The 72089-nt window shown below is 41.0% G+C and overlaps 1 protein-coding gene across 1 annotated transcript; it reads left to right on the top strand.

Moving 5' to 3' along the window:
- The first annotated feature begins 37883 nt into the window (after positions 1-37883).
- Positions 37884-61229, top strand: LOC136702454 (CD209 antigen-like protein 2). Its single transcript, XM_066677523.1, has 5 exons — positions 37884-38010; positions 59314-59625; positions 59721-59866; positions 60899-61005; positions 61085-61229. Exons 1-5 carry the CDS (start codon positions 37884-37886, stop codon positions 61227-61229), a joined length of 837 nt encoding a protein of 278 aa, XP_066533620.1.
- The last annotated feature ends 10860 nt before the right edge of the window (positions 61230-72089 follow it).

Here is a 72089-nt window from a genome sequence, read left to right as displayed (position 1 = left end):
TGGCCTCACGAACCCCTAAGTTTCAAATTGGGTGCTCAGTCCTCCCAATATGCTGAAATAGCAGGAATTCTCATCACAATCCAGTCTGCGGTCCAGAAAAGCGTAAAAACGTTGGTGATCTGCACAGACTCCAACTACGCACGCCTAAGCTTCACATGCCACTTGAGACTGTGGAAAACCAACAACTACACCACGTCAAACAAAAAGCCAGTTAAACACAAAGAGCTTTTCGCGGCATGCGAACACTTGGTAGACACGCATGACCTGCAGATCTACTGGAAGAAAGTGAAAGGTCACTCCCGAGTCCCGGGAAATGACAAAGAATTCAATGATCAAGCAGATAGCTTAGCCAAGCAAGGGGCCCGCGAAGGCACATTGTGGACATTCGATCCCTCCCTTTTTCCAAACCCACCCGACATCGAAGTCCTAGCTGTCACACGGTCTCGAACTGTAACAAAGGCGTCGCCTGACAATACCAAAACTACCATTGTCTCTATTAACCCCGCTTTTTCGGACGCTGACTTAGTTACTCTCCAAGCTCGAGACCCATCCATTTCGAAAATGCTTAGCCATGTCTCTGACCCATCTACTAATCCCATTGCAGCACAAGATCTTGACACCATACCAGGCCTTAAAGACCTATACGGCGCCAAAGCGTCCCTCCAAGTCGTCAAAGGCTTGCTAGTTCATGCCACTGACTCGCACACTTCACCTACGTTCGTGGTTCCTCAGTGCCACAGGGGGGTGATGCTGATGCACGCCCATGACTCCCCATCTGCGGGACACAAAGGGGTCAAAGCAACACACCATGCGCTCAGGCAGGTGGCATATTGGCCCCACATGGTAAAAGATGTGGCTGACTACATTAAAGGCTGTCTGGTATGTTGCCAATTTCAACCCTCGAATCCTCTTCATAGAGCTCCTCTGCAAAAGAAAGGAGTATCCTTCCCTTGGTCAAACCTCCAGATAGACTGGGTTGGACCACTCACTCGAACAGTAAGAGGTAACAAGTACTTCCTCACAGTCACGTGTGCATTCACTAAATGGGTAGAATGCCTCCCCGCACCGAATGACACAGCACTAACCACTGCATACTTACTGATGAACCATGTCTTCTCACGGTTTGGCCTACCCAGCCGTGTCGACTCTGACAGAGGGACACATTTCACAGCTGAGGTCATGCAGCAGCTCTGGCAACTCTTAGGAGTAAAAGCCAGCCTTCACATTAGCTACCATCCTCAAAGCTCAGGTCAGGTAGAACGAGCCAACCGAACTGTTGTTAGCATACTGAAAAAGTACGTAGCAGCAAACCAACGAGACTGGGATGTCAAACTCCCCCTCGTACTGATGGCCATACGGGCGACCCCTCACGACGCGGTCGGGGTCTCACCCTTTGAGTTGATGACAGGGAGACAAATGACTCTGCCTCTACATCTGTTATATCAGCCAGGTGAAGCTAGCATAGCCGTAGCCTACACCACTCATCAGTATATGGAGGATCTGCAGAAACACCTCAAAGCCACCTTTGCCTTTGCCCAGCAGAAACTGGAAAAAAGTGCAGAAGGTCGCAAAGCGTACTACGATCACAAAGCATCCCACGATGAACTCCAAATAGGGGACAAAGTATGGTACTACATCTTTGTCCAACCTGTTGGAAGGTCGCGAAAAACAGGGGGGAATTTGGCCCGCAAATTCCTACCCCGATGGTCCGGCCCCTATAAGATAACAGACAAACTGTCCCCCGTTGTTTACAGGATCAAAATAAACAAAGCTCGGGGCAGTACCGAATTCAAATGGGTCCACCGCAACCAAATCCGACCACACACAACCCCCATGGGACTTGTAGGGGATACTAACGCTTGTGTTAGAGCATAAACGACAGAACCAAAGGCAGGAAGGGTGTTAGTTAACAAACAACTATAACCTTCTACTCACACCTTAGTTCTCCTATCCCTTTTCTCTTTTTCTCTCACTCTTTAGCAGGCAACGAACTTCTAACCAGACTGAGGACACTCAGGGTGCAAGACCCTAGTCCCTCATCGTCAATTATTATAGAGTGTTTACCCTAGGAAACTTTTATCGAAAGGGGGGTATCAAAAAAAAAAAAAATTTTTTTTGTCTAAACGACTCGCCGTAAATACCCTAAATCTAACCATGAGCATCTCTTCCGGTAGGATGGCCCCGCTGCTCATTCTCCTGATCGTCGGCTCCCTAGGAACCGCCGTGCTCCCTGAAGTGATTGAACCAGGTCCTGACTCAGGAATAATACTGAAAGACCAGCCGGGACTGCTAATCACTAATTGCCGCTTCCATACCCAGAGAGTATTTGTACGGTTGAATCCTGCCGAAGCGTGTAGCAAAAACCTACCGATAACCACTCTGCAGACTGGCCGGAATGGAGTTAGATGGACTGAGGAAGCTATCAGCCATGCTGAAGCAGACGTAACTCACATGCTCCGCCAGCTACAAAAGTTTACCGTGACGCAATCAGAACTAAATGGTTTTAATAAACGACCTAAACGCTTCATAGGCGGATTGCTAATGGCAGCTGCAACTGTGGGATCACTACTGAGTCTCGGAACGTCTGCCGTCAATGCCGTCAATGTAGCCACTGTTAAACGTCAAGTAGGGGAATTGCAAGCGGAAATTCCGAACATTAAAACCCAATTAGACAAACAGCAGCAGCACCTGCAAACCATTGGGCAAACCCTACGTGGCACCGTCGTAGTGCTCAACGCTCACAGTGTCGCTTTGAACAAAACGCTCCAGACGGTTAACTCCATGCTTTCAGTAGTACAACTTGACCTTGCCCACATCCAGCTTGTGAATATGTTATTGTCTGATATGCTACAAGAAATCAGCTCCTCTGTAGATAGCCTAGCCATGGGGAGAATCCCTCCCTACCTGGTGCCCCTATCCTTAGTACAGGAGATTTTATCCACAGCAACTCGAGAAGTAGTTACTGATCTCCAGGCCCACCTAGCCTATACCTTAGGTAGCGCCATCCCAATTTATGTTAATCCTCAAGACCGAGAATTAGCATTCATTATTAACCTTCCCATAATGGCGCCTGAAAACATATACCGTTTGAAAGATGTTGTCAACGTTGGTTTCTGGCAAGATTCTGCCTACGTTCGTGTGAAAACAACATCTCTTGTAGCATACCAAGACGATAACCCTGACCTATATCTGGTACCCAATTTGCTTATGTGCACACTCACTAAAGACATTCACTACTTGTGCCCTAGCAAACCTTTCATTCGTGACAGCGCAAATGGGATCTGTGGCCTTAAGCCTATGATGAGTAATACTCAATGCCTGGTAGTCGTCACGCCCCGACGTTTGGTAACCAGTACTCAAGCTGAAATTGTTGGAAATCGTTGGTTGGTTAACACCCCCTTTAGAGAGGCCCTACTAACCTATGATCAACATGACACCTCAGAAAGGGTACTCCTTCCTAGCCAAACCTTCTGGGTAGACGTCCCCGTAAACGCAATCTTACATGTAGGAGACCTGGCCCTGTATCACCTAAACCCTGACCAATATGAGAGCGACATAGAAATCTCAGAGTTCTTCTCCAAACACACCATCGAGCTAGATACTAAAACCCTAACTCGCCTAGAATATGAGGGAACCCAAGTCATTGACCTAACCCCCATAGATAACACTCTTAGAGAACTATCGTCGCAACCCCTATGGCCAGCTCAGCCTGTCACCTATGCATGGTCCACCCCGGACACCTTACTAGTTACCCTGGTAGGATTAGGATATCTTTTGACCTTTGGTATAGCTTGGTTCTATTTCAAACGCACTCGAGCCCTCCAGAGCAGATTAGAAACTTGGTCTAATAAAATGGTCAAATTCGTTAGACATAAGAGAGCTCAGAGAGGTGAACCCCCAAGTTTTAGATATGAAGCCGAAGGCCATGTCGAAGAATCAGCTCTCGAGGTTGCGTTTGAACAAGACCTGCCCCTAAATAATTAGGATCCCTTCAGCACGCAAACATACACATTCCATATACACCCATACACTAATAGGAATACATCAGCTCTGGAAATGTGTTTGAATATGCTTGCTGACCTCACCTTCCTCCACAGCAAAAGTTCTTTTCAGCTCCATGATCCCTGACGAACCATAAAACTGAAAAGAAAGGGGGGAATGTAGTGGAGTATGGACCAAATATGAATACCAGATCGAAATGAAGAAATGAAAAGTTTTGGATTAAAACTTTTCCAGTCTGAATAGGACCTTTCCTCTGCGACCAAGTCACATTCCAGAGGACTGTCTGTGCCCGCGGGGGTCAAAGCCCCCCACACACGCACACACATAAGCTGAAAACATCAAAGGACACTCTCAACACATGGCCCCAACAACCCCGTCTCTCTTTTAACTAACAGGAACTGTCGAGATAACTAACTTTTATGATGCTTTTAAAGAGACAGGAACCTCAAACAAAGAAGAGAGCTTTTACGGCCGCCTATGACAAAGTGGCGCCTCAATGTCCCTTATCTTTCACGGGGATCAACAGATGTTCAAACCAAAGTGACCTCGAGTGAACTCCCGTGAATCACCAGCCGAAGCACGGATCAACAGCGACACCAAATGGACACTGGCGAAACTACGCCTCGCTCGGAATCGCTGGAAAACAATAGCGGAAAATAATCAAACTCTGATTATTTGTGTATTAAACCTATGTATTGATGTCACTTTCTGTACCCTCAGATGAATGCCTACCTCCTAATGAAAAGTGTATATTGTGGACTGTTTTCTATCATGAAGAGAAATCCTACCTCTGAATAGGATTAAACGAACTAATATACTTTCCCAGCATAGCATCATAAATGGGACGTAAAGATGAAACCTTATGTAACTGTCTGATGTTAATAGTCCAATGTACTCATTGTTATATGTTGATAGCGGGTATAAGAATTTTGATATGAGAAATTCATATTCTTTATGTGAGAATCAATGATTCAAACTCCCTTCGACTCTCTCCCCCTAGCGAGAGTCACGTGAGACTGAACTCGCGTCCAATCAGAAAGAGGACGCCTCCCATTAGGGCGTGACCGCGCCAGCCTTGAAAATAGCAGCTCGACTGCTCACATTCAGTTCGAAGTTTTGAAGAGTCGCGAGGACTCTACAGAAGTAACGGACCACGAAAGAAAGTGGAAAGAGAGGACGCCGACGAGAAACCTTGAACGACAAAGAAATGCTGTCTCTTCCACGCCGACAACAAACAAAGAAAAACCTCTCAGACTTCAAAAAAGCTTACGAGAGACGTCTCGAAATTAGCTAAGAGTATGAAGTTTACTAATACGTCGAGTAATTTGAATATCTTCTTTTCTTTTAATCGTGTTTATGTCTTATAACCCAATCTAAGTTTAATCTCACAACTGATCGAAGCAGGTGAACTTATTCGTGGCCAGAGTAAGGAAACACTGCCGATACATCAGAAGTCTTAGAATAAGTGAGTTTATTGAAGCGGTTTCAGTTCTGGAGCTGCCATAACTAGCGAACCGCTCGTCCAAAACGTCCATATTTTGGACTCTCCCACTCCGGACCGAAGGCCGAAGAGAGGATCCTGCCGCCTGCGTCATCACACTCCGGGTACGCCCGAGACAACTCAATCAACGAAGAAAAACCTCCACGCTAAACCAGCCTGGATACTTCGGCGGTAAGAACCGCGAGACTAAGTGAGACGCCTCCATTCCCAGGACTTCAAAGAGCCTCTGCATCCAAACGGGTGGTGAAAATCGACGAAAAAGTAAGCTAAACTTATGCATTTCCAGAGCTGAAACCGAATTAAGTTCTTGATAAATTTTGTATTAATTAAACCTTAGCTAGTAACTTCAGTCACAAATTAGAAACGCCTAGCTCACCTTTAAGTTCGAATTAGTTCCCCCTGCCGGACACAGTGAGATTACAAGGTTGTGCTATGTTAATTAAATACTTCTCTTTATTAATAAAACTCTCATTATTTGAAATCACAGTGTGTGCAGTTTGTTCATTAGAATTTCTGAAAATCCGGAAGAACTCATTTAGCATGATTATTATTCATTCTCAAACTAATTATTAATGTTCTAATTGCTTAAACCAATTATAAATCTTAATTAATTTCATTAAGTCAAATATCAGAGGTTGAAGGAGTTTGAATAAAGTCAAGGCTATAAAACAAATTATAAAATTATATGTATATGTATTTGTGGTGTACCTTACTACACTACACTGTATACAAATAAATACACCATCTGTGTCTCACGGTCTGCAGTTTGTAAAAATACAGTTAAATTCATAAATACATGTTTTGGTTTTCATAGATATAATTATATGCGAAATACAAACAAACTGAAATATATAAGCTGAAATAAATTATATATCTTGTACATGACTGTTCAGGCCTTACTTATGAAGAATTTGGTGTCCGAAATAAAATCAAAATTAAGTTTGTTTTCTTGTGGGCCCTTACATGTTCTAGTTATAAACAGGTGGTATGAGACGGAAAAGGTTAAGAACCCCAGGTGTAAATAATCATTACAAATTCTTCATGAATAATAAAATTGTGTAGAATAAAATAAAACATTTATATAGTCTATAAAAGTTTCTGAAGAATATAATTTTTTATTAAAAAAACCCCAAACAACTGAAATATTTTATTAAATATTCATGCATGTTATAATTACCTATATCAAGCATATTAATAAAATACTTTTATTAATTATATTTCCCCAAAAAAATGCACCAGTGTGGCACTATTTTTCTAGGTTCATGCCTTCAGGAGTTAGCACATTGCTGTCCTTCTCGGAATCCCAGTTGTTCAAATAATACTAATTGAAAGAAGGTTTTACCTCCTATAGTGACCACCACAAGAAAGTGTTATGTGGGAAAACACTGGACTACGATGTGTTTCGATAAAATGTGAAAATCGCTTACCAAACGTATGTTTGTTCATGCTTACAGCCATTAACTTGGTAAATGAGATGAGCAGTTTGGTGGATGGAATTAATAGATAACTTAATGATGACTCTAACATCAGAATTTGTACACCGCGTTATTAAAAATAATAACAACGTATATACCCCCTAGAGTTGTATATGTATGAACACATGGTCAATGTTCACTCAGTAACATACAATAATATGTCATTATTTGGCTTCTTGCCAAGTTTTAGTTTGGTCTTGAAGAGCGAAGTCCTTTGAGAGGGCTTTGCATTCTACATCCTGACATTGAGCGTAACTTACTCAATTTCTTAAGTTTTTGAATACAATGAAGAAAATTGATTTGGAGTAACTAAGAACTGTTGTTCCTGAAACTGATAAATATAATTAACCTTTTCTCAAATATTTTGATAGAAATATACATAAATATTAGGATTATCTTTGAAATATTATTTGTTAGTCGATAGTTCATTTATTTCTGTGAAATAAGGTTAGAAAATACATGTTAATTTAAGATTTTTTTGACATATATTTTATGTCCAAGCTAAAAAAAACACTCAAGTGACACTTAGAGAGATATTTTTTAGGTAATATATCTATTTATTATTGTTATACTTACAAAGCTTCTGGATTACTTTTAGAGGGTATGTTGAATTATATTGAACTACTCCTTGCAGCAAAATCTGCAGATTTTGTCTAACACACTTTCACAATTTAAATTTGTAAAATCATATATAAACACACATACTATGGCAAAGTGAGCTTGAAACCTAAGATGTAATTTGCTTTACCTTTGTTTAGATTCTGAAAACCACAATAATAAATTTGTATTGACTAAATAACAGAAGCATAGTTTTGCCATTTTATTTTTCACTGTAGCACTTACACTAAAGTAGCACCCACCCAAATCCCTCCAATATTTCTGCTTCTGCACATATATCATGTGACTTCCTGTCACCAAATGCATTAACAGCAGTCACAAAGCAAACCACTGGGTCTCTTTTAGAGTTATTATAGTTAAGATCTTCCAGAGTAGAATGGAGTTGGGCAATATTTATACAAATTTGGGAATTACTGCAGACAGCAAAATATGCTTAGTGTCAGGATCGTGGGGCGGACTGATGGAGGCGGACGCACTTGCTAAAACACGGTGACTTTACTGATACACAAGATAACCAAACAGAAAACTAAACATGGAAGAGCTAAAGCAGACTAAACTTGAACACACAAACAGACAAGAGACAAAAGAGATACAAAGACTGACTTGGAGGGCATGAGAAAAAGACAAGACAGACCAGAGAGCACAAAACAAAGGTGGAGAGAAACAGACAAACTGAAGAGCAAACCAATAACAGAGGAAACAAATAATAGCAAAGACAGACAGAGGAAACAAATAATAGCAAAGACAGACAGATTAGACCAAGGAACTTGACATGGGAAACAAAATGAATGACCAACAAACAGGAAGCAAGACAAGGGAACTTAAATACATTACATAGACAAGACGCACCTGAGACAGATAACGAGGGGGACGGATTACAAACGACACTGATGAGGACACATGAATGAAGTGAGCACATGGCGGGGAAAACAGACATGACAGGACAAGGGCGTGACACTTAGTATCTAGCACTGTCTCACACTCTTAAATTAGAGTAGCCTGTTTACTCATGAATTCATTTACCAGCTGCAGCACAACACAAAGCTGGTTATCTGCAAACACTGCTGTGATATATTAGAGCTAAAAAATAAAATTCATTTTATACAACTGGGTAAAAATAAATCATGATTGACAACAAAGCTTTCTCCTCAATAAAGTGTGTGCTTAATTCAGTTAGGTTACTATATCTAAAAATTTAGCAACTATATGAAAAGTTAAATATGTGAAATCATTTGCATGCAGACTGGATAGACAGAAAAGACCTATATTGATGTTCTACATAATGAACTTATGATTTAATATGCATTCAACAATGCACACGATTATGAAAGTACTACGTTACACAGTAATATCATAAATTTGTTTGTTGTAAATAGCAACTGGTATCTTTGTATGTATGGATTGTTCAGATATTTACCTCATAATTATCATTTATGCACAAATGCTAACACCGCTTTTTATCAAACAGGCTTCTGCACATGCACCATGAGACTAACACATCTAAAATGCTTTCACACACTCCTGTCCTGTGATGCTCATCACTATTTAACTATTTAAGGAGAAATCCCTAATTTTGTCCAGTGTTTTTTTGTGTTTTCAGTTCTTGTGCAATTAGGAGTTGAACTTGGAATGCATTGATTTAGATCCAGATCCAGTTGTTCATGTTCTAGAAAATTCTCAGTCAAGGGGTGCAAAATTCAAATTCCAGGCAAAATAGTACAGAAATTATATGTACATGTTTACACGACTGCTGGTTTTTCCCAGAAAAAATGCAGCAAAGCAAAAAAAAAATAAATTAAAATAAATAAAAAGCTACTTGTTAAACCTAGCACAAAAATCTTTTAAAAATAATTTGCATTATACATTTCAGATGTCTACAGTAACACTTTCTATGAATGTCATGTCTATAAGATGCTATGAACACATTCATAACACATTATAATACATTCATAAGGCATTATCTACATGGCTATAAATATTTATAAAAATGCACAACACATTATAGCTGTGTTTATTATGCATTATAAATTGTTATAAGGCATCATACGCTGTGTTCATAAGGTTTTATACATCAATACCAAAAAACATTCTGCCCCAGCTTGCATACTGCATTATGATTAAAGTTGTCTATTTATAAGCATTAACTGCACCATGCTATAACTTTTAACCACTCCTGAATTATGCTTTTTTGGGGTATTATAACAGCTTATATTCATGTATAATGTATTATTAAGTCTTTGTATACACCAAGTGACAGAATGTCTTCATTGGAAGTATTGAAATTATTACTGCCAAATACATGATATGTAACGTAGTTATAAGACATTAAGAATTGTATTTGTGAGCTTACAGTAAAGTGAGGAATGTTTTAGAGTAAAATAAAGTTTATTATATCCACAGTGTTTTGAGGTACCACAAGTACTATAACAAAAACAGAGTTGGGATGTAACTGAACCACAAGTATTTTCAACAATTACAAAGTATTTCTTTTCTTTTATAATAAAAATAAATATTGTGTCTAAACATGCCTTGTATTTCATTAATATCACATATACAACATACACTGAAAAAAGTAATACTGTCACACTCTGGCCCTGTCTTGTGCTTTCCTGCTGTCTGTCTCTCTTATTTCTTTGTTCGCCATGTGCTAGGAGCACATGGCTCTGTTATTGTTTTTTTCTCCGCCTTAGCCCTGCCCTGTCATTAGTGTTCCTACCTGTGCCACATTTGTGGTCCTGCCCCCTCGTTATCAGTCCCAGGTATTCCTTGTCTGTGCTGTGTATTTTGGTCCACTTGTTTCAGTGTTTCTTTGGTGGACATTACCTTTCTTTTATTAGGCTGGTCTGTTTGTACCTTTCTCCTATTTGGGCTTGTTTGGTCTGTTTATGCTTTCCTGTGTCTTGTTCTTACCTTTTAAGTATCCATGCCTATGTCTCTCTGTGTAAGTGTCCCTGTTAAGGTCTCACTGTTTAAGTATCTTTGTTATTTTTTGTTAAAATAAATCTGTTGTTTTATGTGGTTTGCGTCCACCTGCATCAGTCCACCCAGTGAGGTTGACAGAATGTCCACCCAAGCTAAGGATGCAGCTAACAGACTGTTCTTTAGAGGAGGCCTTTAAACTCACAGGGCTGCTACAGTGGGTGATCAGCCTGCTGTTTTATAGTCATCTATGGGCGTTCCCATAGAATTTGAGGGAGGTTCAAATTATGAAGGTTTGTCTGTCGGTATTTCTCATCTCTCTAGTCTGCTAGTACATTGTTTATATCTTCTTTGTATCTTTCTGATTCTGTCTAGTCTGTTAGTACCTGACTGTATCTCTTTGATCTGTCTGTACCTTTCTATGGTCTGTTTGCCTCCCTCTGGTCTGTTTATACCTGTGTACTCTTCTGGTCAATTTATGCCTTTGTAATCCTCTGGCCTGTTAGTTCCTCTTTGTAACCCTCGTTCTGTTGATATCTTTGAATCTTTGAGTCTGTGTCTAGTCCGTAGTCCTGTGTCTGTTAACTTTAGTTCTGTATTGTTTGTACAGTCCTTTTGTTTTGATTTCTTATGTATTAAACCTGTTATTGTGTTTGCATCAGTCCACCCGGATGTGACAAATACATTGCATAAAATTGAAGTAATCGATCACACAAAATACATCAATATAAAAATTCATTTGATTCAACTTGAATTTTTTTTTTTTTTGCCTAATGTAAATAATTTGGTTGTAAAATGTTTACCTCATTACAACCCATTTTGAATTCGTGCTGGCCATGAATATTTAGATATTCGTTCGTTGGGTATGTATCAGTGGCGGATGCTTGTCTTTCAAGGAGGGGAATCTCAATTTTGGCCTACATCATAAAATGTGTCAGTTTATTTATACGTAAATTCTACCCGCCGTTCCTTTTGAAGAAAATGATCTGTGACTCTGTTGTACCAACAAGGCGTCTTTTCCAGGGACTAGTGTCCTCTCACTGGCCAGCAGAGCTAGGCTGCTTAAACGGCCTTGGCCCGTGTGAAGTGTGTCCGCCTGTGAGTGCTTTGCGATGGTGGAGGGGCTCAGCAGCACCCACTGGACAGAAACTGAGATAGAAGTCAGAAAGAGTGATAGAAGTCAGTCTCCAAACACAAGCAGCTACAAAAAACCCCACCGGAAATGGAAGCTCGATTTGTCACTAGTCGTTTTTAACAAAGAAAATGCTGCTAAGAGGATTAAGAAAGTCTCCGGTTCAACTCGGAACAGAATGAAAATTTACTGCTCCCACGGATCTTTACACCAAAGGATCGCTGATTCGCTCATTTCACTGTCAATCAAAAATGGATTCATATCATCCAATCATCATGCAGAAGCTGAGCGTCCGGGTCAGCCGAGGCCAGCCCACTGCCCCATAGACCCCCAGAGATGCTGAGCGTCCGATGGGCGGGACAAAGCCCAGCATTTATCCAATGACTCGTCTCGTTTCGCTGCACTTCGCTATTGAACTCTGTGGACGCTGTTTAAAGCACTGTGAAGCTGCAGGAATGATTGAGAGGAAAGCTGCATGTTTACCAGTGATAAGAAGCTGATTCTGAACAAAAGTTAAGTGCATTGTAGTGCATATTTACTCAATGACATGTACACACAACAGTATATATTTGATCACTTATTTTTTTACATTTTAGGGTAAGCTGAGCTTCCCTTGCAGTCTTAGAGCAATCACCCCTGGTAGGTATTCGGTTTATAATATTGAGATTCAGATATTCCTTTTTTTAAATAAACATGGCGATAGAGGCAACCAATTCACATGTATTCAGCCTTGTCAACATAAACCCTACAACAACCTACTTACAACAAAGCATATCAAAACTGCAGTTCATTTAGTCAGTTTTACGCCTCAAATTAGAACACCTTCATTGAGCTCTGGTTTATTTATGCATTCTCTGTGCTCTTAGTGTCCGTGTTTAGCTCACGAGTGTTAGGAAAAAGGGGTTAAGGTTCCTTTAAGAGAGACCGTTGGGAAGTGTTTGGCTGTAAAAAGTAGTTCATTGAGTGTGAAGAGGGAAGGTGGTGTATAGAAAGGGGCTACTGATGTTTGCTTTGTGACCTGCTTCGACTTAGCATTAGCCTAGTCAACACACGGCTCTCCACCCATGGCTGTTATACGTTGAGCTGTTTCAGAAACCTAAATAAAATGCTGCAGTGCTTAGAAGTGAACTGGCTGCTCTGTGTTTTGTTACCGTATGGAATACGCGGGCTCGTGAAGGCGGGTGTTACCCTAGGGCATTCAGCCCTAAGCCAGAGAACTAAGATTAAAAAGAGTAACACGAGTTAGCGACCAGAGCCATGCTGGGAGCAGCAGTGTAGCCTTCATTTTAAAACGGGTGCGAGCACTGCTTTTCTGAACAATGGCCCCAAGTATTCGGGTTTTCAGATTTTTTTTTGATGGTGTGGACAAATCTGTCCTGCGCATTCGTTGATGCAAATAATTGGAACAGAAGAGGTTAACAGAGTTTGAGTGAACAATCAAAACAGTTTTTATTATACGGAATTCCGGGGAGAACAGTACATTCAATACCTTTATCCTTTTACCTCCTGTTCTCCGAAGACCTCGCTTTCTGACTCCTCTTCTTATACTATGTTCTGTCTGACACTTAAGCAAGGTGTCTGTTTGTGATTGGACCTCAATTTGTGTGCATCAGCGTTGCTAGGCCGTTGCTATGTGTGTACAACTGTTTTTCTGTCTGGATATGTAAGTGTTATTGAACATTCTGTTTTGCTTTAGCTGATCCATCTGATTAGCAGTGCGCTAATGTGTGTTGCTGCTTTTTTTACACTTACTCATATTGCCTAAGCTTTGCAAGATTGCTCAAGATTAACTGTCTGCATATGCAGATCATATAGATTGCTATGAACCCCTGACCTTCCTGTTCTGACTACTGTCCTGCATGTACTCATGTTGCCTAAACCTTGCAGGGTTACTTTAATGTCAACTAAAACCAAACCATACAATTACTTTTATTAATAATATTTACCACAATGGGTATGTATTCGGTTTATAATTTTGAGATGCAGATTTTTTTTTTTTTTTTTAAATAAATGTGATTATCGCTAATGCAACGCTCAAACATTTAACACAGTGCTGTCCCCACTCCACCCGTATTCTGGCTCATCAACATAAGTCTTTGTGCAAGTGAAGCCTAAAACTCAGTCATATAAAGCCTAACTGTGCGTGCACACAAAAAGCAACATCGGCGACCGTTAGAAATCCCTTTTTGAATAAGAGTGACGTTGAGCAACGCAGATTGCGCGAATTCAGCGACGGGATGAAGTTTAGCTCAGCTTCTCTATTATGGAACGCCAAGAGGGTAATCTAAAATACGCGTTTACTTTATAAAACGCCGAAAAATAATGCGTTTCTCCCGGCGTGGCGATGTAATTACGCCGTAAAAGTATAAATACCGCCGTTTTTACGCCGTTAAAATACCAACATAAAAAACGCTGTTTGGACCTCAAGGACGCCATATTTTACACTGTTCCAAAGCCAACCGAAGGCGTTAAAAGGGCCGTTTTAAAATAAGATAATGAGCTCCTCCTGCTGGTCCTAAAAGCCAATCCATTTGTCCAATCACTGACTGAGAATATCAGACCAACTCATCACTACCCCAGCTAGCAAGTAGTGATGGGAATTTCGTCTCTTTTTGCTCGTGAAATGACTCCCGTTATCTGAGAAAATTTTCCTAGGAAACCCAGGGTTCGGAATCCAACAATTAATCAGAAACTTACAGACTGATTTTGCATCTTCCCTCAGAGTGGGGACTGCCTCTACCCACCCCGAGAATCGATCTACAACGACCAGGAGATATCTATATCTCCTAATGGGGTCAATCATATCTGTGTAATCCATTTGAATCTCGTGTCCATGAGAATCTGGCAATGGAAACCTTCCTGGAGTTAGTTTAAATGCTTTTGCTACGTTCTGAGTGTTACAAATCTGACATTTAGTGATGTAATCAACCACTAATGCTGACATGAATGGGTGCCACCATTGTTTTAGATTTTCCAGTGTCTGTTGTCTTCCTACGTGCGCCACTGTGTGTGCTTCTTCTAAAACTGCTTCTGCTAGTGACATTGGTAAAACTACTTGTCCTTCTTGTGATGTCCACACCTGACTGTTTGGGCTAGCCCCCTTTGCTAGCCATACTGACTTTTCTTCTGGACTTGCCTGATCCTGTATGTGTCTAAGCTCTTGTCCTGTGGGAATCAGTTCCCAGGGTACACTGGAGTCCAACACAAGCATGTTGTTGGGTTCCGTGTATCCTGCTACTCTTTTTGCTGCCTCATCCGCAGCTTCATTCCCTCTGTTTATTATTGTGTCTCCCTTTTGATGTCCTTTACACTTCACGATCGCTACCTTATTTGGTTTGTGTATAGCTTTCTACCTGTTCCTCACACTCATGTGGTGGACCTTCCAGCATCCCATCTGCCATGTTGACACCTTCGTGTGTGTAGGTGATGTTGGGTGCAGTCAATGCTTTGTGAATGCATCTCTGTCGCAATGGAGTGAGTGTGAACATCTGTGAGTTTATGTACACTACTACTCCGTGTGTGGTTAGAATGCGCAATGGGTATCCTGCTACCAGATGTGCTGTATTCTGGACTAATTTGGTCAGTCCTGCTACATGTCTTGTGCACTGTGGTTGTCTCCTCTCTATAAGGTCCAATGGGACACTTAAATACATTAGTACTGCTCTACCTTCCCCATTATCTGAAACAGTACACCATTTATCACAGTGTCTGTTTCAGAAACATCCATGTAAAAAGGTAGTGAATAGTCAGGTCTGGCTCAACTGCAGCAGATAAGGCTTGTTTGCGTTCGTGTGTGTGAAGCTGTGGGCTGCCTGCTTACGAGCAGAGCCCCTCCCTTCTGTGTCTGTCTGTACGCTTACTTTGCCTGAGTCTACGCTAAAGACAGGCAGGATTGTGTCAGCTGGTGGGACGTGGCTTAGGTTGTATGGCGGAGGCGGAGCTGTAGGCTCCTCCCCCGTGTATTTTGTATACTCACTTTCCACTTCCGCCTGCTCAACAGTAAGTGAAAATGCCTTCGACTGTGACGGACCTGGTGTTTTCAGTGTAACAAGCTGTGGGGTCATACTGAGAAATGCCGTTTTAATAGCTGCAAGCTCCGCAATGTCCGTCTTAGCTGTTTTTAAACTTTTCTTTGCCTTAGCTCTTTTAAAAAGGCTAGCCCTACTAACCTCTGCTTCAGCCTTACGTAATATTTCCTCCAGATCTCTCTTCAACTGATTAATGCAGGTTATCAGAGATATATTATCCCCTGTGTGTGTTTTAGCCCACGTTTCAAATCTCATGAGCACACTTTTGTGCACGACATCCCGCTTTTTTAAAATTTATCACCCCCTCTTTCACTCTCTCAGCTATCTTTTCAATTTGCTGAACAAACGGTTTCCATTCCCAATTCCCCACGCCGTAAATGGCGTTTAATTCATTATGCAAATCTCTAGTAGTAGCCATGTTGTCTGTAAGGTGCTGATTAAAAAAATGGATCTCACCTGAATGGGTCTTCGTTCTAGTTCACTCTTTAATCGCAAATCAATTAACACCGCAAGGTTTCATCGCAATTAGAGTGTACAGAACATCTTCCCAGGATCTCCCCCACACAGCGCCCACGCAGCAGCTGCTGCACTTAACGCTCTCCAGACGGTATATAAAAAAAAGAAAAAGTCCAAGTTTTAGAGTCAAGTTTTCAAGCTCAGCCAAAAAAAAAGCAGTACCACCTCAGCCCTGTGAAGAATTTCACAGGCTGATAAAAAACATAGAGCGTGTCTTCAAACACAGTATTTAATTTAAAGCAAGCCAAGCCTAATTTACATTAAGTATCAAACTGGCCCACGGACCGAAAAAGCTCATTAGTCAGAAACAAATAACACACCAATAGATGAAAGATAATTTGTAGTAAGTGGAAAAAGCTATAAAGGCAGGATAATTAACTCACAATACAGAATGAAGCCAAAAACTATATTTTAAATAACCGAACACACTTATATAAAAATATAAATTTTCTAGATTTCTTTTTCCTATTATTTAACATGCATTTTAGTATTTTGGCAAAAATGTAGTCTTGTTTTATTTGTTTTGTAGAGCTTTAAGTAAGTTTCCTTTATGCTGTTTTTCTTATATATATTGCTGTCAGGATCGCGGGACGGACTGACTGAGGGCGGACGCATTCGCTAAAGCACAGATACTTTTAATGACAAAGAATAACAAAACAAAGAGACTGTAAACAAAAGACAAGAAACGGGGATCCAGGCAGGATAAACGGGACACGGGGAGTAGAACAGGATTAACGGGACAGACAGACGAAAGAACGAAACGACAAAGGAAATACAGCGACAACGTAAAAACTAACAACGGAGAGACTAACGAACACGACAGACTTGACTGGATACACAGAACAATAGAACAATGACCAACAAACAGGAAGTGTAGGAAGGGGACTAAAATACAAGACACTGACGAGACGCACCTGAGACAGATAACGAGAAGGATGGGTTAACAGATGACAGACGAGGAGGTGGGACAAAGGCGGAGACTAGAACATAAACAAAACATAGCCATGTGCTAAAAGCACATGGCCGGGGACAACAGACATGACAGGACGAAGGCGTGACAGATGCCCCCCCCAAGAACGCGCAACTCCCGGGCGCGTACTCCTAAACCCCCCAGGAGCTGGCACAGGAGAGGGCACGGAAAACAAGACAGACTAAGACAAGACAAGGAACCAAGGGAGACAGGACTCAGGAGAGGACGGGAACAGACACAGGAGCTGGGGACACGACAGGACCGAATATACGAGAAGGGACATGGGACATGACAGGAGACTGACAAAGGGGGGCAACAAGAGACGAGAATGGACTGGACAGGACAGGAGTGGACACATGGGAATTGACGGGAGACTGGACTGGAGACAAGACAGGCGACTGAACGTGGGACGGATACGGAGACTGGACACGTTTGGGCAAGGCAAGGCAAGGCAAGGCAAGGCAAGGCAAGGCAAGGCAAGGCAAGTTTATTTATAGAGCACCTTTCATACAGAAGCAATTCAAAGTGCTTTACAGAAAAAGAAATTACATTAAAAGCCAGAGTAAAATCATAAATTCCAATAAGACAATTACATAAAAAGAGTAAAATGATTAAAATGATTAAAACAATTTAAAATGACAATAAATGAAAAGAAATAAAAGAAATAAAATGCCGTTACAGAAAAGTGCAGAATATTTTAAACTGAGCTGTAAGCCTGCTCAAACAAGAGAGTTTTAAGTCTTGATTTAAATGTGTCTAACGTTGGGGCACTTCTAATATTCTCAGACAGCTGGTTCCATTTAAAAGTGGCATAGTAGCTAAATGCTGCCTCTCCATGTTTAGTTTTGACCCGAGGCAGGACTAACTGACTAGTTCCTAAAGATCTGAGATCTCTGCTCGGCTCATATCTCTGTAGCAGATCTGATAAATACGCTGGTCCTACCCCATTGAGACATTTATAAACCAGTAATAACACCTTAAAGTCTATTCTATAACAGACTGGTATCCAGTGTAAGGATTTGAGGATGGGGGTGATATGATCTCTTCTTTTGCTCCGAGTGAGAACTCTGGCAGCTGCATTTTGAATCAGCTGAAGCTGTTTAATGGTCTTTTTTGGAAGTCCAGCTAAGAGACCATTACAGTAATCAATCCTGCTAGAAATAAAAGCATGGATAAGTTTCTCTAGGTCTGGTTTAGTCAGAAAATCTCTAATCTTACTGATGTTCTTAAGATGGTAAAATGCTGATCTAGTAACCGCTTTAATATGACTACTAAAACTGAGATCTGAGTCCATTGATACACCAAGGTTGCGAGCCAGTTCTTTAGATTTGAGGGCTCTCGAGTCCAGATACGTAGCCAATCTTTGTCTCTCAGTGCTATTCCCAAATAGTATAATCTCAGTTTTATCTTTATTCAGCTGCAGAAAATTGTGTCCCATCCAGTTTGTGATGTGTTCAAGGCACTTGCTTAATAAGTCAACTGGGCCAGAGTTGTTTGGGGACAGGGCCATGTAAATCTGAGTATCATCTGCATAGCTGTGATAGGACAGCCCATAGTTCTGTAGAATCTGGCCAAGAGGAAGCATATATAAATTAAATAAAAGTGGACCAAGAATAGAGCCCTGGGGGACACCACAGGTTACTGGCATGTTCTCTGAAATATTATTTTCTATTTCTACAAAGTAGTTCCTGCCTTCCAGGTAAGAAATGAACCACTTCAGGACTGTTCCTGAGAGTCCAACCCAGTTTGCGAGTCTATCTATAAGAATCTTATGGTCAATGGTATCAAAGGCAGCACTAAGGTCAAGAAGTAATAGAAGAGATACCTTTCCAGCCTCTGTATTTAAGCGGATGTCATTAATTACCTTGATTAGAGCAGTCTCAGTGCTGTGATTAGACCGGAACCCGGACTGGAATTTGTCTAGGCTACTGTTTATGGACAAGAAACCAGTGATTTGCCTGAAAACTATTTTCTCAATGATTTTGCCCATGAACGGTAGATTAGAAATTGGCCTGTAGTTACTTATCAGAGAAGATTCTAAATTTTTCTTTTTTAGAAGAGGCTTTACAACTGCAGTTTTTAGTGAGCTCGGAAAAACCCCCGACATGAGTGAGGTGTTTACAATGTGGAGTATGTCTGGTGCTATAGTGTGAAACACACTCTTTAAAAAATTGGTTGGTAGTGTGTCAAGACTGCAAGTGGATGATTTGAGATGATTAACTGTGTCAGTTAAAATATTACTATCAACAGTACTGAACTCTGACATTTTAACTAAGGAGTTTTTATGAGGTGATGGAGAGGGTACAGACTCATTGTTGGATATAGATGTACTAATCGCTTGTCTGATATTCTGGATTTTAGTGTTAAAAAAGAATGCAAACTCATTACATCTCTCAGTTGATACTAATTCAGGGGCCATTGGTGTGGGTGAGTTAGTAAGTCTGTCGACCACGGTGAAGAGGATTTTGCTGTTGTTAGTGTTATTGTTGATGATACTAGAGAAATAGGATTGTCGTGTTTTGCATATTGTCGCGTTGTATTGACGTAGCCTATCTTTGTAGATTTCTTTGTGAATATGAAGACTTGTTTTACGCCATCTGCGTTCTGCCTTGCGACACTCCCTCTTTTGGATTTGAACAACAGAAGCATTTCTCCATGGTGCTTTCTGTTTGCAAGACAAGGCCTTCATTTTAACTGGCGCAATCTCATCCATTACACTGACAATTTTTGTATTAAAACTATTCAGCAAATCATCAACAGAGTTGGATCGTTCACATGGTGTAGTGCACAATTTACTCATGAAAAGTGTAGCTGTGCAGTCCTTTATAATCCTTTTCTTGACACAAACTCTTCTATCTCTGATGACTGGTGAGGCCCACATATCAAAGAACACACAGTAGTGATCTGACAGTGCGACGTCCTTCACAGTCACTGATATGTTGAGACTCTTTGAGATAACAATATCCAGCGTGTGACCATGACAATGAGTACTCCCTGTAACATGCTGTGAAAGACCAAAAGAGTCCAATATGGCAAGTAGTTCCTTGGCAAAACAGTCCTTGGGATTGTCGATATGTATGTTAAAGTCACCAGCAATAACAAAATGGTCAAAGTCTGTAGAAATAAAGGACAGCATCTCTGTAAATTCATCAATAAAATTAGTGCTGTACTTCGGAGGCCTGTAGACAGTTACTAGTAATATCTGTGGTGTCCCTTTCAAAACTACACAGAGATTCTCAAATGTTGTGAAGTCTCCAAATGATAACTGCTTGCACTGAAAAGAACCATGGAACAAAGCAGCTAGACCTCCACCTTTTCTGCTGGCACGAGATGCATTTAAAAAATGAAAATCTGGAGGAGCCGACTCCAATAAAACAGTTGCAGCACTACATTCTTTTAGCCAAGTCTCAGTTAAAAGTATAAAATCAAGCCCATGTGCTGTAATAAAATCATTAATTAAGTGTGATTTGTTTGTGAGAGATCTGATATTTAGAAGAGCTAACTTAGTAACTTGTGCACTTTGCCACAGAATCTCTGTTTCACATTTTATTTGCTGTAGATTGGCTACATTCACAGAATCTGACCTGAACTCTCTGTTCTTTCTCTCTCTGATAAGTACTGGAATGGGAGAGATTACAGGCATCAAAGGTCCAAGCTTGTTTTGAAAACATGTACTGCTGACATCATCACTGCAGCAGCCAGGACCCGAAAAACATCACTTTTCTTTGCCCTTATCAGCTGACGAAGCTGTGTGAAGCTCCTGCTGGCGATGGGGCCGTGAGCGAAGCTGCCTTTCCGGGGGTTGAGGAGCTTGTCTTTTCCGTTGAGGTGCTCTAGGTGGTGATGGAGTGTGATTATTCTTAGGGGACAGTCTGGGGGACTGCAGTGGAGAAGTGGCAGTAGATGATGGTGGAGTAGAAGCTGGGGTGGTTCTTCTTTGCACCTGAGGGCTGGCTGACAGGGAAAGTGACAGCCTTGTCCCAGCCGAAACCAGCTTCTCCATGGCTGCTGGGAGGTTCAGGTGGGGTGATGTGGGGGGGGAGATAGAGGACAAGGAGGATTCCTCTTGGGGTTTTGGTGTCTCTGGCAGCTGATAGAGTTGGTCATTGCCACTCATGTCCAGTGTCTGCTGCTCCCTCAGATCGTCCTCAGTGGAGAGAGGATGTTCCGGCTCTGACATGGTGTCATCAGCTTGTACAGGAGAGTTCCTGGATGTTGATGCTGATGCGCCACCCCCAAGAGAAGTAGATAGATTGCACACTGAGAAAATGAGATTGTCTGTCAGAAGTTTAACACCCCTCTTGTTTGTGTGCAGTCCGTCTCTCCTAAAAAGTTCTCTCTTCCCAAAAAACAAGTTAAAATTGTCAATGAAGTTCAGTCCATTTGACCTGCAGCTGTTCTGTAGCCATGTGTTTAATCCCAGTAACCTTGAGAACATATTGGTGCCTCCTGCAGGTAGAGGTCCACTGATGAAAAATTGTATGTTGAACCTACTGAGTGTGTTAATGAGGTCATTAAAGTCTCTTTTTAAAACTTCAGACTCCTGCTTGATAGTGTCATTCTTTCCAACGTGTACAATAATCCTCTTCACATTGGTGTACTCAGCCAGTACAGCTGGAAACTTTGCAGTAAGTTCAGGCACGGTGATGTTTGGCTCGCATCTCACTATGAGTTTTGGGTTTGTTACCCCATTAACAGTGTCATCTCCAAAGATCAGGGTGTCTGCAGTAGGTTTGTTAGAGTTTTGAGACTGACTGACACTTCTGGCACTTTCTGTGCTGTGTTCACTGCGTTTGTGATTCTCACGAAGGGCATGCAGTGGTTCAAACCTGTTTTTCAGCTGCAGTGAATAAGACCGGTTTTCTGGTTTGGGTCTGTGCTGTGCTCTCTCAGCAGCAGTGTTAGGTTTAGCAGCTGAAATCCCTGGACCAGCTGTGGTACCAGGAGTAGAGGACGAGACTACAGAGCTATACAAAGCACGGCGCTTGGGTCTAGCTTCAATCTGCACCCATTGCCCGTCTCTAGTTGTACTCACAGCAGTGTTGCCATTTACTCGATCCTCTGGTCTAGATCTGTGTCCCTCCACTGTCCGCTGCTCCGTTAGGTCCTCAGCCCACTGTCTGCTGCCCGTACTCCCACTCACTGTTACTCCTCGCGCAGGTCCGACATGCCAGTCCTTAAACTCTGATAACAGGTTCCGAAAATCCCTTTCCAAAGCTGACATTCTCTGTAGAAGTCCGTAGCAATTCTGACAGCACATGTGTTGAACAAAATGAAGAGGCATTTCACAAGTATCTTCTACTGTAGCCTGATGAAATATCCTGGTTGTTGGAACAGTCCTGGTTCCTAGAGCAATCACACTACTTTAAAAAGTATCAAAAGCAGAAAATATCCAGTTTTGGCTTCGTAGTGCTGCTGATTTGTGTATATTTAAAAGCTCAGATACTCTATCACAGGAAAAACAAGTCGGTTTTGAAAAAATAAAAGGAAAGAAATAGAAGATAGCAGAGCTAAGCAGCAAAGCGTCTGAACGGCAAGGAAGCAGGAAGCAAGACAGAAGGGGACAGAAGACTGGACATGGACAGGTGACAGAACAGGGGACTGGAATGGAGACGGGACTGATGACAGCACTGGGTGCTGGGAATGGACGGGAGCAGAGACTGGTGACGAGACAGGGGACAAGACACTGGACAGGATAGGAACGTTAGACTGGACAGGGGTACGTGACTGGACAGAAGACAGGACAGGTGACATGACACTAGACTGAAACGGAGACGAGACTGGAGACTGGACAGGGGATTGAAAGGGAAACTGGACCGGAGACAAGACAGGTGACTGGACATTGGACAGATACGGAGACTGGACATGACTAACAGGGGACTGAACATGAGACAAGACGGGTTTGAAACAGAGACTGAACAGGGCTGACAGGGGACTGGACATGAGGCAGAACAGAGGGTTGAAACGTAGACTGGACAGGAGACGGGACTTGAGACAAGACAGGGGTTTGAGACAGAGACTGAACAGGGCTGACAGGGGACTGGACATGAGGCAGGACAGAGGGTTGAAACGTAGACTGGACAGGGCTGACAGGGGACTGGACTGGACTTGGCAGGGGAACAGGTACAAGAACATTTACAGGGACTGACACAAACACAGTGACCGGGACCGGGACAGAAACAAAGGCAGACACGGGTACAGGGACAAGGACAGAGACGGGAACCAGGACAGGGACAGACAAGGGAACCAAAATAACAGGGGGGTGCCCAGGACTGGCTAATGTCTGTGGGGCAGTCTGAGGAACCAGCCTGGGCACAGTTCTGGGGATCGGCCCCGAAGTCCTTCGGGCCGACCTACGGACATGGACAGGAGCAGCCGTAGCCACAGTCACGGGGACAGGAGCGGCGGGTGCCGCCATAGTCACGGGGACAGGAGCTGCGGGTGCCGCCATCACGGAGACTGGAGCGGCGGGTGCCGCCATCACGGACACTGGAGCGGCGGGTGCCACCATCACAGAGACAGGAGGCCCTGCAGCGACGTCCACGGAGGCAGGGGAACCTGCGCCGTCGTCCATGGAGGCAGGGGAACCTGCGACGTCGTCCACGGAGGCAGGGGAACCTGCGACGTCGTCCACGGAGGCAGGGGAACCTGCGACGTCGTCCAAGGAGACTGAAGAACGTGCGACGACGTCCACGGAGGCAGAGGAATCTGTGACGTCGTCCACGGGGACTGGAGACAGTGCGACGACGTCCACGGAGGCAGAGGAATCTGCGACGTCGTCCACGGAGAATGGAGAGGCACGCGTCGCGCTCACAAAGACAGGAGAGGCGCGCACCGCGCTCACGAAGATAGGCGCATCTGGAGGCGCAGCGCTCTCGAGGACAGGAGTTCGTGCTGCTCGCCGGGCTCGCGCTGGAGCTGTAAAGGGTTTAGGGGGTTTCACAGGCGCACCCATTAGATCCCCTCGAGGTGCGCCCCTGTTAGCCTCAGACCTCAGAGCTACGGAGGTGAGGCTAACAGCCCCTACCCTTAACGCCCCCCCAAAAATTTCCCCGGAACTGAGGGGGTAATCTACCGTCGAGGGGGGAACTCCAGCACGCTTCTTCCGCCGGCTCTTTCGACTCCCGCTGGCGCAACTACTCGATTCACGAGTCGACTCCTCCGGTTTAGGAATCGGAATAGCGCCAGGCAGGAGCTGGAGCTGGCAACTCCTGCTGTAGCAGTCCTTCTGTCCATAATTCGGCTCCTCTGAAGTCCTAGAGGCTACCATTGCACGAATTATGGACGCTTGGACTTCTCCTAGCCTCCGAAGGTAACTGTCTGTGCTAGCTGTGTCCTGGTGGTTGGTCATTCTGTCAGGATCGCGGGACGGACTGACTGAGGGCGGACGCATTCGCTAAAGCACAGATACTTTTAATGACAAAGAATAACAAAACAAAGAGACTGTAAACAAAAGACAAGAAACGGGGATCCAGGCAGGATAAACGGGACACGGGGAGTAGAACAGGATTAACGGGACAGACAGACAAAAGAACGAAACGACAAAGGAAATACAGCAACAACGTGAAAACTAACAATGGAGAGACTAACGAACACGACAGACTTGACTGGATACACGGAACAATAGAACAATGACCAACAAGCAGGAAGTGTAGGAAGGGGACTTAAATACAAGACACTGACGAGACGCACCTGAGACAGATAACGAGAAGGACGGGTTAACAGATGACAGACGAGGAGGCGGGACAAAGGCGGAGACTAGAACATAAACAAAACATAGCCATGTGCTAAAAGCACATGGCCGGGGACAACAGACATGACAGGACGAAGGCGTGACAATTGCTTCTCTTTTAATTAACAGTGACTGGTGTATATTGAGTATAGTAGTAATAATAAGTTACACTTACGTATATAATGCATTTCACATACCCAGGGATACTTTACAATTGAGAGAAGAAGAAAGAATAAAGAAGAATATTGTGACTGCTGAGGTCTACTTTCACTAAAGGAGAATAGTTTACTCTGTCTGCTCCTTACAGCAAGAGTACTGTACATTAGCCTGGTTAAAGACCAGAAGAGAATGGCTTTTTATTTGGGGTCTTGATTTCTCCCAGTTGTTCTTCCTTTTGCTCTGAATAGGTCATTGCAATCACCCCACCATGTTTGAACTATCACTAGATTAGGAACATCTACATTGTGTCTACACTCGTCCATTTTATCAGCTCTAATGACCACACAGGGGCACTTTGTATTTCTACAATTACAGACTGAAGTCCACCTGTTTCATACATTCTTATCTCCATTTCACCCAGCTCTTCAGTGATCAGGACCACCACAGAGCTGGTATGATCTGGGTGGTGGATCATTCTCAGCGTTGGAGTGGTGGTGTGTGTTGTTTTGGTACGAGTGGATCAGTCACAGCAGTGTGGCTGGAGTTTTATATACCCCTCAGTGTCTGGACTGAGATTAGTCATCCAACCAAGAGCATCTAGCCAGCAGTGTCCTGTGTCAACCACGAAGGACTAGAGGAAAACCAACACACACCAGCAACAGATGAGCTACTGTCTCTGACTTTACATCTACAAGGTGGACCAATTACGGAGGAGTGTCTCATGGAGTGTGAACTCAGGGTTTAAAAACTCCAGCCTCACTGCTGTGTCTGAGCCACTTGTACCTGCCCAACACACTAGCATATTATCACCACGTCAGTGTCACTGCAGGGCTGATAATGATCCACCACCACACCATGCCTGTTCTGTGGGGGTCCTGACCATTTAAGAACAGGGTGAAATTGGGATGAGAAAGTATGCAGAGAAACAGATAGACTACAGTCTGTAATAGTAGAACTACAAAGTCCTATATGTTCAATGCTGATAAAATACATTGATATATATATATATATATATATATATATATATATATATATATATATATATATATATATATATAGACACAGTGCGTATCAGTGGCGGATGCTGGTCTTTCAAGAAGGGGAAGCTCAATTACGGCCTACATCATAAAATGTGTAGGTTTATTTATACGTAAATTCTACCCTCCATTTATTTTCAAGAAAATGATCTGTGACCCTGTCGTACCATCAAGGCATATTTTCCAGGAACTTGACTAGTGTCCTCTCAATGGCCAGCAGAGCTAGGCTGCTTAAATGGCCTTGGCCCATGGTGTTGCTGGTGTAAGACTTGAGCCGCTTTAAACAGGAGAAGCTCCTCTGCAGATGTAGCTCCAATCATTGCCACTAATGACAATAGTTTGTACACCTGATGCATTACACTGTCTAACTCCATGTCTTTCAGAAATAGCAAGAAATCACATAGCTTTCCCCTGTTGCCCTGCAAGTTGAATATAGGACTTGAAGTTCAGACCTCAGTCTCCCTGAATCAAAGAACTGGCCAAAACTGGCCAATGCCTCCTCTGGAAACACTTGTCTCATCTCATCAAATTTCCCTGGATTGACCAATTCCAAGAAGCGCATACTTTCCAAATTTGCAAACTGCAGAGGTAGCTGCTCTGTGAGATTGTCTAGGATGGCCATGTACAGATTTCTGTAGCGCTCCTTGGGATCCTGTAGTTGTGACAGACGACGTTTTCTCATGGGCTCAGTTTGTGGGTCTAATGTGAGATCTGCTGCTTTGGCATAAACAGCTTGGAAAGCTCTTTCTGAACTCTTCTCTTTGACAAAAGCAAGAAGAGACTCGATTCTTTTCTTGCAGTACAGAACATTCATAGCTCTCTGCTGGACAATGTCAAACACCACATCAGTCTCAGAGAAGATTTGTTCATATGTGTACAACATGAACACAAACTCAAAATCCTCCAGTTTCATCAGAAGGCCTTTGGTGCACAGTCATCATCAACCCATTCATCAACCCATCAAACCATTGAGAGCTGAAGCCGTGACAGCAGCCCCATAATAGGTTTGCGCCACAAGTTTCTCCCTGAAATTGTAGCCCTGCATGTTCTCATTCAAGACTTTAGCTACAGACTGAGAATCTCTTCCCCCAGAAACATCAAAAAATCCAACAAAGCGCTCCTGAATTTTACCTGTCCTATCCACATACAATGACAGAGAGTTGAGCATGGCAAGCTATATTCGTTGTTTCATCCACCTGCCATGCAAAAAAGGGAGCAGCCTGAATTTCATCCTTGATCTCATCAGAAACAGTGGCTGAAATAGCAGAGAACAAATCATTTTGGATTGCATGGGTCACACCAGAAATCACAGCTGATGACTGGAATTGTGTGGCCAGGACCGAGTCATATTTAGCTAATGTTTCATTAAACTCCCTGTAATTCCCCTTGTTGGATGATTCAACACTCTCATCATGCCCCCTAAATGACAGCTTCTGACGGCCAAGCAAGGAAGTCACATCAATAAGGCGGTTTAGGAAAGTTGTTTAACTGCTTTATTATGTTTTGCCACTTGAATGTGAGCACCTTCGTTGATTGCATGCTCAAACCTGACTCTGCCCAGGCAACTTAACCTTGCACATGCACTTACATGTTCATTGCTTTGTATGCCCTGTCAAAGTTGGACAGATCCCCAAAACCCACTTTTGACCAGACAACATCACTGAGGTGGTTTCATCAAGACGCATGGCCAACAGTACATTTTATTTGTTACAGCACTTCCAGTCAGCCAGCTCATTTTGTCATACCAGGACAGCTGAAAAGACCTGTTACTTTCCCCACCTTTTGCACCAAATTAATCTGAGGAGTTGATCTGCCCTGCTGTTTAACTCTAAGTTTTTCTTCGTAAGGAAGACTATCAAATGGCTTCACCAAAATCCGGTCCACGACATTCAAACTGTCTGCCATTATGTGCAGCTTGCTACCTAGCTAGCTTGCTAGCTGGGACTGGCACGAGGCTAGTGTGAAGTGTGTCCGCCTGTGATTGCTTTGTGACAGTGAAGGGGCTCAGCAGCACCCGCTGGACAGAAACTGTGATAGAAGTCAGAAAGAGTGATAGAAGTCAGTCTCCAAACACAAGCAGCTACAAAAAACCCACCAGAAATAGAAGCTTTTTTTGATTTGTCGCTAGTTGTTTTTAACAAAGAAAATGCCGCTAAGCGGATTAAGAAAGTCTCCGGTTCAGCTCAGAACAGAATGAAAATGTAATGCTCCCACGGAGCTTTACACCAAAGGATCACTTATTCGCTCATTACGCTGTCAATCAAAAAGGGATTCAGTCTCAGACAGATCATCCAATCATCATGCAGAAGCTGAGCCTCCAGGCCAGTCAAGGCCAGCCCACTGCCCCATAGTTGGACGCTGAGCGTCCGATGGGCGGGCCAAAGCCCAGCATTTATCCAATGACTTGTCTCGTTTTGCTGCACTTCCCTGCTTCGCTATTGAACTCTGTGGACGTTCAGTGTCCACACTGTTTAAAGTACTGTGAGGCTGCGGGAATGATTGATAGGAAAGCCGCGTCTTTACCAGTGTTAAGAAGCTGATTCTGAACAAAAGTTGAGCGCGTTGTAGTGCATATATATTCAGTGACATGTACACAAACGAGTATATATTTGATCACTTATTTTTTGACATTTTAGGGGAAGCTGAGCTTCCCTTGCAGTCTTAGATTAATCGCCTCTGATATATATACAGGGTGGGCCATTTATATGGATACACCTTAATGAAATGGGAATGGTTAGTGATATTAACTTCCTGTTGGTGGCACATTAGTATATGGGAGTATATGGGAGGGGGGAAACTTTTCAAGATGGGTGGTGACCATGGTGGCCATTTGGAAGTCGGCCATTTTGGATCCAACTTTTGTTTTTTCAATGGAAAGCAGGTCATGTGACTTATTGGAAATTTCACAAGAAAAACAACGTTTTAACGTAACTTTATTCTTTCATGAGTTATTTACAAGTTTCTGACCACTTATAAAATGTGTTCAAAGTGCTGCCCATTGTGTTGGATTGTCAATGCAACCCTCTTCTCCCACTCTTCACACATTGATAGAAACACTGCAGGAGAAATGCTAGCACAGGCTTCCAGTATCCATAGCTTCAGGTGCTAGAATTTTTTCTAGATACAAAACTTAGGCTATTCAACAGTTGGTCAACTTTGTCTGATACTCCATTTCACTTGCGCGCACATATTAAGACATGTTCTCGTATTATATGCAGAATGAAGCCTGCCTTTGTCTTGCAGAAATTACCATGGGCTTCCGAGGAAAACACATTGCCTTGGTGACAGCATATGTCTCTCTAAATCAGCATACATCACTCTAAATTACACGTATGTCCTAAATTGATGTATGGCTGCTTCTTAATGCAGTGGAGGAATGTGGTAATTTGCAACTTTATTTATGTATCTGTACTTTACTGAAGTATTTCCATTTTGTGCGACTTTACTTTAACTCCACTACATTTCAAAGTCAAATATCGTACTTACAAACAGAGACACTGTTGCTACATTGTAAGAAATTAGTTAAGTTCAAGTTCAAGAAGTTTATTGTCATTTCAGCAGTATACAGTGTTTACAGTACACAGTGAAATGAAATAGCGTTCCTCCAGGACCAAGGTGCTACATAAAACAATACACAACATTAAAGTGCAACTAGTGCAAAGCTAGTGCAAACATAAAACAGTGCACATGCATTAAAGTGCAAAAGACATAAAGCATAAAAAATACACAACATGAAAGTGCACCTAGTGCAAAGCAAGTGCAAACATAAAGCAGTGCATACACATTAAAGTGCAAAAGACATGGTTAAGAAAATACAAAACAATATCCATACAATACAATACAAGACAGTACAAAGGGGGGGGGGGGGGGGGGCTGAGGGGGAGAGACACTGCAATTTAAAGTGTATTTGTGCTGTAAATGGTAACTGGATGTAACCATGATGTAAACAGGATATGTGTAAACAGTACACTCATTTTCTGCATATCATTTTCAGTCCAACAAACCAGTGTTTTGTGAAGTTGTGTGTGTGTGTGTGTGTGTGTGTGTGTGTGTGTGGGTGCGCTTCTTCAGTCCAGTCTCTGTCTCTAGGTGTTTAGGAGTCTGATAGCATGTGGGAAGAAGCTGTTAAGGAGTCTGGATGTGAGGGCTCGAATGCTTCGATACCTTTTTCCAGACGGCAGTAGGTTGAAGAGTGTGTGTGATCTCCCACAATGCTGAGTACTTTGCGGGTGCAGCGAGTGGTGTAAATGTCTGTGATGGAGGTAAGAGACACACCGATAATCTTCTCAGCTGTCCTCACGATCCGCTGGAGGGACTTGCGATCTGCCACAGTGCAGTTCCCAAACCAGAGAGTGATGCAGCTGGTCATGATGCTCTCGATGACTCCTCTGTAAAAAGTGGTGAGGATAGGATGTGGGAGATGTACCCCTCCAGTGGACCAGGTGAGATCATCCGCTAGGTGAACACCAAGGAATTTGGTATTCTTGACAATCTCCACAGCAGAGTTGTCGATGTTCAGCGGCGAGTGCTCACCCCTTGTTTTTCTGAAGTCTACCACCATCTCTTTGGTTTTGTCCACGTTCAGAGACAGGTTGTTGATTTCACACCAGTCAGTTAGCCGCTGCACCTCCTCTCTGTATGCTGACTCGTTGTTCTTACTGATGAGACCCACCACAGTCGTGTCATCAGCGAACTTGATGATATGATTTGAGCTGTGCATTGCTGCAGTCATGGGTCAGCAGTGTGAACAGCAGTGGACTGAGCACACAGCCCTGGGGGGCTCCAGTGTTCAGTGTGATGGTGCAGGAGGTGTTCCTACCGATCCGGACTGACTGAGGTCTCCCAGTCAGGAAGTCCAGGATCCAGTTGCAGAGAGAAGTGTTAAGGCCCAGTATATTCAGCTTCCCGATCAGGTGCTGAGGAATGATGGTGTTGAATGCTGAGCTGAAGTCTATGAACAGCATTCGGGCATATGTGTCTTTTTTGTCCAGGTGGGTGAGTGTCAGGTGGAGCGTGGTGGATATGGCATCGTCCGTTGAACGGTTAGGACTATACGCGAACTGTAGAAGGTCCAGTGTGGGGGAAGTAGGGTTTTGATGTGCCTCATGACGAGCCTCTCGAAGCACTTTGTGATGACAGGTGTGAGTGCAACGGGATGATAGTCATTGAGGTAGGACACAGAAAAATTCTTAGGCACAGGGATGATGGTGGTGTTCTTGAAGCATGTTGGAACAACAGCGCTGCTCAGAGAGATGTTGAAGATATCAGTGAAGACATCAGCAAGCTGGTCTGCATATTCTCTGAGCACTCTGCCAGGAATGTTGTCTGGTCCAGCAGCTTTCCGCGGGTTGACTCTGCATAGATTTTCCTCACGTTGGCTGCAGTAAAAGACAGCACCTGGTCGCTGGGAGAAGGGGTGGACTTTCTCGCCGTTACATTGTTCTGTGCCTCAAACCATGCGTATAAATGGTTCAGCACGTCTGGTAGGGAAGCATCTCCATCACAAGCAGGTGGTGTAGTCTTGTAGCTGGTGATGCTCTGGATTCCCTGCCACATGCACTGAGTGTCTCTACTGCTCTGGAAGTGGCTGTGGATGATCTGGCCGTGTGCACGCTTTGCCTCTCTGATACCTCGGGAGAGTTTGGCCCTCGCTGTTCTCAGGGCTGCCTGATCGCCTGATTTGAATCTCTAGCCTTCAGCAGCGCACACACCTCTGCATTCATCCATAGGTTCTGGTTGGAGCAGATGGTGATGGTCTTGGAGATGGCCACATGGAGATGGTCACTGATGATGCATACTCCTCCAGGTTGATTGTGTTGTTGTAACTTGCAACTTTTCTGAACATGTCCCAGTCAGTGCACTCAAAACTGCTCTTTCAGAACAGGTCTCGATTGCCTGACGATGGGTCTGTATGCATAGCATAACAGACATGTAATCTGAGTATCCGAGGTGGGGATTCACTTCCCCTCTTTACCAATTTCAGTACAAAAATAGTGTTCCTATATGAGTAAAAAAATATGTTCTAGTGCTGAGAAAACACTAAAGGCCACTTTGAGCATTTGCATTGACTCCATGCAGAGACTATGCTGTAGTCTACAGAAGGGTCCGATGCTATTTTCAAAGTTTATATTTGTGTGTTGGCGTCTGTCGCTCTGCGATTACACTGCCAAACCACTAGGGCTGAATTTCAAACATCTTCTTCATCTCTATGTACTACATAATGTAGTGGTTTTGTGGTATTTGTTTTACCCATCTTTAAAGTGCACTATATAGGGAGTGTAGTGTGGAAGAGTTAACATTTCAGGACTTGAGCAACTTGAACGATGTTGGTCCGACTGCAGACCAGTCACAGTTATGTTCTGCTTAGAAGCAATGTGTTACATATCTGTAGAGGTGCATATTAGGCCGCGCTGCCTATGGCATAGGTTCAACACCAAAGCATAAATTGGGCTTATGCTCAGGAGACAGTGACCTCTGTTGGGTTGGAGGGGAAGTACCTTGGGTGTATGTAATAGTTGATATCACATCATTCATTGTATTTAATCTTTGGCCATTTCTACTGTGTTCATCAATGTCAGACTAATTAAAGAAATTCTATTAAAAGATTGGGGAACCAAGAGTGACACTAGAGTCTTTTCACCTACAATGTGTTAAACATGAGTCTTGTTACAAAAATTATAATAGGACATTAGAGCCATAATATGTCATGGTACTTTTACTTTCGATACTTAAGTACGTTTGAAAGTAAATACTTTTGCACATTTACTCAAGTGGAGATCTACAATGAAGACTTTTACTGTAGTAATATTTTACCTTTAGTATCTGTACTTTAACTCAAGTACAGGGTTTGTGTACCTTGTCCGCCACTGGTATGGAAAAGCCCTTTGTGGGCTCTGTCAACAGTATTTTGCTCAGCTTTTTGTTTGCCTTTTTAAACTGCTTGATAAATTTTCATATAATTTGACTAATGTATTGATGAGCCATGACTCCTCTTTGTGTACAAGGATAAACTTTAATGGATGCTCTTATTATGGATATTGTATTCACTTCCTTATTGTATAATGTTTCAAAATGGTGTAGCAAGAATAGTATATAAACTTCTTACTCCTTGCTCCTGTCCCAACTCTTTTTTAGGCTCTTTTGCAGGCATCAAATTGTACATTTGTTGATATGTACAAAGTACAACCAAGAGCATTAATGAAACCTTTGGAAAACATTTCTATTTATTTAATTTTCAAGATTATTACCAAATCACATTTTCTTGTTTTCATTACATTTTACAAAATAGCTCAACTTTTCTGAAAATGTTTTTTTTCTGTCTTTTTCTGTCTACTAATAAGCATTGAGACATAAGAATTAAGACCTGCTTTTTAACTTCCTATGTGACTTCCTGATTGTTAATTCAGCACAGATCAAGCCCAGCACTTGCTTAGACAAGAGCTGATATAGATGTGTCAGTAACATTGATTTTAGTGGACAGGGCCGGAATGGGCCCCTGGAGTTTAATGCCCAAACCCAGCCCACTTGTTCCATGGAGGAGGAATTTGAATAATTAAAAAGCAGCAAGCTCAGTGCCTTTTTATTGGGTATAAGTTCAGGTACATGTTGGTAAGATAACAGAAAATACTTCGCTTAAACGATATGTTTAATTTAAAATTAAATCAGACAAAGATTATTATTATTAAATTTCCATATCTCTCTTTACTGGCTGCAACTGGAGACATACAATGTGTTTGTCTGTGTAAAGACAAACACAGAGTTATGAAGTGCTGGTTCAACTGTATTGAGACTGTGTCTTTCCCCCGAACTAAATGTAAAAGTAGAAAAACAAAATCAGCCTGTTTCAGCAACCTAATCAATATTAAATCATACACAACACCTAGCAGCAACACCTTAGAACTAAAATTTGGGTTACTCAACATAAGATCACTAAACTCAAAAGCACTCATCGTAAATGATATTATAAGTGATCATAAATTCAATGTTTTCTGTCACACGGAAACGTGGGTTAGACCAAATAAATATTCAGCACTAAATGAAGCCACCCCCCTAGGCTATAATTATGCACATAGCCCAAGATTATCAGGCAAAGGAAGCGGAGTATGTGTAATTTACCAAAATACCCTAGAAATTAGTCTTAAACAATGTGACACATTCAAATAAAAAATTCAAATCAAATTTATTTATATAGCGCTTTTCACAACTGATGTTGACACAAAGCACCTTCACAGAATTCCAGTAAGACAAGATTTGACATGAAATGTAAAAACAAAATGTAAAACCCTCAAGTGAGCAAGCCAGGGGCGACAGTGGCAAGGAAAAACTCCCCCAGCTGAGGAAGAAACCTTGGGAGGAACCAAGGCTCACAAGGGGTGACCCATCCTCCTCTGGTCAATCTACTGGTGATAATAGTTAGAACACCTTCTCTTCTTTTGAGGTTCTCTCCACTATTATTACAAATCCGGTCACAAAAAAGGACGTATTTTTATTATGCAACATTTACAGACCACCAGGGCCTTACTAGCGGTGTGCAATCATAAAGTTATAATTGTAGGAGATTTCAATATCCATTTTGAGAAGGAAAGTGACCCACTAAAAAAAGGCATTTACCTCAATCTTAGACTCTATTGGTATTACCCAAAATGTAACAGGGCCTACACACTACTGCAGTCACACTTTAGACTTAGTTCTGACACTGGGTCTTAACATTGACAAAATTAATATCTTACCGCAATCCTCAGCAATCTCCGACCATTACTTAATTTCATATGAGCTATGTCTTAGCCATAATATATGTAAGAACCCTCGTTATTCTACAAGGCGTATAATAAAACCATCTACCGCCCTACAATTTATAGAAAACCTCCCAGAACTATCAACCCCAGTTCCAACTACATCAGACCCAATGGACCTAGACCTAACTGATTACCTAGAAAATACCTGTCGATCTACTTTAGAAAAGGTAGCACCACTTAAACATAAAATTATAAGACAGAAAAAGCTCGCAACATGGTATAATGATAAGACCCGTACTTTAAAACAAACATTACGAAAACTAGAGCGGAAAACTAGAGCCTGGAAGGACAGCCTTATAGAGTATAGAAATGCCCTCACTAAAGCTCGCTCAGCATATCTGGCCTCGCTGATCTCCAATAATAAAAATAATCCGAGAGCACTGTTTAGTGTGTTTTCTAGAATTACAAAAAATCAAGCAGGTTCCGAACAACTAATTCCAGCAACTCTCACCAGTAAAGATTTTATGGACTTTTTTAATAATAAAATTGAGAATATTAGACAACAAACTCAAGCCACAGGATCAAATCCATGCTGGCTGCCACCCGATGTAAATGATATAAAATATAATGTAACTGTAAAAGAAAGACTTGAAACCTTTTACCCACTCCTACAATTAGAACTAGAGAAGATTATCACTTCTGCAAACTGTACAACTTGCACACTTGATGCAATTCCCACAAAATTATTCAAAGATGTACTACCAGCTATTATCAATCCTTTTTTAACTATAGTAAACTCATCCCTTAGCCTGGGCCATGTACCCAAACCTTTTAAACTAGCAGTTATTAAACCTATGATCAAGAAACCAAATCTTGATGCTAGTACACTGTCTAATTACAGGCCTATTTCAAATTTTCCATTTCTGTCCAAGATCTTAGAAAAAGCCATGGCCCAACAACTTAGTTCATATCTACATAAGAATCATATATATGAAAAATTCCAATCTGGATTCAGGCAACATCATAGTACAGAGACAGCTCTAGTCAAGATAACAAATGATCTTCTTCTTGCCTCTGATCAAGGCCACGTATCCCTGTTGGTGCTTCTTGACCTAAGCGCAGCCTTTGATACAATAGACCACAATATTCTCCTAGAAAGTTTAGAAAACATGTTTGGAATCACAGGGACAGCCCTATTATGGTTCAAATTTACTTAACGGAACGTTAGCAATTTGTAAACGGAAACAATCTAAATTCAAATTATTCTAAAGTAAGATTTGGAATTCCACAAGGCTCTATTTTAGGACCATTGTTGTTTACATTATACATGTTACCGCTAGGCACAGTTATAAGAAACCATGACATTAACTTTCACTGTTACGCAGACGACACGCAATTGTATATTTCAGCCAAGCCCGATGACAAACACAGATTAAAGAAAATAGAGGACTGTGTAAAAGACGTGAAAGGCTGGATGTTGCGTAACTTCCTCCTTCTAAACAGCAACAAAACAGAGGTCCTGCTTTTGGGTCCAAAAGTGGCAAGAAATAAATTATCAGATTTAATTTTAAATCTCGCTGACTTTCCAGTTAAACCTGGTTCAGCAGCAAAAAATCTTGGTGTCATAATTGACCCGGATTTATCATTTGATCAACACATAGGCAGTATCACTAGGACAGCTTTTTTACATCTTCGCAATATTGCTAAGATTAGAAATGTCTTATCCCTTCAGGATGCAGAAACATTAGTACATGCCTTTATTACTTCAAGGATTGACTACTGTAACGCACTACTGTCAGGATGCACCAGCAGCAATTTAAGAAAACTTCAACTAGTTCAAAATGCTGCAGCTAGGGTCCTCACTAAAACTAGAAAATTTGAACATATTAGCCCAGTTCTATCATCACTTCATTGGCTGCCTGTTAAATTCCGCATTGACTACAAAATTTTGTTATTAACATATAAAGCTCTACATGGGCTTGCTCCTGAATACCTTCAAGATACAATTTCCTATTATGAGCCTCCACGTTCACTCGGATCACATACTACTGGATTTTTAATTGTTCCCAGAATTCAGAAGGCCTCAGCTGGGGGAAGAGCCTTTTCTTATAAAGCCCCCAAACTCTGGAATGATCTTCCAGAAAATGTTCGGGACTCAGACACAGTCGCAATCTTCAAATGTAGGCTAAAAACTCATTTGTTTAGTTTATCTTTTGGTAGCTAATGCTCTCCCATAGATAAAGGAGGCAGATCTGGGGGGTGCATGGACACAGGGAATTATAGTAAACTGAGACGCTGGTGCTGTCGTCCCGCCGCTTCTCGCGATCACTCAGGTTTGTTGACGGTGGAGCGGAGGGATGCCAGTGTTTCAGGATGCTCCCGTGTCTGTGTGTCCTTCTGGTTCTCTCCTTTTAGTTAAAGCTGTCATAGTCAGATCTGCCGGAGTCATTAGCCACACTCTGGAAATTTTCATATTTTCTACTTTACAAACACAAAACAGTTCAAAACTAATTCCATCCCTTTACATCTTTCCGAGTAAACGACTGCCCACCTTTCTGTCTGGACACTGATGGATGATTGTTGAGATCCTCCTCCATGCTTCAGATCAGCTGCCCACGCTCCTGCAATCACCAAGTGCCTTGAAGCTGCCCCTACACTGAAGTTCTCATGGACTACTAACTATTATCACCAGTAGATTGACCAGAGGAGGATGGGTCACCCCTTGTGAGCCTTGGTTCCTCCCAAGGTTTCTTCCTCAGCTAGGGTTTCCTAGTGGCAAGGAAAAACCCTAGTTTTTCCTTGCCACTGTCGCCCCTGGCTTGCTCACTTGAGGGTTTACATTTTGTTTTTACATTTCATGTCAAATCTTGTCTTACTGGAATTCTGTGAAGTCGCTTTGTGACAACATCAGTTGTGAAAAGCGCTATATAAATAAATTTGATTTGATTTGAAACTGCAGTTATGATGAATCATGTAGGGTACATGGCATCTGCATAGTAAGTCATAGTCATGAGGGATCATACATGCTTTATTATGGTTTACAGATGCAGTGGAACAAGATGGATCCAAGACTGAAGGAACAACAACTCAAAAAAAAGAAACTCCTAAAGAGATTGAGGAAGAAACACCAAGACAGGGGTCGGCAACCTTTACCACTCAAAGAGTCATTTGGACCCTTTTCACACAGTAAAGAAAACATTGGGAGCCACAAAATCCTTTTGAAATTTTACATGAAATAACACTGCATATAACAGGGGTTTTTTTTTTTGCCTTTGTGCTATGTATAAACAAACTATACTGTGTTACATTTATGAAATTAATGAATAACTGCAGAAAAATTAAATAACATTTCTGCATGCAACAACACATTTTTAACTCCGAAAAAAAGATGTTGGGTTGACGGTTAAGTAAAATACTCAATGTCTATTTGAGTCCTTGTAGTAATGGGGGAAAAAAATGCCGAACTTAAATTATCCACTGGCAGCAAACAAAAATGCTGTCCTCTCTCTGTGTGATGTCATCCTTTTACTGGCGCCGTGCAGTCAGCTGTCAAAAAGTTCAAGAAACCGCACACTGTGTTGCACGTTGGAAGTTGTGACGTGTTTTAAATATTAAAATATTTTAGATGTTACAAGATAGCCATAATATTCATAGAATTACATTTTGAAAATGAATGAACTAAAATAAAATACATTTTAAATAAATACTCAGTAATTATTTTCAAAAGCTGAGCCGCATCAGAGGGATCAAAGAGCCGCGGGTTGCCGACCTCTGGACTAAGAGAAACCACAACTAAAGGAAAAACTGAATGACCAAGTGATGAATGAATACTTTGTTATAAAAGATGTCTCTCACAGATTGAAACAAATCTGTCAATGCAAGGATAATCAGCCCATCTCTGTTTAGTTATGACACAGTGCTCATCTTCTTTACTGTTGGGTTCTCCACTGTCCCAGAACCTCAAAGAAAGAATCAAAGGGTTTAAGAAAGATTTAGCAAACTGGCAAATGCCATGTGACCAGGGGTTTCTAATGTGGTCTCTTACTTAGTGGTCAGTGGTGATCCATCCACCCATTTCCAGACGTCCTCTGAGTCGTTGTCTGTCAGACCAATCCAAGCTTTCTGACCTTTTCTCAGTTTTTCAGTGAAGGCCTATTGATAAGTAAATGTACATCCTTAGTAACCAATTAATTAATTGCAGACAAATAATTAATTAATTGCAGACAAACTTATTCATTCATTCATTATCTGTAACTGCTTATCCAGTTCAGGGTCGCGGTGGGTCCAAAGCCTACCCAGAATCACTGGGTGCAAGGTGGGAATACAACAGACCTTCACAGGGCAACACACTGTTCCGGGGAAATTTTTTGGGGGGCGTTAAGGGTAGGGGCTGTTAGCCTCACCTCCGTAGCTCTGAGGTCTGAGGCTAACAGGGGCGCACCTCGAGGGGATCTAATGGGTGCGCCTGTGAAACCCCCTAAACCCTTTACAGCTCCAGCGCGAGCCCGGCGAGCAGCACAAACTCCTGTCCTCGAGAGCGCGGCACCTCCAGCCGCGCCTGTCTTCGTGAGCGCGGCGCGCGCCTCTCCTGTCTTCGTGAGCGCGACGCGCGCCTCTCCTGTCTTCATGGACGACGGCGCAGATTCCTCTGCCTCCGTGGACGTCGTCGCACGTTCCCCAGTCTCCGTGGACGACGGCGCAGATTCCTCTGCCTCCGTGGACGTCGTCGCACGTTCTCCAGTCTCCGTGGACGACGGCGCAGACTCCTCTGCCTCCGTGGTCGTTGTCGCACGTTCCCCAGTCTCCGTGGACGACGGCGCAGATTCCTCTGCCTCCGTGGACGTCGTCGCACGTTCTCCTGTGTCCGTGATGGCGGCACCCGCCGCTCCAGTCTCCGTGATGGTGGCACCAGCCGCTCCTGTCCCCGTGACTATGGCGGCACCCGCCGCTCCTGTCCCCGTGACTATGGCGGCACCCGCCGCTCCTGTCCCCGTGACTGTGGCTACCGCCGCTCCTGTCCATGTCCGTAGGTCGGCCCGAAGGACTTCAGGGCCTATCCCCAGAACTGTGCCCAGGCTGGTTCCTCAGACTGCCCCACAGACATTAGCCAGTCCTGGGCACCCCCCTGTTATATTGGTTCCCTTGTCTGTCCCAGTCTTGGTTCCTGTCTCTGTCCTTGTCCCAGTACCCGTGTCAGCTTTTGTCTCTGTCCCAGTCCCTGTCACTGTGTTCGTGTCTGTCCCCCTGAATGTCTTGGTCCCTGTTCCCCTACCAAGTCCAGTCCAGTCTCCTGTGAGTCTTATCCAGTCCCCTGTCAGCCCTGTCCAGTCTATGTTTCAACCCTCTGTCTTGTCCCCGTTCCAACCCTCGGTCCTGTCTCAAGTCCCGTCTCCTGTCCAGTCCCCTGTCAGTCCTGTCCAGTCCCTGTTTCAACCCTCTGTCTTGTCTCACGTCCATTTCCCGTATCCGTCCAATGTCCAGTCACCTGTCTTGTCTCCGGTCCAGTTTCCCTTTCAATCCCCTGTTCAGTCTCCAGTCCCGTCTCCGTTTCAGTCTATTGTCATGTCACCTGTCCTGTCTTCTGTCCAGTCCCTGTTTCCATTCAGTGTCATGTCCAATGTCACGTACCCCTGTCCAGTCTAACGTTCCTATCCTGTCCAGTGTCTTGTCACCAGTCTCTGCTCCCGTCCAGTCCCAGCACCCAGTCCTGTCACCTGTCCCGTCTTCTGTCCAGTCCCTGTTTCCATCCAGTGTCATGTCCAATGTCAAAAACCCTGTCAAGTCTCATGTGTCCACTCCCGTCATGTCCAGTCCGTTCCAGTCTTTTGTTACCTCCCTTCGTCAGTCACCTGTCATGTCCCATGTCCCGTCTCGTATATTCGGTTCTGTTGTGTCCCCAGCTCCAGTGTCTGTTCCCGTATTGTCCTGAGTCCTGTCACCCGTTGGTTTGTTGTCCTGTCTTGTTTTCCATGCCCTCTCCTGTGCCAGCTCCTGGGGGGTTTAGGAGTACGCGCCCGGGAGTTGCGCGTTCTTGGGGGGGCGCATCTGTCACGCCTTCGTCCTGTCATGTCTGTTGTCCCCGGCCATATGCTTTTAGCACATGGCTATGTTTTGTTATGTCCTTGTCTCTGCCCTCGTCCCGCCTTTGTTCCGCCTCCTCGTCCGTGTCATGTGTTAACCCGTCCTCGTTATCTGTCCAGGTGTTTCTCATTTGTGTCTGTATTTAAGCCGTCTTGTGTCACGTCCTGTTTGTCGTACATTTCTCATTTCACCTTTCTCCCATGTCTAGTTGGTCGTGTTTTCTTGTCTGTCCGTCTGTCTCCACAGCTTCTCTGTATATCTATAATTAAAAATAACATTTTCTACATAGTTCTAGGTATACAAAACAGTAATTCTGTAGTGGGTGTGTCGCAGACTGATACTCTTGAGTGATTCTGGGTAGGTTCTGGACCCACCACAGCCCAGAACTGGATAAGCAATTACAAACAATGAATGGTTGAATTAATGAATAAGCTGTTTTAAAAACACTACAGCAAATTTTTTACAACCCTATTGGTAAATGTGATGATAAGCTATTGACTGACTAGTCTCTTTCACCTGTTCTTCTTTTTTGTTTATGATGATCTCCTCCTCTGTGTTTGCAGTCATCTCTACTGTCACTCCAGCTGCTCTACTCAGTAGAGATGTAGTATGCGGAGAAGTCAAAAAACAACCCAACCCTGCCTCACTGTGTATTGAAGACACAAAAACACATATGTTCTCACAAACATTTTGTCACAAGCGTCACTAGACTTATCTGATAGTGAATTTTGCTTGACTGGAATGGATCTAAAACACGTTTGATAGTTTAGAATAATGTCCACTAGTGGAAATGGATGTTATTAAAGCTACACTCTGTAAACGTTTGTGGTTCGGAGACCTCTCTGGTGATAATATGTAATTGCATGGATCATGCAGAAGAACATTTTACATTCATTCAATCATTATCTGTAACTGTTCTGGTTTGGGTCACAAGGCAGGAACCCAGTGATTCCAGATAGGCTCCAGACCCACCGCGACCCAAACCTGGATAATTGGTTACAGATCCTTCACAGGGTGACGCTCACTCACACATTCACACCTACGGACACTTTTGAGTCACCACGCCACTTACTAACGTGTGTTTTTGTACCTTAGGAGGAAACCCACACAGACAGAGGGAGAACACACCAAACTCCTCACAGACAGTCACCCAGAGCGGGACTTGAACCCACAACCTGGGTCCCTGGAGCTGTGTGACTGCGACACTACCTGCTGCATATTTCAGTTATGTAGTATTTTATTATTTATTTTATTTATAGCACACTTGCATATACTGGTTTTAATGGTAAATCATATATGGAATAAATGAAATTAGACATTTACATTTTTAGAGAACTTACTTAATCAGATTTGTGAAGTTCTGGTGACACTCATTTTCAAGCTCATGCCTCCCAGTGGTGTATTTGGTGTTTAATTCCACATATCTTCTTTGTAATCTGTCTCTGTCCCTCAACAGCTCTATGTAACTGGTCTCTAGAAGGTCTCTTTCTCTAGTCAGGTTGTTGCATCTGGTCTGTAGGTGGTCTCTGTCTAGAATCAGGTTGATGTAACTGGTCTCTGAATGTTTTTTCTCAATAGTCAGGTTGTTGAAACTGGTCTGTAACTCTCTCTCTGTAGTCACAGTGTTGAACGCAATACATAGCATGATAATGGCAGTAAGGAGGAGAACACAAAGCAGGCCCCAGACACACTGCAGCCAGTCTGTAGGATTTATTCCCTTCATTCTCCACACCTGAGAACAGAAATACACTGTATGTACACCAATCAACCATAACATTATGACCATCTCCTTGTTTCTACTCACTGTCCATTCTCTCAGCTCCACTGGCCATAGGAGCACTTTGTAGTTCTACAATCTGAACGCCATCTGTTGCTCTTCATACATTGCTTACCTCCTTTCATCCTGTTCTTCAATAGTCAAGACCCCTAGAGGACCACCACAGAGCAGGTATTATTTTAGGTGTAGATCATTCTCAGCACTGCAGTGGCACTGATCATGTTAGTGTTGAGCTGGTTTGAGTGGATCAGACACAGCAGTGCTAATGGAGTTTTTGTTTAACACCTCTGTGTTACTGCTGGACTGAGAATAGTCCACCAAACAAAAATATTCTGCCAACAGCATTGACTGATGAAAGAGGATGACCAACACAAACTGCAGCAAGGGAGCATTTGTGGGTTCAGTGCCTTGCTCAAGGGCACCTCAACCATGTCCCAGCTGGCCACCAACGTCAAAAGACGTTGATATGTGGTTGAATGTTGGTCGTGACGTCGAATTACCAAAATTTTATGTCAGGGTAACGTCTAATACCGTTGTTAAACTGACGTAAGAAACTGACGACATATGACACTGATATTTTGTTAGTTTTAAGTCATGATATTATGTAACCACAATCCAACGTCTAATAAACGTCATATTCTCATGTCAAATAGACGTAAAATACAAACATTTAGTTGTAAGGTATGGTGACCAAATCCCAACATCTGATTAACGTCTGAATTTTAATGTCAGTTCAACCTGCCATTCTAACATCAATAGACGTTGATAATTTGTTGGTTTTAAGTAGTGATGTTATGTAACCAAAATCCAACATCTTCCAAACGTCACATCCTGATGTCAAATTGACGTAAATTACCAACATTAAGCTGTAAGGTATGGTGACCAAATCCCAACGTCTGATAAACGTCTGAATTTTAACGTCAGTTCAACCTGCCATTCTAACATCAATAGACGTTGATAATTTGTTGGTTTTAAGTAGTGATGTTATGTAACCAAAATACAACATCTTCCAAACATCACATCCTGATGTCAAATTGACGTAAATTACCAACATGAAGCTGTAAGATATGGTTACCAAATCCCAACGTCTGATAAACGTCTGAATTTTAACGTCAGTTCAACTTGCCATTCTAACATCAATAGACGTTGATAATTTGTTGGTTTTAAGTAGTGATGTTATGCAACCAAAATCCAACATATTCCAAACGTCACATCCTGATGTCAAATTGACATAAATTACCAACATTAAGCTGTAAGGTATGGTGACCAAATCCCAATGTCTGATAAACGTCTGAATTTTAACGTCAGTTCAACCTGCCATTCTAACATCAATAGATGTTAATAATTTGTTGGTTTTAAGTAGTGATGTTATGAAATCAAAATCCAACATCTTCCAAACGTCACATCCTGATGTCAAATTGATATAAATTACCAACATTATGCTGTAAGGTATGGTGACCAAAACCCAACGTCTGATAAACGTCTGAATTTTAACGTCTGTTCAACCTGCCATACTAACATCAATAGACATTGATAATTTGTTGGTTTTAATTTGTGCTGTTTTTGTAACCAAAATACAACATCTTCCAAACGTCACATCCTGATGTCAAATTGACATAAATTACAAACATTAAGCAGTAAGTTATGGTGACCAAATCCCAACGTTTGATAAACATCTGAATTTTAACGTCTGTTCAACCTGCCATTCTAACATAAATAGACATTGAAAATGTGTTGGTTTTAATTTGTGATGTTATGTAACCAAAATCCAACATCTTCCAAACGTCACATCCTGATGTCAAATTGACGTAAATTACCAACATTATGCTGTAAGGTATGGTGACCAAATCACAACGTTTGATAAACGTCTGAATTTTAACGTCATTTCAACTTGCCATTCTAACATCAATAGACGGTGATAATTTGTTGGTTTTAAGTAGTGATGTTATGTAACCAAAATTCAACATCTTCCAAATGTCACATCCTGATGTCAAATTGACGTAAATTACCAACTTTAAGCTGTAAGGTATGGTGACCAAATCCCAACATCTGATAAACTTCTGAATTTTAACATCAGTTCAACCTGCCATTCTAACATCAGTAGACATTGATAATTTGTTGGTTTTAAGTAGTGATGTTATGTAACCAAAATCCAACATCTTCCAAACGTCACATCGTGATGTCAAATTGACGTAAATTACCAACATTAAGCTGTAAGGTATGGCGACCAAATCCCAACGTCTGATAAATGTCTGAATTTTAACATCTGTTCAACCTGCCATTCTAACATCAATAGACGTTGAAAATTTGTTGGTTTTAAGTAGTGATGTTATGTAACCAAAATCCAACATTTTCCAAACGTCACATCTTGATGTCAAGTTGATATAAAAAAAAATGCCAACCTTAAGATATAATATAGGGTGTCCAAAACCCAACGCCTGGTAAACATTAGACTAACATCAATAGACGTTGATATTTTGTTGGTTTTAGGTCGTGGGGTTTAGTACTTCAAATTTAACATCATCTTGATGTAAAATACCTACATTTATTTGTTAGGTATTGGTAATCAAAACCCAGTGTATGACATCATAATCTAAATGTCAACTCAATGTGACATTCTAACAATATTGGATATACTTAGTTGGTTTAAGATGCAATATTCATTCATTCATTCATTCATTTATTAAATGCAACTGCTTATCCACTTTAGGGTTGCAGTGGGTCTGGAGCCTACCTGGAATCAGTGGGGCACTTGTCCTTCACAGTGCGACACACACTCACATACTCATTCACACACTTATACCTATGGACAGTTTTGAGTAGCCAATTGAGCTACCAACATGTGTTTTTGGACCATGGGATCAAATTGGAGCACCCGGAGAAAACCCACATGAACACAGGGAAAACACACCCAACTAATCACAGACAGTAATGCGGAGCAGGGTTCGAACCTACAGCTGCAGCACCCTAGATTTGTGTGACAGTGACACTAACTGTTGCAGTCCCAAGTTGAATTTTATAAAAAATTCCAAACATCATTCTGATACTCTACCATACTTAAATTAATTAATAAATTAATTCATTGTCTGTAACCGCTAATCCAGTTCAGGGTCGCAGTCGGTCCTGAGCCTACTCGGAATCACTGGGAGCAAGGCAGGAACACACCTTGGAGGGGTCGCCTGTCCTTCGCAGGGTGACACACACTCATACATTCACACCTATGGACACTTTTGAGTCGCCAATCCACCTAACAACATGTGTTTTTGGACCTTGGAAGGAAACCTGAACACCTGGAGGAAACCCCCGTGGACACAGGAAAAACACACCAAACTACTCACAGTCACCTGCCGCTCCAGGACCCTAGAGCTGTGTGACAACGACAGTACCTGCAGCACCATCGTGCTGCCCCAAGCTGCAATGTTAAGAAACCAAAATGCAGTGTGTTCAAAACATTATTCTGATGCCATATTGACATGACATAACAAAATTCAGTTGTGAGATACCATGACCAAAATGTAAAATTATAGAATAAGAAATCATTAAATCATTTAAAATTAGTTTTAGGAGATCAAAAACTACTGAGACGTTCTTCAGTGGGCAATAATCTGAGTGGTCCAATGGTGGACAAGCAGCGGCCTACCATCAGTGGGTTACCAACATTTTCAAGCCATTTGACAGGTATATGCTTGCCGTCTTAAGAATAAAAAACACACTATAAATAAATGCTGTAGCGAGTTTGCTACTGTATTGTAATGTATTTTTGAATACACTATTTTACTGTGTATTGTAATGTATCTTGGGTAACAGACTGGAAGCAGCAATGAAGCAACTAGCTTTACAGTATTTCACTGTATTGTGAGCTGGGGAGGTTGAGGACTGCAAATGGCATCTAAAGATAAGTAACTTATTTACACCATTTATTTATCACTTATTTTATTGTTTTGATAACGTAAATATCTTAGTTCAAAAATTACATTCGTGTTTTTGTCCCCCCCCCCCCTTTTGGCAATGGTACAATTACTTTTTTTAACGTCAGTTGTAGGCCTCACTACAAAACAAAACCAGAACAGGACAAGTGAATACTTTTCGTCCAAATAAAAAAAGAGAAATAATTGTGTTTTTTTATTTCGTTACACCGCGACCCTGAAATGGACAAGCTTAAAAGATGATGACGATGATGATGATGATGATGATGATTTGCGTTAATATTGTTTTATCTTTTTTAAACTATTTTGTTGAGGGTGGGGCGGTTAGTGAGAACGGGGCTAACGGTTCCCTGGGGGCAGGGTGACGAGAACAGAGACGGAGAGAAAGAGACAAAACGTATTCAGAGGCTGCAAGCGTCGTCATACTTTAGGGACTTTGGAACAAAAGTAATGAGTAAATGTATGTTTTAATCATACAGCTCTAAACGTTTCCAACCACATTGTCTTGGTACTGCTTTTTAATTATGATAGCCGCGAACATTTAACCAGATAACTCCTGTGGAATTTGCACACTTGTTTGCTCCCAAAAAATGTTAATGTTTTATCGTCGCAGATATCGTCAACTGGCGCCCCCCCCCCCCCCCCCTCAAATTAGTCCGTTGGAGGGGATTGGAGCCGGAGATATCACCAGTTTTGTGACGGCTTACAAGCAGGAGGCTGAGGGAAAGGTAGGAGAGAAGAGGCGGGAAGAAAACAAAGAGAGGGTTCTGCTCCATTGAAACAGGCTGCCGGTGAAAGGACGGGTCAGTTGTAGCATTATTTATTTATATTTAGCGCAGTAGAGACCACCAGGTAGAGAACGATAATTTAACTGTACAAACAATTGTAAACTCAAAGTCCAGTTTTGGCTTCTTGCGGGTACTATTCGAGTTTTAGTTAGCTAGCAGAGTAATGCTTTTTAAAGAAGAGAACGGAGGGAAAAATAAACATAGAGATGGACAGGGATTCTGGTCATTGATATTGGTCAGTTTGGTAAAATTAGCTACGTTCATTATAACACCACAGTAAAGTTAGTTTTCTTTTCGATATTCGGTTTTCCGGCGTCAATAACTTTTCAAAATAAGGTTATATCTGACACAGGGTTACATATTCTGAATAGTACGGACACAGAGAACAATGCACACTGTTTTTATGGACGCTCCGGTGCTTTTGATATATGCTCCTTTTCCTTTCAATAGCTAAAAAAACAGACAGTTTTTGACATCGCAACAAAGTGCATTCGTTTCTAGACTCTGTCTACAGAAATGCACACCATCGTCTTTCAGCCTAATTTGCTTAAATACGATAAAATACATACTTTCCTGTCGCCGCTAACAACAGGGGACAATCTTCAATAGCTTCGTTTTCATTGTGTTTATAAACATCAGATTGGCCGTGTTAGATACTAGGAGTGATGGGGAAGAATGCACAGCAAATGTGTTTTCATACTGACCTCTCATTAACAGTTAAATTCAGAATTTAGGTCTCTCTCTCTCCCTCTTTCTCTCTCTTTCTGTCTCTCACTCACACACACACACACTCTCACTCACTCACTCACTCAGTCTGTCTCACTCTCAGTCTGTCTCACTTTGTTTGTCTGTCTGATCTGATTCACCCAGGAGGGGTCAGGTAGTGAGGACTGGACACAGTGAAGAATACCAGAGACTGTGAGAAGTAGTGAAGCAGAAAGCTTTATTTAAAGAGAATGTTAAAGTTCTAACTGTGTAATTCTGTTTTTGGAATCTGTTGTTTTAAATGTTAAGCCTTTATTTTTTTAATATAAAGTGTACATTGTGTTTGATACCATGCACATGATTTATTTTATCAATAAAATGATTGATGGATGGAAAAATCTTTTTTTAATGAATTTTTAAATTTATTTTTTAATAACTTTTCAACCAAGTTACATAAGACTTTAAATACAGCTGTGCATTGTAGACATTAATCACACTAATCATGCACACCCTTTGGTTTGTCTGTAAAATTAAATTCTCATTTTTTATTGAATTTTTTACATTTTAATTTTCAATAACTTTTCAACCAAATTATATAAGACTTAAAATTCAACTGTGCATTGTAGACATTAATCACACTAACCATGCACACCCTTTGGTTTGTCTATAAAATAAAATTCTTGATTTTAATTGAATTTTTTAAAATTGAATTTTCAATAACTTTTCAACCAAGTTATATAAGACTTTAAATTCAACTGTGCATTGTAGACATTAATCACACTAACCATGCACATCCTTTGGTTTGTCTATAAAATAAAATTCTTGATTTTTATTGAATTTTTTAAAATTGAATTTTCAATAACTTTTCAACCAAGTTATATAAGACTTTAAATTCAACTGTGCATTGTAGACATTACTCACACTAACCATGCACATCCTTTGGTTTGTCTATAAAATTTAATTCTTTTTTTTTTATTGAATTTTTTAAAATTGAATTTTCAATAACTTTTCAAAAAAGTTATATAAGACTTTAAATTCAACTGTGCATTGTAGACATTAATCACACTAACCATGCACACCCTTTGGTTTGTCTATACAATTAAATTCTTGGTTTTTATTGAATATTTTAATTTTTAATTTTCAATAACTTTTCAATCAAATTATATATGACTTTAAATACAGCTGTGCATTGTAGATATGAATCACACTAACCATGCACACCCTTTGTTTTTTCTGTAAAATTAAATTCTTGGTTTTTATTGAATTTTTTAAAATTGAATTTTCAATAACTTTTCAACCAAGTTACATACAAGTTTAAAATCAACTGTGCATTGTAGACATTAATCACACTAATCATGCACACCCTTTGGTTTGTCTATAAAATTAAATTCTTGATTTTTGTTACATTTTTTAAAAAATTTAAATCAATAAATCTATAACAATTTGCTTAAAATATGAAAAAAATGTACAAAAATTGTTATCATTCGAGAACATTAGTTGTCCATTTATTTAGTATTTGCTACAATATAAAAAAAGCTATCAGCTCTGCTGAACCACTGGTGGTTTCAGACTAGTAATTTTCACATTCTCTGCTTCATAACTTTTTTATTTTTTAAAATATTTGCTTTAAGATATATATATATATTATTTTTAAATAAGGATTGCACATAATTTGCTTGAGGCAGATTTCTCATTATTTGTCTTTATGTTTACATAAATTAAATACTCATGCAAATATCTTAAAAAAATAAAAAAATTGACCCCTCCTGGGTGAATCAGATCAGACAGACAAACAAAGTGAGAGACAGACTGAGAGTGAGACAGACTGAGTGAGTGAGTGAGTGAGAGTGTGTGTGTGTGTGAGTGAGTGAGAGATAGAGAGAGAGAGAGAGAGGGAGAGAGAAAGACCTAAATTCTGAATTTAACTGTTAATGAGAGGTCAGTATGAAAACACATTTGGTGTGCATTCTTACCCATCACTCCAAGTATCTAACACGGCCAATCTGATGTTTATAAACACAATGAAAACGAAGCTATTGAAGATTGTCACCTGTTGTAAACGGCGACAGGAATGTACAAATTTAATCGTATTTAAGCAAATTGGGCTGAAAGACGATGGTGTGCATTTCTGTAGACAGAGTCTAGAAACGAATGCACTTTGTTGCGATGTCAAAAACGGTCTGTTTTTTTAGCTATTGAAAGGAAAAGGAGCATATATCAAAAGCACCGGAGCGTCCATAAAAACAGTGTGCATTGTTCTCTGTGTCCGTACCATTCAGAATATGTAACCCTGTGTCAGATATAACCTTATTTTGAAAAGTTATTGACGCCGGAAGACCGAATATTGAAAAGAAAACTAACTTTACCGTGGTCATTATAACAGAGAATTGTAAACGTAGAACATGTAATGTTAGCTAAAGACAAACTCCATTCCAGATTATTAGCTAATATATATTTGGAGTGTCAGGTGTGAATGAGGTGCAAGATGGGGGGAGATTTTGCTGTGAAATAGATTTTACTTTGTGCTGTATTGAGAATTATAGGCTACTGTATTTTGCTGCAGAATTTTGAGCTCCATTCTACGGAGCCCCTAAAGGGACTGGGGGAAAAATTAAAAAAAGACAATTGATTTTGCGTTCCCTCGCAAACACGATTGCATTCCATCGCAAATACATTGCGCTCCTTTGCAAATGTTTTATGATACACAATTGTCTTTGTGGCTCAGTCAACACACTGGACACTGCAGTTTCCAGTGAAGTCCAGCCACTTGGAATATATTATATATGTATTTATTTATCTCTACTAACACACAGTTTCGTTGCCAGTGTGACGTCTGTAAGGAATACATCTGTATACATCTGTAAGGAACTGCCTAACATCAGAAGTTGTCAGCAACAGGTTAATATGTTATGTAGCATCCTGAAAGCTCTAGTCACAACGCAGTGGTTCCACGTATTTCCATAGTAACAGGTGTATGAGACGTAGGCTGCTTCATGAAAGAAAGAAAAAGTGTGGACGGCTGTGTTTTTTTATTGTTATTGAATGGGGTAGGGGTCAAGCTAAAAATGTTAACAAAAAACCTTTACCAAGCAAAGACTCTTAAAAATCCGGTCATTCAATAACAAGATGGAGGGTGTAAGGCGCAACACACAGAGATCTCAGGGCACACTGCGGACTAATTTTTACAGAGACGTGGCTCAGCGCGCTGACTCTAGACATGGCTGTGGAGCTAGAGCCGGTCGCTACACCATGCATTTCGTTTTATCTGGAAAATGTTTTTTTTTTTTTTTAATAAAGCTGCAGTAAAAACAGGATACCCTTTTCTGACTGACTTTTACACAAACACACACACACATTACTCCAATAAACTACCAATAGCTACACATTTATTTAGGTGTTCACTCTCCTTTCTCTCCCACTGATTGGAAACTGTGTTCATTGTCTGTATCTTTATACTGTTCACATAACCTTTGTCCATGCGCTTGCACTTTAAATTCTCTCATCCTCTTTGCTAAGCAATTAACAACACAGCATCAAACGTTTCAGTTGGTGCTCCCCAATAACATATCCATGTTCTCTGCTGAGAAGAAATGCTATGTCTTTATTTCAGTCCAAGATCAAAGTAAAATTCAACGAGCTGCTCCATAGTTCACCTGACACGCACAGCAAGCACATAATCAACAGCAAGCATAGTTCTACGGAGCCCACAAAGTATTTGCGAGGTAACCCTATTGTGTTTGAGAAGGAACGCCAAAGTCTTTTTTTTCCCCAGTCCCTTTAGGGGCTCCGTAACAAAGACAATAGTGTATCATAAAACATTTGCAAAGGAGCGCAATGTATTTGCGATGGAACGCAATCGTGTTTGCGAGGGAACACAAAATCAATAGTCTTTTTTTATTTTTCCACCAGTCCCTTTAGGGGCTCCATACCATTCCAAATCTGATTTGAGACTACCATTTTTGTTATTTAGTTTATATAGTGTGTACATTTTAATTGTTTATCAGAGTTTAAGAGTATTGCATTTAAAGTGTCTAAATACTAAATGTTGGCTAGATCTGTGATCACAAATGTAGTGTGTTGGTTTTTGTAATGCATATGAAATGACATCTTATTTCTCTGTACTATATGTTTTAAATGTGGAGAGTCTTGTCGTGCCATGACTTTCAGGAAGTTGGCTGCATTTAAGGCTCACATTTACAGGTATCATTAAAACAGCAAAACTGAAACTAGACCTAGGCTATATCATATAGGTTTTAATTTGACATGTCATTGAAAACTGCAATGGTAAATGTTGAAGACTTAAAATAATTTATATTCTCATCATTTAGGCAAGTGCCACAGTTGCTGATTTTGAAACCCTTAACCTGCTTGTGAGTCCTCAGATGTTTATTCTGGGTATGTATATATAATTGCAAGATACTCCAGAATGACAAAAGTTTAAGAAACATTTGAATTAATTACAGTGGAATTTTTGACCAATGCAAGATATTTGCTGACAGTGGAAGGACAAGTGACCTATGTTTGCTTAAGCCTCCATTAATTTCTGGAAAGGCAGCCCTATTCACCTTGTACTAAAATTTCAATTTCCAATATCAACAGGAAGTTTAACGTATAATTGAATTAATCCAGAAGTAAAAAATTGCATTCTTTGTATTTTTTTCTTTCTTTCTCTCTCTCTACTTGTTTACTTCCTTCTCTGAATTAAACTAGCCTCTATTTCATGTTATCTTACCTGTAATTAAAAGTATTAATATATATAAAAACCTTGAAATATGATAACTTTACTGATGCAGAAACCCCATGTATGAAAATGGATTAAAAATTTCTAAAATGATCTGAAGGTAACTGCTTATTAATATTTTGACCCGTTTCTGTTGGATAATTCTTTATGAAATTATTATGAAGAGCAGTTACTGTTTACTGTCATTCATTCATCTGTTGCAACCATTTAATTCTAATCAGGGTCATTGTGGGAATCATTTGATGCAGTTGAAATTTGTGCTTTTGATATGTGAAATTAAAGGTCAAATACAGGATTTTCTGATTACTATGATACATTGAAATATTGCATAGCATATCAGTATACATGGCTTTTAGATCAGGTATCAAATTGAAATTGCAGTACCTTTGGAAAAAAATGGTTTTGTTGAGTTTGTATTAATATCTATCCTCAGTCTTCACTACAAAAAGTGTGAGCAAGTGACAACTAGGGCTGGGCGATATGACCAAAAATTCATATCTCGATATGCCTAAAAGAAATGGAGATATATGATACAATATGACATTATGAAAGCCATAACAAAATACAATGTCAAAGTATTAGTGTTTATTTTTAGCACCAAATAGGACACACTGCATTACCTAACTGTAATTATTAATGTAATTCACCCTTTACCTCACTCATTTGCTCTGATTACTTGCAGAAAAATAAACATAGCACAAAAAGTAAGGAAATTTGTGTCTGGTTGATTATTTCTTCTTGCCTAGTGCTTCTTGCCAATAAACCTTATACCATTACTGTTCATTTCTCTTTTAAATGGTGCTACATTTGTAAGAAACATGCTTTTGTGAGATGAGCAGTAGAGCTGAGTATGTGGGTTGCGCCAGTGAAAAATTTGTCAAATACTCACTGCCAGTGCCAAACAGCTTATTTTGTGTGATGGTGTGATGTGGCATCTCCTTCACTATATCAAAAATGAGGTTTATCGTCATTGGAAGTAATCTCAATGCAGAAAAAGATATTGAGATGAAATTCTACAACCAGTGGCAATCCCATATCTCCACAGTCTGGGACCAAACTCTATCCTCGAAAATGACAACACTTGCCCCCACAGAGCGGTGTTTATCAGAGACTACCTCCAGAATTTAGTAGTGGAGAGGATGGAATGGCCTGCTAGCACCTGACCTCAACCCCAATAAACACTTGTGGGATCAGCTTGGGCGTGCTGTTCATGCCACAGTGATCAGCACAACCACATGTGTGACCAGCAGTGTGTAACCAGGATGGTGACCATCATGAAGAGAAAGTCCTGGGCTGTTTTGGCTGTTTATGGTTCTCCCACACGCTACTGAAGCTCCAATTTGTTAAAAGAATACATTGTTAAATTGCCAATATGTCTTGTTTCTTCAAACTTCAGTCAGCCAGTCACAACTCACCAAACGAGTCAATGGCAGAATAAGCTCTTTGGCATCGGCAGAGAGGATTGAGCTAATGTTTCATTGGCACAACCCACATACCCATCTCTACTGCTCATCCCACAAATGCATGTTCCTTATAAATGTGGCACCATTTCAAAGGGAAATTAACATGATTCCAACAGTATAAGATTTATCGCCAAGAAGCATTGTTACAACAAAGATATAATCTACCAAACAAAAATATCCTTATTTTTGTGCTATGTTTAGTTTTAAAAATTGTCTTGCCCATGATGTCATCTGATCTTCCCCTTACTGTATCCTCTTGTGTACAAAATTTTTATTGCAACTTTTTTGTGCCTTTATTTCCACATGCTATGTTACTAACTATGGGATTTTTATTTTTATAGATGACTCATTGGTACAAATCCCCAGGGGTGGTCTACGTAAAGAGCAACCAAGAAGTCCTGAACCATGCATCCGTGTGTATCCTCTCTTTAAAGAAACTGATGGACTTTGAATGAAACTTTATTTACAAACCGGATTCCAAAAAAGTTGGGACACTAAACAAATTGTGAATAAAAACTGAATGCAATGATGTGGAGATGGCAAATGTCAATATTTTATTCGTAATAGAACATAGATGACAGATCAAACGTTTAATCTGAGTAAATGTAACATTTAAAAAATATATAGGTTCATTCAAAATTTCACAGTGTCAACAAATCCCAAAAAAGTTGGGACAAATAGCAATAAGTGGCAAAAAGGAGGAAATTGAGCATATAACGAACAGCTGGAAGACCATAAAATTTAAATTCCACATAAACCCGTATATAACTCTGCGAGATTTTATCCTAAAAAAAAAATACAACATACCTCGGAAACCTTGAAGGGTCTACTTTCCAACTATATACAGGATGAAACGATATATATATTTATATTCTTGTGAGAGAAGCGTAAACAACAACCGGCACATTTTTGAGGCACAAGCTTTTTTGTTCCGCCCATAGACGCGTTCTGCCATTCATATGTTGACACTATGGTAATTCGGCAGCTGCTAGTGGAGGATCATTGGCTGATAATTTGCATGAAAACGCCCATTCGCTTGTTACAAACAGAGCACATGTCGCGGAATTATTTTCGTGGAGCTTCGTCATGTCGCGGAATTATTTTCGTGGAGCTTCGTCATGTCGCATTCACGGGAGCTGCGGAGGCACTACGGAGGAGAGCTTTGTTCTGGAAAATGAAGAGAATTTCAGCTAATCTGACGAAAGCGGGGAGGACAGTGACGAAGAAAGATTTATTTTGAGATGCGGATTGATCCGAAGGAGGATTTTTGTGATAGGTAAGTGAAATATTTCCTTTCAAATGAAACAAACCCACGCTTCGCGCTCACTGTGTACACTCCGCGAATTCCGGGTAAATTAAAATAAAGAATAAATTAATTAAGTATTACTTTGTATATGAAAGCATAAATGAATGTAAAAAAAACTGCTGTAAATGGGACATTCAAGTGTAGCCTGTTGCTAATCTGAGTGTGCATGCTGAGAGTGCTAACATAAGTGTGGCTTATATGTGTAAATGGCTGTGTTATGTTTGAATGTTTTGAATGAATGTTTAGCCTAGTGTGGTGATGTAATGTGTAAATGGCCTGTGTGAATGTAATAGTGTCATCCTATGTAGCTTGTTATGCTATGTACTGCTATAGATAGGTCATATGTAAGTACTGTATTTGAAATACAAGTAATTATTAGTTGTAGTGACTGTTGGCATGTATAGCTAATCTTTGTAACTGCTCAGAAGCTCACATTTCTTATTATTTTTCTTTCAGAAATGTACTACATTCTCCACAAACAACTTATGCAACAGGACAGCCTGACCCACAAGGCATTCATGGAAGAGCTTGTTGAACAGCTGTGTGGTATGCAAAAACCCCATGGAAGTGTGAACGGTGTGATGTCTACCTTTGCATGCAGCCAGACAGAAACTGTTTTAGAGACTGACATCTTTTGTTGAACTGACTCAAATATATATACACACACAAGGATATACAGTATGACTATCTTTAGTATATTATCACTATCTTTACATGTGAACACATTTTCCATTTATTTTAATTCATGCCAGTTATTTATTTTTTTGTTTTTATTGCTTGTTTAGTTCTCTTTTTTTTAAATAAACTGTGATAAACTCTGCCTCTGGTCTCTTCTCTTTTGACAGCTGTGGCGGTGACAGCTAATGGGCCATTCATTAGGCAGTGGGGTGGGGACCTCGCACCCCGGTTTTCGCACCTATCTTCATACATATGCAATGTAGGAGCCAGTGACTGAGAAAAACAGAGTGTCACCTCACATTTGTTATGTCCTAAGTATAAAATTACATACAATTTATGAAAAGTAGAATCGGCAGTGTGTTGCCAAGACCCGTGTTCACAAAGTTTTGACCTCAAAGGTCCTGGTGAGAAATGTTTAGAATGTGTTTTTTCACAGTATATCAGCACTTCTGAAAATAGGTTTTTGGAAAGTCTAAGTTTAGAGTAAATTTAATCAAAATATAGATGTATGACACTCTTACTGATTCAACATTGTTGTTGCAGAGATAGTTCTGAAAAATGCATGTGTAACACTTTGAGAAAAAATCATTTCAGATGCGTACAATTTGTAAAACAATCAAGGCATGTCAGACTACACCAGAGTGTCTGAAAACCCCTCAGACTCCAGGGGGTTAACAATAATTAGGTCAATTGACAACATGATTGGGTATAAAAAGAGCTTCTCAGAGTGTCAGTGTCTCTCTGAAGCCAAGATGGTAAGAGGATCACCAATTCCACCATTGTTGCGCAGAAAGATAGTGCAGCAATACCAGAATGGTGTTACCCAGTGTAAAAAAGCAAAGACTTTTAAGTTATCATCATCAACCATGCATAACATCATCAAAAGATTCAGAGAATCTGGAACAATTGCTGTGCGTAAGGGTCAAGGCCGTAAAACTCTACTAGATGCTCATGGTCTCCGGGCCCTTAAACGTCACTGCACCTCAAACAGGAATGCCACTGTCAAGGAAATAACAGAATGGGCTCAGGAATACTTCCAGAAAGCATTGTCAGTGAACACAATCCACCGTGCCATCCACCGTTGCCAGCTGAAACTCTACAGTGCAAAGAGGAAGCCATTTCTAAGCAAGCTCCACAAGCTCAGATGTTTGCACTGGGCCAGGGGTCTTTTAAAATGGAGTGTGGCAAAATGGAAGACTGTTATGTGGTCAGATGAGTCACGATTTGAAGTTCTTTATGGAACACTGGGACGCCATGTCAGGACAAGGATAACCCAAGTTGTTATCAACACTCCGTTCAGAAGCCTGCATCACTGATGGTATGGGGTTGCATGAGTGCTTGTGGCATGGGGAGCTTGCATGTCTTGAAAGGCACCATTAATGCAGAGAACTATGTTCAGGTTCTAGAACAACATATGCTCCCATCTAGATGTCATCTCTTTCAGGGAAGACCCTGCATTTTTCAACAAGATAACGCCAGACCACATTCTGCAGCAATCACAACATCATGGCTACGTAGGAGAAGGATCCGGGTACTGAAATAGCCAGCCTGCAGTCCAGATCTTTCACCTATAGAGAACATTTGGTGAATCATAAAGAGGAAGGTGCGACAAAGAAGGCCCAAGACGATTGAACATTTAGAGGCCTGTATTAGACATGAATGGGAGAGCATTCCTATTTCTAAACTTGAGAAACTGGTCTCCTCTGTCCCCAGACATCTGTTGAGTGTTGTAAGAAGGGGGGATGCCACACAGTGGTAAAAAATGGCCTTGTCATATTTTTCCCTTAAAATGATACATTCTCTAAGTTTAAACTTTTGATCTGGGATTTGTGTTCTATTCTGAATATATTAGATGTTGGCACCTCCACATCATTGCATTCAGTTTTTTCAATTCACAATTTGTTTAGTGTCCCACCTTTTTTGGAATCCGGTTTGTATATTAGACATAACCATACATTGTGAATATACACACCAACATAAATATTTAAACAAACACAACTTTATAAATTAAACTCTGCACTTTGATATATTTGTACTAAACCTATATCAATTTCAGATTCTTGATAATCTGACAATTAAAAAATAAAAATGCCATAGGACATATACCCCAAAGTTCATGTTTCCACATATTCATCATGTCACAGGGCCATGACAAAAATTCCACAATTATATTTCTTCATCTTCAGGATATCAATAGTCTGTTATATTGTGCCTTTGATAAGCCTTTCCGATTTTTGAGACACTTTGAAAACAAAGAGATAATGCCCAATGAATTTAGCCAAATGCAGTTTCCCCACACATTATATCATGTCCAATACTATGTTTATAGGGCAATTATATAAAAATTCCACAGTAAAAATTTCTTCATCTTCAGGATATTAATAGTCTGTTATACTGTATATTCAGTGAACCTTTCATATTTTTGAGACACTTTCAAAATAAAGAGATAATATCTGCAGAAGGAAGCTAAACGTGTAGTTTTTCTACGATATGGAAGTTGTGCTCATATTTTGCCATCTAGTGGCGACAGAATGTAACTACTGCAACAAATAATGTGAAACAGAAAATCCGAAAAAGTAACTGGTGAATAAGTAGCTAACTTCAGTGTCGTGTTTGGATGTTGGTTCGATTGGAGACAGAATCGATTGCTTATCCTTTGTATCAAATAAAATGTTATCTTGCAGTGGAGCTGTGCACAGTATTTACAGTGTGTTTTATAAATATATAAACCGAAATAAAAAAGGAAAGCCCTCTGTTGGGTATGTGTTGAATGTTATACAAGTTGCATTGGCCAATTTTCTCTGCTGTTCACAAGCTCAGCTGGATGACTCAGAATTCTAAGGTGCAACGTTTACATGCATAAAATCTCACTCTGATCTGTACTCACTGTAAACAAAGAAGAGGCAATGACCCTGTCATGTCCCTGAATTTAGCCACAGGGATGCTGTACTAAAATTACTATAATTATATCAGTGGTTTATGTTGTGGCTGATCAGTGTATGGTGCATGTATTTATTTCTTTAGGAAATAACACTGCAGGAAGCAGAATCTACAGATGGGCTGCAGTGTGTTTAGGGCTACTCTGCGTTTTCCTGTTCACTGCGGTTTTAGTGCTGTGGTTTAGGTTCATGGAAGAGAAAGACCAGTTAGAGGCCAACTACTCCAACCTGACTACAGAGAGAGACCAGTTAGAGATCAGTTACAACAACCTGATTATAGAGAGAGACCAGTTATACACCAGTTACACTAGCCTGACCAAGGAAACCCAAAACCTAGACCTGACTACAGAAAGAGACTGGCTACAAGAGAGGCTTTCTGATTTGGGTAAGAGATTAAGTTCAGATTTAATCTGACTTAAAGAATGTGTTACACTTTTCTAGACACACCCTGATATCTGTTTATATAACTATTTTATAATTCCATCTGAACAGTGACACACATTAACAAACCAGAATGGAGATACTTCAGCTCTAGTGTTCACTACATCTCTATTGTGGAGAAGACCTGGAATGAGAGCAGAAATGACTGCATGAAGAAAGAAGCAGATCTGGTGATCATAAACAACAAAGAAGAACAGGTGACGGGGTGATTTTTTAAAAGAACAAAATCACTGTAAAGTTACTGCAAATTTGAACTGTTATCTAAATAAAAAATCCAGTTAGTCAATGGTGCCAAAGGACATAAAATATAGAATATATTTCCAGTAAATTTGGGTCACTGAGAATAATATAAATAAAAATTATGTGCAAATCATTTTAACCCTATATTTAATTAAAAATAGGATAAATACAATAATAAAAAATGTAAAAAGGGGAAGCAACAATAGGTGACAAGACAAGACATTGATAGAATAGAAGCCACTCGGCTTCTTATAAGCTCACAATTCAAAAGCCTGTATCTATGAGGGGACATTAGTACACATGGCATTGTTTACTTCAGTAAGATGAGGCCAGTTCACATTCTGCATTGATTACAAGTTCACTTTCAAAACTACAGCGACTGGTCTCCTCAGATCCCAAACACTTCTTGTTAAAATAAGAGGCAATGCAGCAAAATGTTAAATACTGCCCTGTCCCAACTTTTTAGGAATGTGTTGCTGGCATCAATTACAAAATGGGAAAATACATTTCAAAGAACAATTAACTTTGCCAATTTCAATTTTCAAAATATTGTTGTACTATTTTAAATTAAATATAAGGTGTACATGATTTGCACGATTGTATTCTGTTTTTGTTTAAATTGGGCACGTTCCAACTTTTTGAAAATGGGGTGGTAAAATATACAAGACATTTCCCCCAGTGCCCTCCCCACTTCCACAAATCCACTAGAAACATAGTTGATCAACAGAATATCACAGAATGAATTTAACCAGGAAATTGTTCATCAACAAAACAGTCATTTTGTTTTCCTCTTACTAGTAGGTGAGGGTGAAGGGTATTAAAAGGAGGGTTGAAGGCTATGTGTCTGTTGGATGTACATCTTGTTAACCATAATCATTGATGAGTCACTAACACCCTTTACCTGCTGAGTTGTTACACCTTACATTTAAATGTAGGGATTAAATGTATTGTGTGTATTTGGAAATGTGTCACTGATCTCATTTCAACAGGACTTTATTGAAATGTTGAGACAAAGAAAAGAAGCTTGGATTGGTCTGACAGACAATGAAAATGAGGGGATCTGGAAATGGGTGAATGGTTCAAGACTGACCACTGAGTAAGAGAGCATTGGATTAAACATTTATCCTGATCCAGTTAATTATTCTTATTCTACATTGCTCTGGTTTTTGTTTCAGATTCTGGTATGGTGGGGAACCCAACAATTATGGAGAGGAAGACTGTGCTGTAGCTGGCTTTGGGTCTACAAATGAAAAGAGCTGTGCTGATTATCCTTGTAGTTATTGGCGTGTTTGTATCTGTGAAAGGAGAATATTGAGCTAAATTATTGTGGGAGAATGGCACAAAAACTTGTTAAAGTCTTTTTACTGAACTAACCCTAGATGTGTACTAATAAATTATTTTTTGGAAGAACAGGCATGGGTAGATTACTAGTTCAAAACATGGATAAAAAAAAAGTTAAAATAATAAATAACCAATTTAATGAATTTAATTTACGAATTTTCAGTGGTAAACTAAGGCAGATTCAGGGGAGTATATTAAAATATATAGTGGTCAAATAAATTCATGTTAAGTATTTAAATACTTTAAGGGAACGTCTTTGTGGGGAATATCAGTACTGTAAGACTTGGCTGGGGAACAGGGACCAGGACGTTTACAGGGACAGACACAAACACAGTGACAGGGATGGGAACAGAGACAAAGGCAGACACAGGTACAGGGACGAGGACGGAGACAGGAACCAGGACAGGAACAGACATGGGAATCATAATAACTGGGGAATGCCCAGGACTGGCAAATGTCTGTGGAAAAGTCTGAGGAAACAGCCTGGGCACAGTTCTGGGGATTGGCCCCGAAGTCCTTGGGGCCGACCTACGGACACGACCAGGAGCGGCCGGGGCCACAGTCATGGGTGCAGAAGCAGCCGGGGCCACAGTCACAGGTGCAGAAACGGCCGGAGACACAGTCACAGAAGCGGCCTTCGCTGGGACAGGAGCGGCTGAGGAAGCCGCCTTCTCGGAGTCAGGAGCGGCTGATGAAGCCGCCTTCACGGAGTTAGGAGCGGCTGATGAAGCCGCCTTCACGGAGTCAGGAGCGGCTGATGAAGCCGCCTTCACTGGGACAGGAGCAGCGGGTGCCGCATTCACGGTGACAGGAGTGGTCGTGTAAGCAGCCTTCCTGGAGAAAGGAGCGGCTGGTACCACCCTCATGGTGACAGGAGCGGCGGGCGCCACATTCACGGTGACAGGAGCGGCGGGCGCCGCGTTTAGGGAGACAGGAGCGGCGGGTGCCGTGTTCACGGAGACCTCCAGACGTGCCAAGAGGCTTGCAAGTTTCTCCTGGAGGTCAGGAGGGAGTGCAGAGAGGTCCTTGGGAGCCGGGGCCTCTGCAGCCATGTCCACGGAGGCAGGAGGCCCTGCGACGACGTCCACAGAGGCAGGGGGCCCTGCGACGATGTCCTGTACTTGAACTGTTAAGGGTTTAGGGGTCTGATGGGCACACTCTTGAGGGATTTCTTTAACCATGGATCCCCCAGAGGTGTGCCCCTGTTAGCCTCACTTCCCTTGTCCTGAAGTCGGAGGCTAACAGCCCCCACCCTTAACCCCCCCAAAAAAATTTCCCCGGACCAGAGTGGGTAATCCACCAGCAAGGGGATGACTCCAGCACGCATCTTACACCAGTTCCTATGATTCACGCTGGAGTAATCACTCGATACATGAGTCGACTCCTCTTGAAGGGGATAAGGAACCGCGCCGGGCATGAGCTGGAGCTGGCTACTCCATTCCACAGCCCTGTTAAACGGATTCTCTGTGCTAGCTGCATCCTTTAAATGGTCAGACATTCTGTCAGGGACTCGCGGAGGGCGGACTGCTGGATGTGGACGCACTCGCTAAAACACAGTACTTTATTAACGAAAAATAACAAAACAAAGAGACTTTTACAGAAGGAAAACAAACAGGGAGCCAAGCAGGCTAAACTGGACACAGGGAGCTAAACAGGGCAAACCGGACTGACAGACTAAAGAGATACCAAAACAACGACAGAGGAAATGAAACTACGACATGAAACGACGACGTGTAAAACAATCACGGAGAAACTGCAGAGACAGACAGACTTGATAACAGATAACATGACCGAAACAATACAAGAACGAAGGATAAATGTCCGACAAACAGGAGAGACACAAGGGAACTTAAATACAAGACACAGACAAGATACACCTGGAACAGATATGAGAGGGCAGGGTAACAAAAGAGACACAGACGAGGAGGCGGGACTAGGGCAACAACAAACAGAGCCATGTGCTGAGAGAGCACATGGCCGGGAAAACAGACATGACAGGACGAGGGCGTGACAGTATGTTTGAGAAAAAAACTGCTGTTGTTTGTACACAGCTGAAGTTTAATTTTTCTGTACACTTAAATTACCACATAAACTTGTTTGTAACTTTGCCTGTGTTTACTTTCAATCAGCTAGCACTCTCCCGAATTTAAAGTGGGTTTCTACTTAAATAGTCTGAAACAGCAAAAATAAGCCAATATTACCCATCTATCGAGCAGGAATAAAGCAATATCCCTTTTCATGATTTTCAAGAACTGGAGGTCTCTATACCATTTTCTGCTGTGACCACTTTGGTTTTCTTTACTTGTTTGCTGACACCAGGGCTTTGTTAAAACATTAGACCTGTGTCCAGCAAATGGTGAGGAAAACATCTTCTGAACTTTATGATAAGTGTTTTTTTGATTACAATCATGAGTGTTGTCTTTAATAGGGTCATAAATTATTTATGTGCCATATGCAAATGGTTCATCCAACCATAGTGGTGAGAAATGGTGTTTCCATATTAAAATGAGGATAAATATGTTTTTTTTTTTCTAATTTTAGATTTTTTAACAGTAAAAAAGCAGTGTTTCCTCTGATATTTTAGGCAAAACTAAATCTGCTGTTGTCAAAACTTTACAGCTATAATTTGCAGTTACTTACAATAAATAGTTGACCATTTAGTGTTATGTGGGTCATGAACACAGGCTGGTTTGTGTGGTGTATATCAGAGGCGATTGCTCTAAGACTGCAAGGGAAGCTCAGCTTCCCCTAAAATGTCAAAAAATAAGTGATCAAATATATACTGTTGTGTGTACATGTCATTGAATAAATATGCACTGCAACGCGCTCAACTTTTGTTCAGAATCAGCTTCTTATCACTGGTAAAGATGCGGCTCTTCTCTCAATCATTACCGCAGATTCACAGTGATTTAAACAGCGTCCACAGAGTTCAATAGCGAAGTGCAGCGAAACAAGACAAGCCATTGGATAAATGCTGGTCTTTGTCCCGCCCATTGGACGCTTAGCGTCTCTAGGGGTCTATGGGGCAATGGGCTGGCCTCGGCTGGCCCGGACGCTCAGCTTCTGCATGATGATTGGATGATCTGTCTGAGGCTGAATCCCTTTTTGATTGAAAGGTGAAATGAGCGAATCAGCGATCCTTTGGTGTAAAGATCCATGGGAGCATTACATTTTCATTCTGTTCTGAGTTTAACAGGAGACTTTCCGAAACCTCTTAGCAGCATTTTCTTTGTTAAAAACGACTAGCGACAAATCGAGCTTCTATTTCAATTTCTCTTCTATTTTCTTGAAAATGACCAGAGGGTAGAATTTACGTATAAATAAACCGACACATTTTATGATTTTATGATGAGGCCAAAATTGAGCTTCCCCTCCTTGAAAGACCAGCATCCGCCACTGGTGTATATGTATACATTTGCACGCTTATAACCGACATACACTAGTGTGTCTCATCCAGTGAACTGCTCATCCAGTTCACTGAGAGCAAGGTGGGAACACAACCTGAAGGGGCACCAGTCCTTTGCAGGATACATTCACACCTATGGACACTTGAGTAGCCAATCCATCCCAACATGTGGTTTTTGGACCTTGGGAGAAAATCAGTGGACCAGGAGGAAACCTAAAAAGACATGTATAGAACACACCAAACTCCTCATAGTCACCTGGAGCAGGGCTTGAACCTACAACCCAAGGACCCTGGAGCTGTGCCACTGCAACACTACCTGTTGCTGCATTTATTTTTTTTTAAATGAAATGAGTGACTGAATCAGGAGTTTATTATAATTAGAGAGTATGACTTGTGCCAGGAGAAAGCCAGTTCAATTGATTCATTTCTTAACTAGTGTCCACATTCCAAGACACTGACCAAATCCGATTTGTAGAGTCAGACTATACTCCAGGAATATTGCTAGAGAATTTTGATTGGCATGCAGAACGGGGCTGTGCTTCTAGAAATGCTGAGGGGGTGAGGATGGAAAACACAGACAGACATAAATAAATTGATAAAGTTACATAATATTTTATTAATATATATACAAGGTCATTTTCTGAACTGTTGAAATGGTTTCTTTGGAGCTGAAATACCTATTAATAGGGATGGGCGGTATCCACATTTATCATACTATCTCAAAATATTATCACTTTATATGGTATTACCATGGGGGTGGGGTGGGGTGGGGGGGGTGTTATAATGATGAGGAAAAATCATGTAATCCAAGTCTTATGTTCAGAGATGATTTCGAAATCAGATCTGAAACCACCTACTTAAAAGGTTTGGATCCATTGGGAAGAAGTGTGCATTTTCACAATTAATAAACATTATCAAGTCTTGCTCCGGGTGATTGGTGTGTTCTCCCTGTGTCTGCGTGGGTTTCCTCTGGGTGCTCCGGTTTCCTCCCATGGTCCAAAAACACACGCTAGTAGGTGGATCGGCAACTCAAAATCTTCCGTAGGTGTGAGTATGTGAGTGAATGTATGTTGCCCTATGAATAACTACTGTGCCCTCCAGGGTGTGTTCCTGCTTTGCACCCAGTGATTCTGGGTAGGCTCCACTGCACATTAAAAAGTATAAAAAAAAAATGGCCAAATCCTCTCTGCCAGTGCCAGACAGCTTATTCTGCCATTGACCCATTTTTTGTTTGGTGGACTGGATAATTGGTGTTTGTTAAATTGCCAATATGTCTTGTTTCTTCAATTGATTCATTTAACAAACAGGAGTCTCAGTCAAGTGCTGAAGAACCATACACAGCCACAACAGCCTGGCACCTCCTCCTCATGCTTGTCACCAGCCTGGTCACACACTGCTGTGGGGTGGCATCCCATTCTTCAACCAGCATTAGTCGCAAATCAGCTAACATGGTTGTGTTGGTCACTCTGGCACAAACAGCACGCCCAAGCTGACCCCATAAGTGTTCAATAGGGTTGTGGTCACTCCCAAATTCTGGAGATAGTCTCTGATAAAACCCGCTCTGTGGGGGCGAGAGTTGTCATCTTGGATAGAGTTCGGTCCCAGACTGTGGAGATATGGGATTGCCATTGATTGCAGAATTTCATCTCGATATCTCTCTGCATTGGGATTGCCTCCAATGATGACAAGCCTCACTTTTCCAGTGAGGGAGATGCCGCCCCACACCATCTCACAGAATAAGCTATTTGGCATTGGCAGAGAGGATTTGGCAAATTTTTCATGGGTGCAACCCACATATTCGGCTCTACTGCTCATCCCACAAATGCATGTTCCTTACAAATGTGGTACCATTTAAAAACACAAATTTCCTTACTTTTTGTGCTATGTTTAAATATGGCAAAATGGTGGAAAAACATTTCTAATTGTAATAATGGTGGGGGGGGGGTGTAGGAGTGGTCAAAGAGAAAAGGGATGAGGTATGTGCAGGAGACTTTAATAACAATAAACAAAAGGTAACAAGTGTCACACCCTCGTCCTGTCTGTTTTGTCCGGCCATGTGCTGAGAGCGAGCACATGGCTATGTTTGTTGTTGTTTCTTGTCTCCGCCTTTTTTCCGCCTCCTTGTTCGTCACCCTCGTTATCTGTTTCAGGTGTGTCTCGTCTGTTCATGTATTTAAGTCCCCTTCCCTCACTTCCTGTTTGTCGAACATTTCACCTTTGTTTTGTCGTGTTCCCAGTCAGGTCCTGTCGTTTTGTGTCATTCTCATTAGATTCCAGTTCCCTGTCTCGTTGTTTTGCTTACTGTGGCTAGGTTTATCTCTGTCTGTCTAGTTCCCTCTGTTTATATTTAGTTAGTATCTGTCTCTTTTGTCTAGGTTTCCATTTGATTATCTCTGTCCAAGTCTGTCTGTCTTTGTTTAGTTAACTTCAGTTTAATAAAATATTCTGCTATGCCGCCCGCGGGATAAAATTGAAATTCCACATAAACACGTATATAACTCTGCGAGATTTTATCCTAAAAAAAAAATACAACATACCTTGGAAAACTTGAAGGGTCTACTTTCCAACTATATATAGGATGAAACGATATATATATATATATATTTATATTCTTGTGAGAGAAGCGTAAACAACAACCGGCACATTTTTGAGGCACAAGCTTTTTTGTTCCGCCCATAGACGCGTTCTGCCATTCATATGTTGACACTATGGTAATTCGGCAGCTGCTAGTGGAGGATCATTGGCTGATAATTTGCATGAAAATGCCCATTCGCTTGTTCCAAACACAGAGCACATGTCGCAGAATTATTTTCGTGGAGCTTCTTCATGTCGCAGAATTATTTTCGTGGAGCTTCGTCATGTCGCACTCACGGAAGCTGCGGAGGAGAGATTTGTTCTGGAAAATGAAGAGGATTTCAGCTAATCTGACAAAAGCGGGGAGGACAGTGACGAAGAAAGATTTATTTTGAGATGCGGATTGATCCGAAGGAGGATTTTTGTGATAGGTAAGTGAAATATTTCCTTTCAAATGAAACAAACCCACGCTTCGCGCTTACTGTGTACACTCCGCGAATTCCAGGTAAATTACTGAATTAATAAAGAATAAATTAAATAAGTATTACATTGTATATGAAAGCATAAATTAATGTAAAAAAAAAACCTGCTGTTGTGTAAACGGGACATTCAAGTGTAGCCTGTTGCTAATCTAAGTGTGCATGCTGAGAGTGCTAAATGGCTGTATATGTTTAGCCTAGTGTGGTAATGTCATGTGTAAATGGCCTGTGTGAATGTAATAGTCATTCTATGTAGCTTGTTATGCTATGTACTGCTATACATAGGTCATATGTAAGTACTGTATTTGAAATACAAGTAATGATTAGTTGTAGTGACTGTTGGCATGTATAGCTAATCTTTGTAACTGCTCAGAAGCTCACATTTCTTATTATTTTTCTTTCAGAAATGTGGAAAATACTCCACCTCCAAGCAAAGACAACGGCGTCAACCAAGTCTGCAACCACCAACGTGTAAACACATGGTCCTTCCACATCTGCTCTGTAAGTTTAGTATTTTGCATTACACAACTCAGCACACAACTTTGAAGTGGTACAGAAAACTGTTTCTTCACTTCTTGGACATTGCTGCTACCAATGCCTACATTCAACAACTTATGCAACAGGACAGCCTGATCCACAAGGCCTTGTTGAACAGCTGTGTGGTATGCAAAAACCCCATGGAAGTGTGAACAGTGTGATGTCTACCTTTGCATGCATCCAGACAGAAACTGTTTTAGAGACTGGCATCTTTTGTTGAACTGACTCAAATATATATATACACACACAAGGATATACAGTATGACTATCTTTAGTATATTATCACTATCTTTACATCTGAACACATTTTCCATTTATTTTAATTCATGCCAGTTATTTATTTTTTTGTTTTTATTGCTTGTTTAGTTCTCTTTTTTTAAATAAACTGTGATAAACTCTGCCTCTGGTCTCTTCTCTTTTGACAGCTATGGTGGTGACAGCTAATGGGCCATTCATTAGGCAGTGGGGTGGGGACCTCGCACATCGGTTTTCGCACCTATCTTCATACATATGCAATGTAGGAGCCAGTGACTGAGAAAAACAGAGTGTCACCTCACATTTGTTATGTCCTAAGTATAAAATTACATACAATTTATGAAAAGTAGAATCAGCAGTGTGTTGCCAAGACCCGTGTTCACAAAGTTTTGACCTCAAAGGTCCCGGTGAGAAATGTTTAGAATGTGTTTTTTCACAGTATATCAGCACTTCTGAAAACAGGTTTTTGGAAAGTCTAAGTTTAGAGTAAATTTAATCAAAATATAGATGTATGACGCTCTTACTGATTCAACATTGTCGTTGCAGAGATAGTTCTGAAAAATGCATGTGTAACACTTTGAGAAAAAATAATTTCAGATGCGTACAATTTGTAAAACAATCAAGGCATGTCAGACTACACCAGAGTGTCAGAAAACCCCTCAGACTCCAGGGGGTTAAGTCCCCTTCCCTCACTACCTGTTTGTTGAACATTTCACCTTTGTTTTGTCGTGTTCCCAGTCAAGTCCTGTCGTTTTGTGTCATTCTCGTTCTCATTAGATTCCAGTTCCCTGTCTCATAGTTTTGCTTACTGTGTCTAGGTTTATCTCTGTCTGTCTAGTTCCCTCTGTTTATATTTAGTTAGTATCTGTCTCTTTCGTCTAGGTTTCCGTTTGATTATCTATGTCCAAGTCTGTCTGTCTTTGTTTAGTTAACTTCAGTTTAATAAAATATTCTGTGTTTTAGCGAGTGCGTCCACCTCAGTCAGTCCGCACCCCTCGAGCCTGACAACAAGACAGATTCAAGCTAACACTAAACAAGGCTAAATGCTAAACACTAAAAGCTAAAGACTAAACAAAGCTTCTGAACAACAAACACGGCTAAGCATTAGACAAGGACTAAACAGAACAAAAGGGGTGAAACACATAGCAAAGTTAAACATAGAGAAATACGAAACACAGAGCATTAAACGTAGAACAAGGCTAAACCTAGGCTAAGGACCATCAACCAAACATACGTACAATGACCCACAAACAGGAAACACTAACAAGGACTATATAAAGACAACACCTGGGTACTAATTAAAACACATGACACTAAAAACACAAGGGAAGGGTATCACATGACCAGGGAACAAGCAGGAAGCAGACACAAGACAGGGGGACAGTCACATAACAAGGGGAGCACAAACAAGGAACAAAAACAGAACAGAACACAAAACAAAGCACATTACATTAAGTTTAATAACTTAAAATTTTGATTAACATTCTTGCATAATTTGTTTTTCTTAGTTATCCTTGAACATGGTGCTCATTTTTTGATTCATTTGTGGTTTTGGTTTAGCTCAGGGGTCGGCAACCTTTACCACTCAAAGAGTCATTTGGACCCATTTCACACAGTAAAGAAAACACTGGGAGCCACAAAAACCTTTTGAAATTTTAAATTAAATAACACTGCGCATAACAGGGTTTTTTGCCTTTGTGCTATGTATAAACAAACTATACTGTGTTACATTTATGAAATCAATGAACGACTGCAGAGAAAATGAAATAACATTTCTGCATGCAACAAAACATTTTTAACTCTGAAAAAAAGATGTTGGGTTGACGGTTAAGTAAAATACTCAATGTCTATTTGAGTCCTTGTAGTAATGAAAAATAAACCCAAACATTTTTAACTCCGAAAAAAGATGTCGGGTTGAAGGTTAAACAAAATACTCAATGTCCTTGTAGTAATGAAAAAAAAAAACATTTTTGTACAATACTCAATGTCTATTTGAGTCCTTGTAGTAATGGGAAAAAAATGCCAAACTTAAATTATCCACTGGCAGCAAACAAAAATGTCATTATTTTACTGGCGACGTGCAGTCAGCTGTCAAAAAGTTCAAGAAACCGCACACTGGCAGGTGTCGCACATTGGAAGTTGTGACGTGTATTAAGAGCGACAAAAATGTTTAAAATATTAAATATTCAAATATTTTAGATGTTACAAGATTGCCATAATCTTCATATAATTACATTTTGAAAATGTACATTTTACATTTTAATTAAATACTCAGTAATTATTTTTAAATGCTGAGCCGCATCAGAGGGATCAAAGAGCTGCGGGTTGCCAACCCCTGGTTTAGCTGAAGTGTGTATTGCATGTCCAGGGCAAACAGCCTGCAGTTCTAGATAAATTAAGCATGCATCTACACTGAAATCAGGGAGCTTGCATTTTTACTTGGGTTCAACCTTTGCTTGTAAAATAGGCTGGTGTTAACTATACTCTTAACTAAGCACTTTTCACACATGCATGTTATCCCATATATTTTCCTGACTTAACCTGGAGGATCTGTATGTGTGAACACAAATGTTTGTAACATTTGTACTGGACATTAGCAAATGAGGCCATTTTGGTGCGCAATTTAGACACTGAGATAAGGGAGAGTTCTTCTTCACCATCTTTAAATTTTTATTTATTATCTCTTAACACACCCAGAATATGGCAAAAGACAATATTGTCTTCAATGTCTCCGGCTCACAATGGATCCGAAGCCTACACAGAATTCACTGAGCACAAGGTGGGAAGACACCCTGGAGGGTGCGCCAGTCCTTTGCAGGGTGACACTTGCGGCCAATGATTCCAGGTAGGCTCTGGACCCACCGTGACCCTGAACTGGATAAGCGGTTACAGATAATGGATGGGTGTTCAATAAACTAACATTCTGCATTAATTTTATATGAATTTCAACAAACAAGACCAATTCCTTTCTCAGTTAGAATGATAGTTAGAATGATAGTCAGAATGTTAGTGAATCTCTAATAAATAGAATAGTTTGTGTACCTACATAAATATACTTGGTGTATTAACTCAAGAAAGGAATTAACACTAAATTATACCCAATGTTTTCCCTGTGGAACTTGAGACCGTCATGTGTACTTCCCAAGTCCAGTAGCCAATCAGAGAACGACTACCTGATAGAGTCAAAAGGAGGCAGTCACTTAAGGGAGTCAAACGGTGTCAAATGGAGTCGCTATTTCGAGTCAATGGAGGAAAAAGGAAAGATCCAGAACAATTCTCCTACGCTGGCAGACCCAAACTCCCTCGGAGAAAGAAAAGAAAAGAGTGCTGACTCCCGCTCACTCTGAGAAAATAAGCTGAGAACAAGGACCCATCTTAGAACTGGACAGAGGACGCTCTGATCTAGCACTGAGTCACTCTCAGATATTTAAACCTTTACAAATAACTCCGTCAGCTCCAGCCTCAACTTATTGTCGTTTGTTTGTTGGTTTTCTTTTATTGCCTAGTCAAAGTGTTTTTACTTACGGTTGATCAAAGCAGGTGAAATTTATTTTTAGCCAGAATAAGGAATCACCCCTGAGATTAGTA

This window comes from Hoplias malabaricus, chromosome 1 (assembly GCF_029633855.1).
Source record: "Hoplias malabaricus isolate fHopMal1 chromosome 1, fHopMal1.hap1, whole genome shotgun sequence".
NCBI classification, from domain to species: domain Eukaryota; kingdom Metazoa; phylum Chordata; class Actinopteri; order Characiformes; family Erythrinidae; genus Hoplias; species Hoplias malabaricus.
The sequence above is the reverse complement of the archived record's forward strand: the minus strand, read 5'-3'. Positions and strand labels throughout refer to the sequence as shown.

Bases quoted from the DNA above. Each gene is read 5' to 3' on its own strand.
- LOC136702454 (XM_066677523.1), top strand. From the start codon at position 37,884: ATGGATCCAAGACTGAAGGAACAACAACTCAAAAAAAAGAAACTCCTA. The intron at 38,011-59,313 runs GTAAAGAAAACA...TTATTTCTTTAG, and splicing joins ATTTGGACCCTTTTCACACA to GAAATAACACTGCAGGAAGC. The intron at 59,626-59,720 runs GTTCAGATTTAA...CCATCTGAACAG, and splicing joins TGATTTGGGTAAGAGATTAA to TGACACACATTAACAAACCA.